At 34.8% G+C, this 62,905-nt stretch overlaps 1 protein-coding gene across 1 annotated transcript; it reads left to right on the forward strand.

The window, feature by feature from the left end:
* The first annotated feature begins 29,293 nt into the window (after positions 1–29,293).
* On the forward strand, positions 29,294–60,596 carry LOC127840684 (dipeptidyl peptidase 4-like). The gene is made up of 27 exons (XM_052369097.1): positions 29,294–29,520; positions 29,711–29,937; positions 33,512–33,626; positions 35,159–35,247; positions 39,068–39,166; positions 40,177–40,251; positions 40,887–40,939; positions 41,406–41,481; positions 42,686–42,815; positions 44,664–44,824; positions 46,132–46,226; positions 46,725–46,848; positions 47,846–47,884; positions 48,186–48,305; positions 49,240–49,334; positions 49,874–49,924; positions 50,449–50,633; positions 51,177–51,275; positions 53,175–53,250; positions 54,405–54,599; positions 54,939–54,990; positions 55,408–55,507; positions 56,754–56,812; positions 57,048–57,120; positions 57,731–57,804; positions 58,487–58,577; positions 59,768–60,596. The coding sequence occupies exons 2-27, from the start codon at positions 29,863–29,865 to the stop codon at positions 59,848–59,850; spliced, it is 2,484 nt and encodes an 827-aa protein (XP_052225057.1). The 5' UTR covers positions 29,294–29,520; positions 29,711–29,862; the 3' UTR covers positions 59,851–60,596.
* Positions 60,597–62,905: the final 2,309 nt, after the last annotated feature.

Genomic DNA, 62,905 nt, shown 5'->3' on the forward strand with positions numbered 1-62,905 from the left:
CAATTCATATTGACCGATTCAAAACACAACGTTAGATCTTTTTGCAAGTTAAATGTTTCTTCCGCTGGAGTAACGATTGCTAAACCAAGCACACCTATAGATATACATGTATGCGCTATAATATATCAGAGTTTGTCAAACGATTGGATTTCGACGTCATTTATTTTAAAAAAAAACATCGACGTTAAATTTCGTGTCACAAAAGTATGTTAAAAACTACCATTATATAGTTTCAATCTGATTATAAACGTTCTTTTGGTATCAATTTCTTTCCTTATAAATTAAAAGTAAGCTTTGGTCAACGCATAATAGAATAATACAATAATCAGATTCGTTTTACAAATTCATCGAAGGTCTAATTTTGGTTCAGAGCAATGTTCATACTTGGTGATTTACCTTTTTCGAAGACAGGACAAACAATTATGTTCGGTCCTGATCATGAGCCTAAAACCGGGGATAATATTAAGCCTTTAACCATATTGCAAAGTTGTTGTATTATGTTTAGATAGGTAGCACAACCAGCTTCTTATTATTATATGATAATGTTTACGTTTGTGGATTCTGATCGGTTTTACAAAACTAAGATTTAAAGGTTTTGATCCAAGACATTTAACAAACAATGGAATTAATTTGTGGAATAATATTCATTAAAGCTTAATGGATTGTACTTAAACTAACCATCCATCTCTGCCATAAAAAAACTATCATGCAGTCATAATGTAGGATAATTTTAAATGCAGAAATTTGAGCTCTCTTGGTATATTGATTATATGAGAGCTTTACATGAGGTATTTTATGTAAATTAAAATTCATATTAATCATCTATTAGTTTGTGTGTGCCATCCTTTAACTATAATTTAAACATTTGATTTAAAAGGTTTTATTACATGTTTTATTTTAACGCACTTAATGTTCTAGTGCAGTGTGACATAGTATCGCAAGTTACTTTTCTTTTATTAGATATGGTAAATTAGTTCAGTGTGGTAAGCATGTAATATGATGCTGACCAACATATTAATCCATGGTTACTGCAGCGAAAATCAATGGCCATAATACAATTAAGAGAAACGTATATTTATTGTTTAGGATTGGTGTAGCCATGGTATTGTGTGTGTATTTTATTAACCACTTATATTTAGCAATTGTGCATGGACTCTAATATATGTATTATATGAAATGTTAAGTGCCATGCTATGTTTATGCATTTTTAACGAATGAGCCTGTCTATCTACCAAGATCTTGGGATGATGTGTTCGTTATATACAATACTCAAAATTTGCTAAGGGTCACTTTTTATTTTCATATTATCTTAAAGTTTGGATTACGTTCATTGTTAATTGTTATTTTGCAGGTTTTGATATTAGAATGTGTGTTTTTATTATTTTATTTTTATGTATTGATTTATCATTGATGCCGACGCTGGCTGAATATAGCTAGGGGTGAACTTCAAATTACACATGCTATAAACAGTGATAGTAAAGTTTGAATAGTATAACAAATCCTTTTCCTTCTAATAGTGATAAATGTGAATGCAGTAGTTGGATATGAAATATATATGGCTCTATAATGCATGTTATTGATGAGTGATTACTAGCGAAACGAGCTTTTCAGGTTTAAAAATCTCGCCGACAGTTTTGTTTAAGTCCCTCCGCGTCTTTCGAAAGTCATTTCGGAGGACTGTTTGATAATTACTAAATTTGACACAAACTTGCGAAAGTGTTATACGTGTATATCCGAGCAACTTATATTATATAAATACTCATTAATCTAAACACATAGCCAGTCAACAAATATGTCGATTTGTCAGAACGCTGTTATCACTGTGATACATAAGTTGCGTTTCTATCATTACTCACGGGAATTAAAAACTATCGCATCTTTGTTCGGAATCACTTGCCACTATCGTTTCTTCACATTGCTAGATTAGACAATGATATTAGACAATTAATACTCGAGATGCATTTGCGGGATGCATTTGCGGAAGTCTTTCAAGCGTCTTGTACTTAATGTTTTAATGGATCGAATACAACACTTTTAATAGTTTGTATCGCTTTGTAGAGTTGTGATGGGTTAACTTGTATGACAATTGTAAATTTAAACTACCGGATCATGCGGCTTGATTGTTAGAAATGTCAATGAGCACGATACAATTTAACATTGTTTTTAATTGTGAGCGTTGGCTCACACTTATGTAAAAACGCAGTTTTAAAAGCCAGTTTGCTTTTAAATACGCTAGGAACGATAAATGCAAGTCAGTATGTTGTTTGCTAAGCTTGGAACGATAACCACTGCCTGTGTTCACTACCTGCAGTAAAATTATGCAGACGACGAATGCTGGAAGCGTCTGCTCTACTACTGCAGTGTGTATTTAATCAATAGTGTTTAACAGTTTGTGAGACGACATTGGCCAGTCTAGTGTTTATCATTGAAATCTATACAATATTGGCTGCTTTCAGGGGAAACGGGGCTTAATGCATGTCAAATACGATGAGCCTGTGCACACTGATTAGCCTGTTCAATGCGCACAAGCTTATCAAGGACGACACTTTCTCATTGTATGGTGTGTCTCGTTTAAAGACAGTCTCTGGCACTGGAATGAAAATTAATGCATATGCATTAAGCCCTGTTTTCCCAAAACGAATCTTAAATTATCTTTTTTGTTAATGATTTGAAAAAACAAACACATCTCAACCTGTGCTTTAAGACACGCGCTTTATAAATGTTATTGGGTTGTGTTCATTTCAAACTTGCGATATAAAAAGCTATAACATAATTTTGAAAACTGAGATGCGTTAAAGATTATACAACAGCGAACAACTTCAGTGCCTTCAGCGCTTTGATTATAAGTGATATCAGCATGCACAATCAATTGTTTTATGTTGTGTTATTGTCATTATCAGCCTCATTTAAATTTAGTTCGGTATTATTGCGTAATGCTATTGATGATATGTTAAAATATTATTTTCAGTTTTATATTCATATTTGTAACTTAATGTTAAAATAAATAAATATTATTAAAATTTAAACTTTCAGATTGCCATATAAATGTAAGCAAGATGTTAATAAATAAGTTGGAAATATACTGATTGTATACTAATTGATATTTTCATAAGTATTTTTGATTGCTAATTATATAAACAGGTATGACTTGCATCTGTACATGTACTACTAACATGAACTGTAATTGATCCATGTATAAGGATTTCTTAGGAAGAACACTGTCATTTGATGCATCAAAGCGGTATTCAAAATTAACTTGCAATAATGAGAAATATTTTCATTAATTTTCAAGTATATTTAATTGAATACAATTAAGTGTCTATAATTTTCCGAAATGAACTAAATGAACAAAGGAAGAAAATATGTCAGATGATAATTATAAAATAATGCTCAAGAGTCATGTTTGCATGTTCTCTTTGATTACATTTAACTTCACTCATTATGTCTGAAAATGGAAGATGCGACGAAACCAACTAGTCCAATAACTTCGGGACCGCAATATTTTATTTCAACAGAATAAATGGTTATTGTATACATTTTGGCAAACACAATGAATTAATTGAGATGAGATAATGACTAGATTGTAACCAGGTATTTTGTTTTCATAAACATCGCAGTTAATCTCTTCAAGTGAAGACAAACGAGACAGTTGAACACGTGTCAAAAAACGACGAAACTCATTTGAAGCTTAGAACATTTACTTTATTATTTCAAATGTCTTCTCAACAAACGTAAAATGTAGTTATACGATTCTTTCCATAGTTTTGTCAAACCGCAATGCCGTAATGTCAATAAAAGAAGTAGAATCACATATATATTATTACAAGGTTGTGTTGCTTGCCAATAAATATGTTCGAAGACAACACTATGTTCTTTGCTTAAACTTTGCATTTTACCTTAACCATGTTTCTGCATGAAAATATGGAGCTTATACATTTTTTAAATGAAGAAACGTGTAATAATTTAGGTAATTTACATATTGTGTCTTAGAACCTTCTTAAGATTCCTCAACTGACTCTCACAAAGGGTCATTTGCATAATATTGGTCTTAATTTGTAACGAATATAAACATTATTTTTTAAGATCTAAGTGAAATGTTTCATTTTATGAACATTGAAACACCGTTAATATCACTTAATTTGGAGACTGAATGTAATATTAATTTCATAAAAGATTACGGCCATGATTTTAAAACTTATATAACTGTGTTGCTCACACAATAGTTAATCGAATGCGATCGTTTTATCATACGTATCCATTAAATTGTATGTTAGAATATATGCCCAGAATGTAGTCAAATGATCACATGTACAAGATTTCATCAAATCTTAACTAATAACTGAGATATTCAAGTTTAAAAAGGATTGCGCTAGAAATGTCTCCAAGAGCATTAGATTTTTACATTGCGTAACACGCTGTTTGGGGACATTATTCAACTACCAGTATGCTACAGAAATATTTCTTTTGAACATCCAATTACAAGCCCTATTAAACGAAAAGTCAAGTAGACAGAAAAATGCAAAAACTGTGGACCGTGATTATTCAAAAAGAGGGTGGATATTTGAACTTTAATTAAGATATGTAAAAATGAATATCGTGCGACAAAGGGTCGGTGGATGCGTGAGTGGATGGGTTGGAACGTAGGTGAGAATGGAATGATGACCGAATGGATGGATGGATTAACTGATGGATGGATGGATGGACCGATGCATGGATTGATGGATGGGTGGGTGGATAATGGATGATGAAGGGTAGATGGATGGATGTATTGATGTATTGATAAATGGATTGATTGATTGGTGGGTGGATGGATGGATGGATGGATGGATGGATGGATAGAAGGATGGATATATGGGTGGATGGGTGGATGGATGGATGGATGGATGGATGGATGGATGGATGGATGGATGATGGATAGATGATAGATAAATGGATGATGGATGGATGGATGGATGGATGATGGGTTGGTGGGTGGGTGGTTGGTTTGGTGTGGTGTAAGGGTGGTCGGTGGGTGGGTGGGTATGTCGAAGGGTTGGCATGAATCGAGTAATGGATGGAGGATGGATGGATGGATGGATGGATGGATGGATGATGGATGGTGGAGATGGATGGATGGATGGATGGATGGATGGATGGAGATGGATGGATGGCTGGATGGATGGATGGATAAATGGATGATGGATAATGGATGGATGGATCGATGGTTGGATGGAATGGATGGATGGATAGGTGGATGGATGGATGGATGGATGGATGGATGGATGGATGGATGGATGGATGGATGGATGGATGGATGGATGGATGGATGGATGGATGGATTGATCAATGGATGGATCGATGGATGGGTGGATTTATAGGGTGGGTGGGTTGATGGGTAAGTAATCAAACTTCAAAACATATTGAAACACGGCCATATATACAATAAAAACATGTGTGTTATTACCTGTTTAAAACATCACACATCACGTTTATGTCATGTGATCTATGAGCACAACAAACAGTACGTTTTATTTTTTGAAAATGCCAGATATCCATACAAAGATGTTATTTGATGAAGAAGGTATAAAGTCGTTTTAAATTTTAAAAATATACTAAAGTATTATACTCAAACATCTTGAAGGGATTGGCGTACTTTAATCGACGCGTGTACTTAACTGCTGAATACAAATAGCCGTTGCCTTGTCGATGAATATTAAACATTCTACGACAACGTGCATGCACAAAAGCAGAAAATAATCTCTTCGTTTATATGATCTTAAATTTTGCTTAATGTATTTCCAACTAAACTATACTGAATATTAGGTCAGATCGTTAAAAAAAAACAATATGTCAGGAAAATGCGCAAGCAATATATAATGTTTCGCAACAAGCGAAATAGTATGTGTTCTTAGTGTATCTTTTATGTATTTATGAAGACTATTTATGCACACGTGTGTATCACCATTTTAAGAATGTTCTGGCAAATTATATATACACATTTTTAAATGTTGATTTTTGATCATATGTGTACACAACAACAAGGGCACTCGATTTGTAACACAACCGACTTGTTAATGAAATTCACGGAGGTTCATTCACATTTTCATTTTCCGATGCATCAGCCAAGTTCCTATAGATACTCCTATAATGACGATCTGTTGGGGCATGATTGCTGTCCAGCGTATGTCAGTTTCTACAACAACGGAGCTTATATCCGGCACGTGACCACGTGGAGTGGTCTCAAACACTTGTTTGTAACACTCAATATTGAATAGTCATTGGGGAGTGTGTTGAAGTGTTTTCTGACATTCAGTCACACTGTATGATGTTCGTTAGTTATGTGAGTGTTCATCTGCATGCTCAATTAGCTAAATGTATTTGATTTTCGTGCAAAAATATCCAAATAAGTCATTCATGAGTACCTAAGACAAAAAGAGACAATTCTTATATTTCGTAGTTATATTGTTAATTGAAACGAAGCAATAGAAATGAAAACAACTTAATTATGCAGTTTGCAACCACTATGATTTTGGTTTTAAAGCATATCACATACGAGTGGTCAAGTAAACTACTGACCCATTATCTGCGTATCAACAAAACTATAATAAAATTGTATCGCGTCGTGAGAAAACCTGCCTTATTGACATTTATGTCATCAAGAAAATGACGTCAAAGATTTCCGCGTAAATTTCGTGCTATTTTTACAGAAGCAAGTACACATGAAAGTAAAATCATAAGCAATACTTTGTGATATTTCTCAATATGGACGATGAATTAGAGGTAAGCACCTTTTACATTGAATATTCTGATTTGGTTTTAAATTTGGCATACAGTTGTAGTAAATAAGCTTGAATTATTTGGTATGACTTTAAGCACTGTTTAAATGTCGCGTGGTTTTCTCGAGAAATTAAAATTACTAGTAATTTTAGTGTCATGTACTCAATTTGATCGTTTTGTTTATTACATGCCCGTACTTATATCGTGACATTAATAAAGTAAATATTTCAATAGCTCTGGAATTAAATAAACATCACCTCTACGATCGATGTAATTGTTAACAGGACAGAAGAGCCACGCTTGTCGTTTTGTTTACTATTTTTATGAGTTGCATTTCGTCAATTTAAGTTTAGGCATAAGATATTAAAGTAACGATTTATATTTTAGCTGTGTGTAAGTTGCTTGTTGAATATGTTATGAAAAGATGTTTTATATTAGACTCGTGTCAAAATTGCGAAGTAATTATCGATATCGGTCTCGGTGTTAATACAGTAATTGTACAAATAAAAATGTTACAGTCTCACTATATTAGAAGCGGAAATAGCTCAGTCGGTTAAGAGGCAGAGTTTGATAACAGTGACTTTTTAGTCAAGATCGAGACCTGATGGACACACTTTTAAAAAAATGTTTGTGTCAATGTTTATAAACTCCTTATACATAGATAATACAACTTTCGTTTCTATCTAACAATTTGTAATTTGTCCATCGGTATATGTTTATTATTACTTTTAAAAGGAAATCGAAAACCAGCGTTTTGGAAGGACCCCGTGCAATACGCCATTTGCATCTCAACAGTCATGCAGCAGTGACAGCGAGTCGGACGATCATCTCGTTGACCAGCAGCAAGATCACGCGGAAGTGGAAATGTGTCGACTTCAGGCTGCTCTGCTAGAACTTCAAGCTGAAGTATCCGATGACGAAGACCTCTCTTTAGTGACAAATGATTCGGACCTACCTAACATACACGAATTTAGGAAAGGCTGCGGCTGTTAAAAAAAACTGTCAAAAGCATTTCAGCTATGACCAGATCCGATAAAGTGTGTTAAATATGCAAGAAATGAGCAGAGACGAGAAGGATCAGTTTCTTATGGTGATACTCAGCAACGATTTCGTTTGTACTGAAACAACAAAACGGGGAAAGAAAAGACAAAGGGAAAAGAGGTCGTTTGCTATGCATGGTAAAAATGTTTGTAAATCGACATTCATGCTGTATTACGATACAAAACGTACTGTGCTTACAAACATGTTAAAACATGTGACTTTGCACGGAGCTGTTCCCAGAGTCCACGGAAACAAAGGTCGGCGGCCTATGCAAGCCATGCAGCTCAAGATGTGCAACGGGTGGTGCATTTCTTGAAAAATACTGCTGAGACGATTGGGATATTCTATCCGGCAGGTCCACGTGGAAATGACCGTATTCCGGTTGTGTTCTTACCATCACATAACACGAAAATGGGAATTCAAAATGACTACAAGCAACTATGCATCAATGAGGGTGTGAAATATTTGCGTGTTACAGCCTTTAAAACGATTTGGTCACGTTGTGTTTCACATATCAAGATCGCCAAGCCACGTGACGATGTGTGCGCGATGTGTGAGTCATTACGGACAGTCATCGCGAACGCAGTCACTGAAATCGAGAAATTGGACTCTGCCGCAGCAATGACCAATCATGTTAATGATGCAAGAAAGGTAAAATTGTGTTTAAAACTGTTAATAATTATTATGTATTGCGTTAGAATTGCATGAAAGACAAACATCGTATTGACAATATGAATGCATGTGTTAAATGATTCAACTTCGATGTTCGATGTCGTGCGGTTTTTGTTGAATTACATTTGTATTTCTCTTGTTTAAAAATGATCTGTATTTGTGTCAAAGTAATTTCATCTAAATAACCAGAGGATCGAAAAGCTGATGTGACAATTATATGAAATATAAAATACTCTATTACAGCCATGATATATATTAATGCTTGATCGCCTTATTATATTCACAGGGGCCTGTCTCAGAGGATTTAAATGGAAACTTTTTTGGAGACAAAAACTATTGCAATGAATATGTATTTATCGCCGCTGATACTGTGAAGTGTCGATTAGCTAGGACCGCAACGGAATACCAGTACACAGGGTTACAATGAACGGAATTTTGTCGGAGTCACATAATAAAGTATTAAAAAAGTTTTATCTATTTTTTGAGCCCAATCCCATCTTAACTACCTGCCCCTTTCAAAAGGAAAGCAATAGCTGGTATGGCCTATTATTTAAATGGCGTAACACTGCGCTGATATTGGCTATTTGCTTAAAATATGATAAATGAAATATATATTGCTCTTTTTTACAGTTATAATAACGATAAATAAACGCTATGGTTTTCTGAATTTTTTATATTTTTTCCCGTTTATTTCATAATCTGAATACGAACTGAAAGGTGTTTTTCACTTTTGTCCTATAAAACATCGAAGAGACGGTATATAAACTGACAAACAGAGGATTACATTTTATTTTAAGACACTACCAATAATGTAGAACCATACTTAATTAATGGACTTAGTACAAAAAAGCCTCTATCCACTGTTTTAACCCACCTTAGTGAAAGAACATGAGCTACTTGATCAAACATCTTGAACAGTTTGGCATGTTAAAGTGGAAAAAAGTACTACAGTACTTAATACAGACCGGCGTTGCTCTAGCAACGAATACATTGAAAATAATATGACAACATGAACAAACAAGATATAATTGGTCTATGAACTCTTGCATTTTTCTAAACGTGTTCAAAAAGCTATAATGAACATCATGAAACATTGTACAAAAGATGATAAGTCAAGACGCTTTGCAATTATTGAAAAATAATCCAGATCAATGAAAATAGTCCTTGTTTTTAAATTGTAACTCGTACTCATGAACAATTATAATAATGCACACATCCTTATCACGTTTATGATAGTTTACTGACAGAAATATTATATAAATTGTTAAATGATAATTTGGCATACTTGTACAAAATACAATTTATTTTTAACAGATATGACATAAAAAAGATAACAACAAATAGCAATGTTCAGCTGTTCTAATAACATAATTTTCGAATATACCAAATACACGGCTAATGTATATTGAGACAATTATTATATGTGTATAATACAGAAACAAAACATATAAAGGATGCATTTTGTTTTAAGAGAACACAAACTGAACTGTCTTATCATATCAAATCAATGATGTTCATTTGCATCATCGTCATGCGTCAAGTGCATGTGACAAGTTGTTGGACCATGGTTTTGTTCTATCAAACGAAGCTTATATCCGGCCCATGAGCTAGTGGAGTTGTCTCAAACACATCTCTATAAGATAATGTATTGAATGGTCTGATTGGCCGTGTTGAACTCATTTCCTGCATTAATCTTTATGTATTGATATTGCATTCAGACACATCATACAATATGATATGACTGTGTTGGTATTGCGAATGATTGTGTAGATATGTGTGCTTTATATTGTTTATTTTAAGTTAAATTGCCTGCATAGACATGCTAGATAGTCATAAGTACCATAGCCAAGAGCAGACACTATTTTAATTTCGTAGTTCTATTCATTATGGACACAACACAATACAACTGACAAATCAACTCAATTTTGCAAACAGCAACCTATGACATTCGATGAGTTAAAGTTTATTTCAAACGAGTAGTCGAGTACACTACTGACCTATAGTCCATGAACGAACAAACATACATTCGGTCCATTCTGCATACAAAACTCAAGTTGAAAATGTGTATGAAATGTTTCATTATATCGTGTGTGTTTTTTTTAATGTTTATATTAGTACTGCTCCTGATTAAATATGTCCATTATTTGTGTTTAAAACACAATTCAACTTTCTATAAATATTGCTATTTTTTTATTTCTCTCTTGATGTTGACAAAATTTCAAATATAAAGGAAAATGCGCAGTAAACTTTATAGTTCTTCTACTTCTATTGTTGCCACTTCACATCACTAATTATGTCTTGTTTGATTACTGTTTACACGGAAAAGAAAGCGAAGAGCTACGACAATAATCTACGATTGATGGATCATTGGGCTCTTGAAACAAACGAACCTCTCCTGTTGCGATAATGATCTTTATTTACAGTTTATTGTTTAAAATTTATTAAACTTCGGGTGGCTTATTATTTCATGTGAAGGGTAATATGGCTATTTCTACAACCTTGCCCACTGGACTTAGAGAGTGAATGGTTACAGGCTTTTTTCCGCCAGGACGAAGAGGTTCGACCTTTTTTTGGAATGTTTTTATGTCTTGCCTTCTTACCAACCCATATGCTGAATACAGGCACACCTACAACCGCTCGTCCCAGAAGCCCTTATACCCACCCATAAATACTACTTTGACCCGCTCGTCCCAGAAGCCCTTATACCCACACATATATACTACTTTGACCCGCTCGTCCCAGAAGCCCTTATACCCACCCATATATACTACTTTGACCCGCTCGTCCCAGAAGCCCTTATACCCACCCATATATACTACTTTGACCCACTCGTCCCAGAAGCCCTTATACCCACCCATATATACTACTTTGACCCGCTCGTCCCAGAAGCCCTTATATCCACCCATATATACTACTTTGACCCGCTCGTCCCAGAAGCCATTATACCCACCCATATATACTACTTTGACCCGCTCGTCCCAGAAGCCCTTATACCCACCCATATATACTACTTTGACCCGCTCTTCCCAGAAGCCCTTATACCCACCCATATATACTACTTTGACCCGCTCGTCCCAGAAGCCCTTATATCCACCCATATATACTACTTTTACCCGCTCGTCCCAGAAGCCCTTAAACCCACCCATATATACTACTTGACCCGCTCGTCCCAGACGCCCTTATACCCACCCATATATACGACTTTGACCCGCTCGTCCCAGAAGCCCTCATACCCACCCATATATACTACTTTGACCCGCTCGTCCCATAAGCCCTTATACCCACCCATATATACTACTTTGACCCGCTCGTCCCTGAAGCCCTTATACCCACCCATATATACTACTTTGACCCGCTCGTCCCAGAAGCCCTTATACCCACCCATATATACTACTTTGACCCGCTCGTCCCAGAAGCCCTTATACCCACCCATATATACTACTTTGACCCGCTCGTCCCAGAAGCCCTTATACCCACCCATATATACTACTTTGACCCGCTCGTCCCAGAAGCCCTTATATCCATCCATATATACTTCTTTGACCCGCTCGTCCCAGAAGCCCTTATATCCACCCATATATACTACTTTGACCCGATCGTCCCAGAAGCCCTTATATCCACCCATATATACTACTTTGACCCGCTCGTCCCAGAAGTCCTTATATCCACCCATATATACTACTTTGACCCGCTCGTCCCAGAAGCCCTTATATCCACCCATATATACTACTTTGACCCGCTCTCGTCTCAGAAACCCTTATATCCACCCATATATACTACTTTGACCCGCTCGTCCCAGAAGCCCTTATATCCACCCATATATACTACTTTGACCCGCTCGTCCCAGAAGCCCTTATTTCCACCCATATATACTACTTTGACCCGCTCGTCCCAGAAGCCCTTATATCCACCCATATATACTACTTTGACCCGCTCGTCCCAGAAGCCCTTATATCCACCCAAATATACTACGTTGACCCGCTCGTCCCAGAAGCCCTTATATCCACCCATATATACTACTTTGACCCGCTCGTCCCAGAAGCCCTTATATCCACCCATATATACTACTTTGACCCGCTCGTCCCAGAAGCCCTTATACCCACCCATATATACTACTTTGACCCGCTCTTCCCAGAAGCCATTATACCCACCCATATATACTACTTTGACCCGCTCGTCCCAGAAGCCCTTATATCCACCCATATATACTACTTTGACCCGCTCGTCCCAGAAGCCCTTATACCCACCCATATATACTACTTTGACCCGCTCGTCCCAGAAGCCCTTATACCCACCCATATATACTACTTTGACCCGCTCGTCCCAGCAGCCCTTATTTCCACCCATATATACTACTTTGACCCGCTCGTCCCAGAAGCCCTTATACCCACCCATATATACTACTTTGACCCGCTCGTCCCAGAAGCCCTTATACCCACCCATATATACTACTTTGACCCGCTCGTCCCAGAAGCCCTTATATCCACCCATATATACTACTTTGACCCGCTCGTCACAGAAGCCCTTATACCCACCCATATATACTACTTTGACCCGCTCGTCCCAGAAGCCCTAATACCCACCCATATATACTACTTTGACCCGCTCGTCCCAGAAGCCCTTATATCCACCCATATATACTACTTTGACCCGCTCGTCCCAGAAGCTCTTATACCCACCCATATATACTACTTTGACCCGCTCGTCCCAGAAGCTCTTATACCCACCCATATATCACTTTGACCCGCTCGTCCTAGAAGCTCTTATACCCACCCATATATACTACTTTGACGCCACTACTTTGAATCCGAGACATTCAACAACGAAGTCCACCGCACAGAAACCATCAACGGCGTGGCTAGAATAAAACACAGTGTGTGAAAAGTGGAACTGCGGGTTTGGACATTAGATTTTTCAACATCATCCATCATTGTGGAAAGTGGTCGAGTGCGTCATTAAAGACATCACCAGCTTGTGATGAAATAACGTTATGATATTTATTGGTAATAACAATAGATAATTAATTTCCACGTATGGCCAAACGAGGAAATTATACGTCTTCGTGGCCTAGCTTTGTCTTACAATATTTATAGGTACATCTTTGTTATAAACATGATTTTGTTCTTAAATATGTTCGAACCAAATAAATATTAGTACCGAAATTACAGCCTGCAAGGAGAGCAACTCATTTAAATCGCAATTTATGTCATGTATTACTTACAAAGAAGATTAGCGATCACTTTTTCAGTCCAATTAGCTTATAAGAATAACTAGTCTAACACAGTTCAGCAAAATGTTGACAGGCGTTATCAATCGTCTCCTTTCATATGTTGTTTTTTCAGATTTATTCGCAGTCCTGACTTTGTATGTAACTGAACATGTAAGGTGACGAATGTCCAGTATAAAAGATGTTAATGAATGGGGCTTAAATTATCGGATGGTATTTAAAAAAAATTACGAGTGTACAGGTTGGAAAAACAAGGCGGGAGCCGATCGTTAAGTTGGACAATTTAATCGATTCAAGTCGACAAATATACAAGGTGCCTCTTGTCCGGAATCGCCAATTAACACAGGGAGCCGATTGCCATACATAAGTTAACAAACCACACCCTTAGCAAGAAACTTACCATGTATCATTTAAAAAATACAAGAGAAATTAAAAGCCTGCGGACATTTTCTTTTAATCAACAAATGGCATCTCCGCACAGAAAGAAGGAAACAAAAAAGAACCAAAATTTATTAGAAATTGCGTGAGTATATCTGGCAATGTTTTGTTGTATTGGAATTTCATTCCTATTCAACGTCTATTTCTTTTACAACAACTTAGAGATTGCTATGGAAACAAATCAACATGTTAAAATGTTTTGAAACAAGGAAGGATGGTGCAATGACGGTCTGTTCACAGTGGAAAAACACTGAGATTCCAAGAAAAATGTGTAACTTCAATTCACCAAACGGAGATAACACTTTCTGCTAGGAAACATATTGCCATTTAAAACATCATGCACTTTATTTATAAACATAGACTGATGTATACAAGAATAGTACCACAACTTCGCCCCAGATCGCCCACAAGTGACACGTGTCAAATCCAGTGACATGGTTTTAACAGATCAAAACAGAACAAATACTAAATTCACTTCAGCATTTTACAGCTCATCGTTATCAAAATTATAAAATTATAAAACAGTCATATATGCGTGTAAAAATAAGTAAATAAGATAATTATGCAGTATGCGTGTGACTGTTGTGTGCTCATTTAAACTATGCATTGAGTATATAAACCACTTGTTAACAAAAATTAGTGGCAACAGGCAAACAACAAAGTATATTCATTTCATAATAAACTGTACATGTTAACTGAAATCAACGTAACCATGCAAAACTAAGTACATTCATTTCATAATAAATTTGTACATAAAAAAGTAAAACGTTGAGTTAAAGAAAATATATCTTATATATAAATAATGTTATACAGTAAATTGCTAACGTCTTAAGGGTCACTTTATTATTACTATTTAAAAGTTTCCAAAATGAGTTTATACTAGTTCTTTTTGAGAAGTGTTTTGATATTTATTTGGATCATTCTTCACAATAAAACGGACATTTAAGCATGAAGTGACAGTCGTCTTCTTAATCGAATTCTTTCGTTTCTGATAATGTTATAATGTCTCCCAGTTTTGATTAACAATATGAAATAATCAGTGTATGTCCTAGCTGTCCGCGATTTATGACGTCATTTGCCTTTCGGTAATAGACATAGCATCATAAGAGTTTGTTTTTGCTATGTATTAGTTAATCTATTAACCCATTTATGCCTAGCGTCTAAATAAAAGGCCTTGGCAAACAGCGTAGACCCAGATGAGACGCCGCATAATGTATTTACGTTATTTGCATCTGAAGACGGGGAATACACAATTTGTGCTTAGCGTTCGATTATTAATGAGAAAATATGCCTTTCAATTGTATTGAGTTTGTGTTTTCTCCTGTAGTCAATTGAGATCAAAAGGTCATGGTCAATGCTGTTTTGTTGAGTTTAGCTTGAAACTCATTTTATCAAAAAGTTATCGAGTCGCTTAAATACCGAATTAATCATAAATCAAAAACCATCCTGGAGACAAAAACATTTCACACGCGGGCATTGTTACAGCCTGAATTGTAATAACGACCTGAATTGTAATAAACTTTATTACATTATTACAATTGCGTTACAACCTGAATTGTAATAACGCCCGAAAAAGTAATAAACTTATTTCTTGGTTTAATATTGCATCTGATCGCATTTTCAAACACAGATTGTTGCAAAATATAATGCAAACATGTAATACAAATTTATATTAATATGGCAATACGACATATGAATGATAAAAATGTGTTTTCATACAAACTCAATTGTTACAAAGTTATTACATTATTGTAATCGCTTGTCGCCCTGAATTTTAATAACACCCGAAAACTGAAATAAACTCATTTTATGGTTTAAAATTGCATCTGATCGCATTTTCAAACACAGATTATTGCAAAATATAATGCATATATGTATATAAAAATTAATCGTAATAGGGAAATACGATCTATGAATGAAACAAAACTTGGTCCCATACAACATAAATTGTAATAAAGATATTACATTATTACAATTGCTTGACAACCTGAATTGTTAAAACGCCCGAAAGTGTAATAAACTTGTTTCTTGGTTCAAAATTGCATCTGGTCGCATTTTTAAACACAGATTATTGCAAAATATAAAGCATACTTGTATATAAAATTTATATTAATATGGCAATACGACCTATGAATGACAAAACAGTGTTTTCATACAAACTCAATTGTAATAAACTCATTACATTATTACAATCGCTTGTCGCCCGGAATTTTTATTACGCCCGAAAAAAATGTGTTCTCATACAACCTCAATTGTAATAAAGTTTTTACATTTTTACATTCGCTTGTCGCCCTGAATTTTGATAACACCCGAAAGTATAATAAACTCATTTCTTGGTTTAAAATTGCATCTGATCGCATTTTAAAACAAAGCTTAAATATCATGCATACACGTATATAAAATGTATCTTAATAGGGATATACTACATATGAATGACAAAAAGGTTGGTCTCATACAACCCCAATTGTAATAAAGTTATTATATCTTCTTTGCTTATTGTATAATATATATTATATGTTTTGTGAAACTCATAGGGTAAATAAATCCGTTTGTCGATGTAATACCTTAAGCCAAGTTAAGTAAATGAAGCATTTAGTTTTGTTTAACTGCTTTATTTCAAACTGCATATCATAACATACAATTAAGGACTTGCCAGCAATCAGCGTTGTGTTTAAAATTAGTTTCCTTAATGAATGGATTTATAAATACATAAATATATTCGGATAAACACAGATATCACATGTTCCATTAAAATTAAATAACACAATTATAACACACATATATTGTATCAAACCGTTCTTGTCGTCTTTTATTGCACAAACGATTTACTCGACAGTAACTTGAAGGCTAAATAATACTGAAATGAATATGTAAATAATGTTGTGTTACGTGTGCTTCAATAGAAAAATGAAGTTGCAATATACGTGTTCCGTAATCTTAATTGAAATCATGTCGAAACTGAAGGGATCTTTATAAAATTGAATGAAACTGTGTGACTTTGTGCTACTAAATAACCGTTTTAAATAGAGGAACCTTGCATAGAGAGCATTGTTTAAACTAGAACCATTATTTAAAGTATATCTCCTGTACTAGAATCGTTATATTATGTGCATTGTCAGTACGACAACCATATAATTAAGTGCACTGTTAGCAAGGGAATCAGTACATGAAGTTCATTATCAGTAGAACTAGTAAATTGCAAGTATGAGGATCATACCCGTACTGATGGCAAACTATATTCTTAGCATCAACAAATGGCAAATTGACAAACACTGTGAAGCAGCACACAAGCACAATAAAAATCGAATTATATAATTACGGCGTTTTGTAAATTATGTATTACTAACACTGTTTGTCAGTATAGTGAAGTGTCTCGTAAATCGTTTTAGTAAACGACTTTACTTCTCAATGAGTACGTCTGCATCGTGGTTTAAAGCGACATTGCATGTGAACTGCTTATTGTAGCAAACCATCGTATGCGATATGCCTTATCGGCGAGATTCGGAGAAAAAAAGGAATTGCATATGTTAATAGTAAAAAAAGTGTTTTGGGAGTTGTTAATAGACACAAATGAAATGTTATGTTATTAAGAGATTCCTTTTTATGTCATTTCTGCGCTGCATTGCAATAATACTTTGTGTTTTTGACAAGCAAATTTTTGGGTGAGTCGATGTATTTGACATAAACAGTTAATACACAGTAGTTCGCTTCAATGTATGGTAGTATCGGTCACTTACGCAAGTTACGGTCCTTCGATAGAATTGTGACTTCAAAGTGCTAGAGCATTTATACGAGCATACCTTATCTCCTAAGTGCGGTAAATTTACTGAGTATTATTGGTTACACACTTAAGGTTAATGAGTTTGCTTTCGCCTTTGTCGAGCGTTCCACTTAATTATCCTTATCCTGTTTAAGATTAAACTTCCTGCTTAAGTAAAAAGCACTTTACAAATGTTTTAAATTACTCTTGCATGACGTAAAATCGCTTGCTTAATACGTGTTGGTATTTGTATTTCACAAATACTAAAAGGAAAACATCCGGATGGTGGTTGTGAAATGTAAATAAGCAAATGTGAAATGGAAGTTATCGAGGAACAAGAGGTATGGATATTAGCAAGTGCTGAAGAGCTTAACCTATGTATGCCTAGTGGACTCTCTCGTACTACTAAATTGGATCAATTTATTTCCAAAATTAGGGATGTCTAGTATATTTATTTCTATATTAAGAATATTTCTTACAGAAATTCAGTTAAGCAAACAGCGCAGACCCTATTACTAATTGTTTGTACGCAATAGGGCTATTAGATAATACGATTATATTTTATGATACATTCAAATGCCAATGCAATCAACTGTTACAATATCACTAATCAGCATAAAAAATCTAGAGCACTGGAGATTGCTTTATGTTTATCTATACTGACATATACTGACATAGTTTCCGCTGAAATCGAGTGCAGTTCTCGTTTAAATTTAACTTCCCGTTAAAGGGACTCGCTTACAGATAACATAATCTCATGAAAGCATCCTATGTATACAACGTGCTTTACAAATTATAGTAAACTATCGTCATACAAAATCATACATTAATCCTTTACGGGTCAGATTACCCACATTCATATTCGTATTTAAACTGACCGACACACGATAACGTTTTTATAGACGATTCCATCCATCTTAAGAAACGATACTTAATCAATGGTCATACAAAGCCTCAGTATACTGTTTTAACCCACACTTATGAGAAACATGAGCAACTTGATCAAACATATCGAAGGGTTTGGCGTGTTTCAGTGGTTTTAAGTACTAAAGTACTTAATAAAAACCGGCGTTGCCCTAGCAACGAATACATTGAAAATATTATGACAACATGAATAAACAAGATAAAATTTGTATATGAACTCGTGATTCTTTTTTTAAGTGTTTAGAACGCTATAATGAACATCATGAAACATTGTACACAAGATGATTAGTCAAGACGCTTTGCAATAATTAAAACAAATCCACGTCAATGAAAATAGTGCTTGCTTTTAAAATGTAACTTGTATTCATAAAAAATAATAATAATGCACACATTCTTATCACTTCTATGATATATTACTGACGAAAAGAATATATTAATTGTTAAATGCATATTTGGCATACTTGTACAAAATATAGGACAGTTCATTTTAAACAGATATGACATAAAAAGGATGAAAACAAATAGCGATGTTCAGCTGTTCTAATAAAATAATGTTCGAATATACCACATACGCAGCTTAAGAAATAATATGTTTCTATCATGGTTTGTTGTCGAATAACCCACAGTAAGGAGTATAGATGCGTAGGAATTAAATCACGAGTGCGAAGCACGAGTGATTTGATAACACGCATCTATACTCGTTATTGTGGGTTATTTGACAACAAACCATCCTAGAAAAATATTACTTCGATTCTAACACGATTCTGATTGGTTTAGTTCAAGCTTTTTGACGTGAACTATATTTTTCAATACACTGCCTTTCTTAGTACAAAGTTCACTATTTAGTGACGTCATTGAATTGTACAAATATATGGCGTCGTTTTTATTCATAAATATTTTGCAAATGACGTCATTTTTATTGAGAACAACAATCGTAGCAACTAAATGACGTCACGTTTATTGATGCTCCTGAAAAGCTGACATGCTATAACTGTTTTCTGAATAACGTTTCCCAACAAATAACATTCTTTGTAGGCGTGTTTGCCACTTATCACCAAATATACAATTTGTTGTTTCATTACATTTATTCATGCTGCATTTATTTCATGTCTTTTAGAGCGGGTTTTAGAACGTGCATTTTACTGCAATTTTGTCTTTATTTAGTCTGAACTATTTTCGAAACATTAAGCTCCGCCCATAATTTATTGCAGAATAACCCACACTTGATTCCCTTCTTTGTCTATAGAAAACAAGTCGCGTGCCTTGTTAGAATACTGTATATTGAGATAATAATGTATAAAATGCAGAAACAAAACATGTATGGGATGCATTTTGTTTTACAAAAATACAGACTGAATTGTCTAATCACATCAAATTAATGATGTTCATTTGCATCATCGTCACACGTCAAGTGGATGTTGACAAGTTGTTGGACAATGATTTGTTCTATCAAAAGGAGCTTATATCCGGTCCTTAAGCCTGTGGAATATTCTGAAATACATTTCTATAAGATGATGTATTAAATGGTCTGGTTGGTCGTGTTGAACTCATTTCCTGCATTAACCTTTATTTATTGATATTGTATTCACGTACACCATACAATATGATGTGTGTTGGTACCGCAAATGATTGTGTAGATTTATGTTTATTGTTTAAATTAAGTTAAATTGCCTGCACAAACATAGCCAAGAGGAAACAATATTTTAATTTCGTAGTTCTATTCATAATGGACTCAAAACAATACAACTGACAAATCAACTCAATTTTGCACTCAGCAACCTATGACGTTCGATGACTTAAAGTTTATTTCAAACGAGTAGTCGAGTACACTACTTAACTATAGTCCACGAACGAAAAAACATACATTTGGTCCATTCTGTATGCAAAAATAAAGTTGAAAACGTTTATGAAATGTTTCATAGTCAACTTCCGGGATCTGTATAATATCGTTTCTTTATATATTTTTTTTGTACTGCTCCTGATTAAATATGGCCAGTATTTATGTTTAAACAACAGTTCAACTACCTATAAATATTGATATTGTTCCAATTCCATCTTGATGTTGTCAAATTTAAATTGAGAGGAAACATACGCAGTATAACTTCATCTTAATTCTACTTCTATTGCTGCCGCTTCACATCACTAATTGTCTCTTGTTTGATTAGTTTTAACACGAAAAAGAAATCGAAGAGCTACGACAATAATCTAAGATTGATGGATCATTGGGCTCTTTAATCAAACGAATCTCTCCTCTGCGATAATGATCTTTCTTTACAGTTAATTGTTTTAAATTTATGAAACATCGGATTGCTTATTAATTCACGCGAAAGGTTATATGGATGTTCCTATAACCTAGCCCACTGGACTTGGAGACGCGTGTAGAGTGAAGGGTTACAGGCTCTTTACCGTTTACCATTCCGGAGCGGTTCGACATTTCTGCGGTTTGTTTGACTTGCCTTTATACCTACCCATCTTCTGAACAAAGGCGCATCTGAAACCGCTCGCCTAAGAAGCTCTTAAACTCGTCGTCTTCAATTTGACGCCATGCATGTGACCGGCACTTAGCACACGATGATTTCGATTGAAAAGATGAACAATTAATGTGTCACCATCACACTTCATTGTGAAAAGTGGTCGAGTTCGTCCAGAAAGACAACATTTGCTTATAATAAACTTACGTCTTGATCTTAATATGTAATAACAAGTGGTAACGGATACGTATTGCCAAAGGGGAAATTATATTTCTGCATGACCTAGCTGTGTCTTTAAATGTTGATAAGCAAATGTTTTTTTATTATTATTTGGTTCTTTAATATGTTCGAACTAAATAAATGTACAAGTAAGTACCGAATTAAAAGTTGTCTCGCATTTCTTTTCTTTCCTCAGTATATGTGTATAAATGTCATTGACAATTAGCAATCTCTTTTTTTAGACCAATTAGCATATTAGACCAATAAGTTCAACAAAGTGCAGCAAAAACAGACGGTCTTTATCAATTTCCCCACCCACCCCTGTCTTATGGTGTTTTCGCAGTCCTGACTTTGTATTTTTATCGAGCCTGGATGATTGCGAATGTCCAGTATGAAAGAGGTGAATCATTGGGCTTCAAGTTATCGGATGGCAGTCCTAAAAAAAGACGATTGTACATGTTGGAAAAACAAGTTGGGAGCCGATTGTCTGGTTGGAAAAATGTAATCGGGTACCGATTGTCCAGGTCGACAAATACACAAGATGCCACTTGTCAGGAATTACCTATTAACGCAGGGAGCCGATTGCCATACATTAGTTAACAAACCACAGCCTGAGCAAGAACCTTTACATGCATCATTAAAAAGTTTACCAGGAGGAATAAAAGTTTGCGGAAACTTTCTTTTAATCAACAAATGGAATCTCCGCACAGAAAGAAGGAAACAAAACTGAACCAGAATTAATTAGAAAATGCGTGCGTATATCTGTCAATGTTTTGTTGTATTGGAATTTCATTAGCACTCAACATCTATTGCTTGATAGATGTTGCTTTCGAAACAAATCAACATGTTTAAATGTTTAGAAACAATGAAGGATGGTACCATAACGGTCTATTCACAGTGGGAAAACACTGAGATTCCAAGATGAATGTGTAACTTAAATTCACCAAACGGAGATTAGACTTAATGCTGGGAAACATATTTGCCATTTAAAACACCATGCATTTTATGTATAATCATGGACCGATATATACAAGAAGAGTACCACAACTTCGCCCTAGATCGCCCACAAGTGACAAGTGTCAAACCCAGTTGCATGATTTTAATAGAACAAAATAGAACAAATATTAAATTTACTTCAGTATTTTACAGCTCATCGTAATCAAAATTATAAAACAGCCATATATGTTATACAGTAAATTGCTGACTTCTTAAGAGTCACTTTATTATTACTATTTAAAAGTTTCCAATATGATTGCATACTGGTTATTATTGAGAAGTGTTTTGATATTTAATTGGATCATTCGTCTGAATAAAACGGACATTTAAACATGATGTGAGAGTCGTCTTCTTAATCGTTACGATAACATAAAGTACGAATTATTTCGTTTCTGATAATGTTATAATGTCTCCCAGTTTAAATTAACAAATTATGAAATAATCAGCGCATGCCATAGCTGTCCGCGGTTTATGCCGTAATTTACCTTTTGATAATAGACATAGCATCAGAAGAGTTTGTTTGTTGCTATGTATTAGTTAATCTTTTAAATTATTTAGAATTAAAATTGCATTGACATTACTGCACTTTGGTTTAGAACCAAACTGAGCATCTGTAAGAATGTAACATGTTTATGTCCTATTTAGGTTATGTTAAGCAATCCTAGTAGAAGACCACTATCTACTGTCATATTCTAAAATTTCAAAGCTGCGACAATGAAAATGATTTTGAAAATCTTCATGATATTAAAGTCTATATAATACATATAACACTTGTGTTATAACCATTTTTTACTTTGTACAATAACATCAGCTGATGTAACATACCAACAATAAACGCCTTAAAACGTGTGGTTAAATAACGATGTATTGTAAATGTATTTTCAAGTTAAATTTAATTAAATCTATATAATATGTAAGTTAGAAAATAACATCACATGTTCGTATGTGAATACGACAATAGCACCAATGGAAACCAATGGAAGCAACATATTAAATTAAGGGTGAAACACTCCGTAAACAATGTTTTCAAATGTTTTCGTCTTGAACAATCGGACTTCTGAAAATGCATGCGACGAGCAATTTAGATGTGTAGCATGTTTGAAAACAGTATTCCTCACTAGGTCGATATCAAGTTAGTCGTGTTTCCTTGTGTGAAGAAAAAGGTATATCAATGTTTACGAACCTGACAAAATACCTCTTAATGGATCACACGTTCGATAACTTTTTGAATTTAATGTGCATATGAATTCATTCAATCTATTGTTCTAAATCCGATAGGTGTATAGCAATTGACAAGATTGACAATTACCGTCGTTCTATCTGTATTGTGTAGTTTCTATTGAAGACAATTAAAGTGGATTTTAAAATGTAGCAAACAAGTGGTAGTAAATTTATAAGTGGGAACGGATATAATTAAAAACTAACATAATAAAGCTGTTTTCAAGTTAAAAATATACTGTCCAAGAAAACATAAGTTAAAGAGGGTTCTAAGTGCAAACGTACATTATTGTTTCTCGATATTTGTTTGATTGATAACCAAATATTTAAGCCAAAGTTAAGTCATATATATGCCAGTATACTACATAAATGTTTAATGACTGCAATAATCTTGACATTTCAATTATTATTGGAACATTGACATAACGAATATGTCCACTGAAATCAAATGTTTCAGTTATTGTTGGAATGATGCAGCAGCTTTGTTAATCTTCATATAAGGAAACATAACATATATATTTATGAGCCATGTCATGACAAAACCTGTATTTGTGACAAAATTTCACATTTTTGTTTTCTATAGATTAATAAAGACTGTTCTGTGATTGTTGTTATGATACCTAATTTAAAGATATAGCCCGTTACTTACTGAGAATCTTTTAGTTTAGTAACATAACTGCAGAAGGTGTTTTGACGTTAACAACGTTAATAACGTTTTCAAGTAAACCGCATTCCTGATGTATGTTTCATCAAAATCCACACTTATAAAAAATACATGATGTAAAATTTAAGAACACATTTATTTTGTGAAATATCTATTATTAGGTATCTATTTGTTCTAAAAATAGTTGTGATTAACATTAAACTGTAATCTAACATGCGTTGCTTAGCAACATTGTCCACTTATATTTACATCGACCAGCAAACCATACAGTTTAAATAATTTTTTTCTACACCAATCTCACATATTTTCACAACATATAATTTAGTTTTTCATAGGAATACAAACATCATGTTCAAAACAAACACTATCAATTACACTATCAATTAATACACCAACAATATCCAAAAATAATAATAATAATAATAATAATAATAATAATAATAATTATAATAATAATAATAATAATGATTTCATTGTGTTAGAATGTTCGATTTTAATTTCCGAAAAGAACTTTTCCTAAAAATAAAGATTTGAGTTATCTTTAATAATATCTACTTTTCACACTTATCAATTTTTTTATATAATTATTCTTAGTATGTTCACAATTTATGTATCATGCAGCTTATATTGTATGTAGAATTATTCGTTTGACATGAACTTTATAGAAACAAGCAGAAGTAAATACAAATATTTTATTTTATATGAAAAAGAGTTATTTAAATGTGTTATAAATAAACCAATTTATTCAAGCAAACATTTAAGAATATTCAAAAAGTACTGAAGAAAAAGTTTGAAATTATGTGTCATTCCCCTGTAAATATTGACATTATAATGTATGTAATCTTTCGCCGTAGATGCCTTAGATGCCATAGATGCGACGACATAACTATAGTTATGTTTCTGGGCAAGGGCAAGTAGCATCCTTGTTAGCATCGCTGAGATATGGCCCGACAACTTAAATTGTACAAGAACTCTTGTCAGTTTTGGCTGTGTCCTTTTGCCTCTACAATCTGCGGTCGTTGGCATGAAATATGGTCGCAATCCATAGCCACATTAACCTTGACCTCTGGACATCCGACTTCCGTGCGCATTGTGACCACACCTGGCTCTTACGTCATCATGCGGAAGTACTGATTGTGTCTGAAAATAAAAATAACAACTATTTTGTCAAACATGTTAATACGTTTTGATAGGACAAAAAATTATGATGCATTTGCGAATAATATTTATTTGCAGTGGTTACTATAATTGAAGACAATGTGCATGGTTATGTCCGAGTTTTGTTTTTCTTTCGCTTTTTATTGCACTTTATAGGAACTTTACACTTTTCGTTAAACAGCGTTATCAAACCGTTATACTGATAAAAACAAAAAAACAATTGAACTCAGTGGTGTGAACATTTTCAACAGATTATCATAGGCCTACGTTAGTTAATACCTTACTGATGGAGTTCGTCCAAAGTGGTCGGACTATAAATTCTCCAGTTCCTGGAAACGTAAATATGCCAATTATTCAAACATAAAATAATCGATACGTGTTTCTATACGCGAAATTACAGAGATTTGGTTTTGCTCTCAGTGATTGAAAATAGGAGACAATGTAGATCTGTATGTGCGATATATTTCTACCAAAACAAGGATAATAAGTGACAAAATTCTATGCAATATCCTTTCCTACATATAAATCTATTTACATCTATATATAAGTTGGATAAATAATCATTTAGAGAATATGGTCGAGTTAATAATAAACATCGATAACAAATACTAACAAATAACAAATACTTTTTTGCTTTGAATTAAAAAAACTGTTAAGCCTTTAGGATCGGCAAAACAAATTAGAATCGATCGTGTTATTGGACAATAAAAACGTTTTGTACGTCTTTTTATGTGTAACCCCATGGTTGCAATTAAATGTTGGAATAAACTCTTACAACAATTCACGAACAAATACAAATAACACATTTTTAGTCTGATAAGTTCTACCGTTAATATAAAATTTTCATTCACTGAATATCTTTACAACGTTTAACATGGTGGTTAATTTGTAAACACGTCTATTTCGCTATATTCTATTAAATATTTAGATCAAACCAATTTTGCTAAATAGCTAATAATAATTAAGTATATAACTTACTTCTATTTCATTAGCCATATCACGCCATTTCATATTAAAGTAGCGCACCCCTAATGGGCACATATCCAAATATAATTTAATTAATTATTTTCCTAATCAGCATCATTTCACTTAACTACATGCAAATTTGTAGGTAGGCTTTCCATGCTTTTAAAAAAAAAATATACCGATTTTTTTCAAAACCACCCTCACTCTCGGCTTTTGTCCAGTTTATTTTCACCCCTGGGGTATATAAAAGTTCCATAATTCATTCAAATTTCCAAATATGGGCATGCAGTTGGTGTGTACAGATGCAGTTAAGGTGTTTAAAATTTAAACAAGATAAAATAAGTATTCTTTTACAGACATTTATTTGTTACAAATTTTTATCTATGGAATAGCGCCATGAAATGTAAGTGATTTCAGCCAAGTAAAAATTGGGTCGGTTAAAAGCAAATTGTCATAAAAATTCAAAATAGTATCATTTAAGTTATATTTAAACTTATTTTTTACAGAAACACTAAATACAGCAAAAATACCAAGAAATAGACAGATTTACCGTTTACTTTTTGAAATAAAAAGTAAAAATGCAACGTGTATCATTCGTATTTTCAGCAGTAAATTACCCAATTTAGCCATAACGTTGTTTTAATTTTAAAAATTGAAGGATGCGCATACAATTTGCAACATATTTAACAATAAACATAGCTTATATGCTATATTAAATCAAATAACGTTAGAAAAGAAATAAAACGCGTCGAAAAAAAATATTCGATGTCGGCAGGATTCGAACCTGCGCGGGAAGATCCTAAAAGATTTCAAGTCCATCGCCTTAACCACTCGGCCACATCAACTTCACATCTGTGAAACTTTAAATTAGATATCGATAAATAAGCAGGTAAAACAGCTCGTCAATCTTTGAAGAAATCGCGAAATCGTATTTTCAGATGATAATTGGATCAAAGTCAATATTTATAGTGAAAATAATGTATTCTAAATGAATTAGGTAAACACCTAAACATATATCAAAATTCCAAGTTTGAAAAAAATGCATCTCTCGGAAATTAGCGATCATTGAAGATCGGCAATGATCGTAAAATAAATCGCGGGAAATCATAAAGATGTTTCACAAATACAAAACTGTCCAAAACAGCTACCAACGTCATAACTGATATCACGAATACAGGTTTTGTCGCTACACGGCTCATATATATATATATATATATATATATATATATATATATATATATATATATATATATATATATCATATATATATATATATATATATATATATATCATATTATCTTGATCTATATCTATCATATCGCTCTATATCTTCTTCTCTCTCCTCTACTCTCTATCTCTCTCTCTCTCTCTCTCTCTCATCTCTCTCCCGCGCGAGCGCCGAGAGCGCGCCGAGGCGACGAGCGCGAGCGAGAGCGAGCTCGCCCGCGCGCGCGCGCGGCGAGCGCGCGAGCGCGCGCGCGCGAGCGCGCGCGAGAGAGACAGCGAATACAGGTTTTGTCGCGACACGGCTCCTATATATATATATATAGAGAGAGAGAGAGAGAGAGAGAGAGAGAGAGAGAGAGAGAGATAGAGCGACTAGAGATACGAGAGAGAAGAGAAGAGAGAGGAGAGGAGAGAGAGAGAGAGAGACTCCTCTATGAGAAGAGCCTCTATCGGTATAGGCCAAGACAAAAGGGGAGTTTTATGAACTAGATTCATTTTCCGACATCTCAAGAATCGTTTGTTTATGTTAATTTGCATCGTTGCATTTGATATCGTCGTAAGTTTTTAATAGGCCAGCTGTCATATATGTCGTTTTTGCATCCGGTATATAAAACAATGAAACCGATCTAAAGCAACGCAATTAAACGTTCCCTAAGAGATTTTAAAATGTGCAGTGTGATGTTTCATTAAAGCCCGTATAGCTTTCTTGCTTTAATTAATCATTTGGCAATACTGTCTAATTTGGTCTTTTACTTTCACACGCATTGCTTAGACATTATCATAAAACTCACAGTTTTCATAACTTTATCAGGTGAAGTGTGTGTATTTTTTATTTTGCAATAGTATGTTTGTCATTTATCCGACAATTGCTAGATGTCTTAGCTTTCGCAATGATTTACATTTAAATGTACGGTATTCTAGCCACCAACATTATATTTAGAATTTATATGACGTTATTTGTTTTGTTTTAAAAGGCTACAATAAATTATACCAGCGATTTCATAAAACCGTAATAGTGTTTAAGAAACTGTCGCTGTAATGGCACGGTGGCGTGATTACTTGCTTGTGATGACGGCGAATACATACGTTTTGCTTAGCGTTCAATTATTAACTCATTTATGCCTAGCGGACTCTCCCATCCGTCTTAATTGGATCAATTCATTTCCAAAATTAGGTATATCGTGTATAGTCATTTCTATTTAGAATATTTCTTACAGAAATAACTTTATGCAAACAATGCAGACTCAGATGAGACCCCACATCATGCATTATGCGGCGTCTCATCTGGGTCTACGCTGTTTGCCAAGGCCTTTTTTTCTAGACGCTAGGCATAAAAGGGTTAATAAGAAAGTAAGCTTTTAAATTGCAATGCGTTTGTGTTTCCTCCGGTAGTAAATTGAGATCAACAACTCATGGATAATGCAGTTTTGTTTAATTGAACTTGAAACTCATTTTATCAAAAAGTTATCGAGTCGCTTTAATACCGATGTAATCATTAATCAACACTCATCCTGGAGAGAGAGGCATTTCATACGCAGGGCATACTAACTGTGCCAACTTTAAAACGAACAGTAGGTGCCAGGCACAAATAGGACATTGGTCGCTGTACATCAAAACGAAGGATCTAACACTTTTCTTGAAGTGTACTTGTAATCCGACGTCTGCGTGTAGAATAGTTATTTGTTCAAAACAGTAATAAATCAAGTGTACATTTCGGTTACATTCTGTGCGAGTATTGCATTATCTTGGTTTTGAATTTCACTTACGGTAACGGATGTGAGATGTGGGTTGATATGTGTTTGTATTTTGTATATACATCGCTTATTCAAAATCGAAAGAAGTTCATATTTTAATAATTCTCATAATTCGAAAGAATTGTTTTAAGCATAATTTTAGCTGTTGCATTTGTATATAGATATGCGTTTGCGTATAGAATCAAATCGAATTTGTTCATTTATTTTAAAAAAAAACAGATATGATAATAGGGCGTGTAATTAACAAATAGCTAAAATCAACTATCAACAAATCATTCTGTTTGTGCATTATTCTTTTAACAAAAAAATGTGTTATACAAATAAACGTTAATAAGTATAAAACAAGAACATACATCAAAGTACACTGAAGGATGGGGACTGTAAAGGATGTGGAATTTAGCAATGCAGTTAATGGAGAAAACTCACAGGAACGAAGCCAAGGAAATGTAAATAGTGTTGTTTGTTTTTTCTTATGATATCATATAATATATGTGTTTTGTGAAACTCATTAATTCATTAAATTCGTTTCTCCCAAGTAAAGTAAATGATACATTAAGTTTTGTTAAACTGCTTTATTTCAAATTGCAAATTATAACACACAATTATGGACTTGGCAGCCATCAATGTTGTGTTTAAAATTATCCTTTAATGAATGGGTATATAAATATATTCGGATAAACACAAATATCACATGTTATATTAAAATTATATACCACAATTATAACACACATGTGTTATTTAAGTATCAGACTGTTATTGGCTCCTATGAGTGCACAAACGTTATACTCGACAGTAAAGCTAAATAAAACGTAATTGAATATGTCAATGATGCTGTGTTACGTGCGCTTAAATAGATAAATAAAGTTTAAATATACGTGTTCCGTAATCTTAATTAAAATCATGGCGAAACTTAATGGATCCTTATATTATTTAATGAAACTGTGTCAATTTGTGCTATTGAATTAAGCGCAGTTTAAGTAGAGGGCAATTGCATAGAGGGCACTATTAGAACAAGAACCATTCTTTAAAGTACATTACCTGTACTAGAGTCGTTATAATAGGATCGTTATCAGTACGAGAACCATCGACTTAAGTGCACTGTTAGCACTGGAATTATTAAATAAAGTGAGTTATCCGTCGAACTAGTAAATTGGTAGTATGAGGATCATTAACCAGCATCAAATAAAGTGTATTATCAGTGTGATGACCGTTATAATAGTCTTCGTACCTATGGTAGACTATATTTTCAGCATCAACAAATGGCCAATTGAAAAACACTGGAAAGCAGCACACAAAGACAAAAAACATCGAATGATATATGGCGTTTTGCTTATTATAATATTACTTTCACTGTTGTGTCATTATAGTTAATCGTCTCATAAATCGTATTTGTCAACGACTTTAGTTCTGAATTGAGTACGTCTTCGTTGTGGTTTAAAGCGACATTGCATACCAACTGCTTATTATAGCAACCCATATCGTATGAGATATGCCTTATTTGTGAGATTTGGAGGATATCATGAAAATGCATATTAAAAGTAAGAAAGTATTTTGTGTGTTGTTAGCAGAAACAAATGCCGTATTATGATTGGCTTTATAGGATATTCCTTTTACGTCATTTCCGCACTGCATTGCAATAATACTTAGTTTTTTTGACAACCACAATTTAGGCTGAGTCGATGTATTTGACATAAACTGGTCATACACAGTATTTCGCTTCAATATATTGTATAATCGGTCACTTACGGTCCTACGATAGAATTGTGACTTCAAAGTGCTATAGCATTCATACGAGCATGCCTTATCTGCTAAGTGTGGTTAATTGACTTAGTATCGTTGGTTACACACTAAAGGTCGATGAGTGTGATATCGCGTTTGTCGAGCGTTCCACTTAATTAAACTTCATCTGTTTACGAGTTAACATCCTGCTTAAGTAAAAAACACTTTACAATTTGAATGTTTTAAGTTTAACTTGCATGACGTAAAATCGCTTGCTTCATACATGTTGGGATTTCGCAAATTTAATACGAAAGGAAAACATCCGGATTGTGGTTGTGTACTGTAAATAAGCATATTTGAAATGGAAGTTATCGAGGAACAAGAGGTATGGATATGTGCAAGTGCTGAAGTGATAAATGTCTTACTTGTTTAAATGTGTCGCGTTCTGAGAAAACTGTGCATAATGCATGTACATAAAGTGTTGTCCCAGATTAGCCTGTGCAGTTCGGACAGGCTAATCAAGGACGATACTTTCCGCCTACACAACGATTTTCGGTTCGAAGGGACTTCCTTTAAACTAAAAATACCATACAAGCGGAAAGTGCTGTCCCTGATAAGCCTGCACAGACTAATCTGGGACGAAACTTTACGCACATGCATTAAGCCCAGTTTTCTCAGAACAAGGCACAAATATGCAACCGTTACTATATTACCAATCTGCGTAAAAGATATAGAGCACTGGAGATTGCTTTATGTTTATCTATACTGACATAATTCCGCTGTAATCGACTGTAGATACTGTTAAATGTTCAGTATGATTAATTAGACTCATGTTTAAGTACGGCAAGTGTATATTCATATCAAGTGCTTCCGAATATCTACAAAAACAGCACAAACACAGGATACAAATCAACTAATGTTAAACCATAAGCAATTGGGCATCATTAGTTACTTTAATATAACAACATGCTATACTCGTTAAGCCTTCTATGTACTTTATTATACTACTTTTATTTTCTTATGTCTATACTTCAAGGAAAATAAGGCACCGCGCTCACACAATCTGCTTCTGTAAGGCATTTTATATTAACACGCCGTTTTTGTATGTTTATATCTTAACTTAAATAGGTATATAGAATTGTCAACTTGACACTCACTAACTAGATGTAATCATTAATCGTCCGGAAAATGCCTCATTTCTTTGGTTCTAATAATGCATTGGCCGATTTCAAGAATGTGTCCGGTCTTTTATAAAACAATCTTTTAAAACATGTCCGTCACAGTGGCGGGCCATTTTCCTATGAACACAGCAAGACCTTGTGAACACTCGAGTATGTATTGTCCAATTTTCGCTCAGCACATTTGTTCGTATGATTCTTTTATAATTAAAAAGGATTTCCGTCAATCGCAAAGCATGTCCGCTAGGGACATTTTCATTATCTGTTATAGGTGAAAATACTCTTGACGTCGCATTACTTGTCCAATCTTTATAAACCTTAATCAAAACATTTGTTCAAGTAATAACTCAGCCAATTGCGATTATGATTTTTGAAATATCACAGCAGATTCTCAGGCCAGATCTGCTCTTACGCTCTAAGGTGTGCAACGGATTACAAGTGCCCCTCTTTTGTTGTGCGCTTTGTAGTAGTTTAACCTGTTGACAAATGATCATTTGTGTATGAAACTACATTTTGGTAATCAGGATTGACTACGGCTTACTGCTACTACAGTTGGATGTTTTGGAGATTTCGTTGAATTGCTAAATCAAAGCACTGTTAGGCTCGAAACAAAATATGTGTTTTTTCCAATAGAATCTTCAAAAAAAGGTGGGAAGATAGGTCAAACTTTTTTACGTCAACTTTTGTTGAATATACACACATTAGGTCTCACTCGAGTAAAGATATAAGGTTATAACACATCCGAAATTATTATGTTTCGTTCTTTAAATGGAAAAGTTAATGTTGCCAATGAATGTGGCAAAAATCGTTGAACAAAGTTTAGGGTCGTAACCAAACATTACAGCCGGTCGGTAACGTGAAAACTAAGAACTTGTTTTTACCTTATTCCGATGTTCGGTAGTTCATTTCTGAACCCGCATTAAGAACATTTACAAACACCTTTTGTTTGTGTTATCATTTTTATTATGTTGACCAATGTTCTTCAAAAACAGTTATTGAAAGATTTCTGCCATGATCATATTTAAAAATTGATTATTATTGCTTAATTGCGGCGAAGATAAATAAGACTAAATTGAACACTTAAACTCACGTGTATAGCTGACACCCTTATTTCTCATTTCAGGAGCTTGTAGGTCACACAGTACAGAAGAGAAATTGGAAGGGCATAGTGATCGCCCTGGTTGTTATTATCATTGTGTGTGCCCTGATCATCACCACCGTCATCCTCCTTACTCCAAGTGAGTGATAAAAACATAACAAGTAGTTAGTATTTCCATTTCAAGTGAGTGATAACAGCTTAGCACGTATTTAGTCTCTCCACTCCGAGTGAGAGATAATAGCATAACACGTAGATAGTCACCCACTCTAAGTGAGTGAAAACATAGTGACACTTGGTAATCTTTGTTTAACAAATGGTTCATGAAGTCTTTCACTGGACAATTTCATTTAATGAGCCCCTTGGACGAGATAATTTATTTTGTTTTTGAATTTAATTCGCATTTCAACAGATAGTATCATATAAGTGCTATCATTATTATACCAAGTTTTATACGATGCATATAACTTTTCTCAGTTGCTGGATATGAAGCGATAATTAGACACAATAATCAGACCTACCGCGAGGATTGACAAAATAAAGGACGATTTTGAATACGGCATCTTGCTGTGCTATAAGTGAAGCATATACATTACATTTTGATTTCAATACACTGTTTGCTAGGTATGGCACGAAACGCATGTATGATAATAGTCTCTTTCTAATCCTAATTCTTACGGCGGCATAAATGGGACATAAAAAATACTTTATTTAACTATTTCTATGACGTGCGCACTTCATAGTTATGGCGTGCGCACGCAATAGTTATGACTACGTGCGCACGTCATAGAAATAGTTAAATAAAATATGTCCTATGTTATATTATTTAACTATTTCTATGACGTGCGCACGTCATAGCTATGAAATTCTCGTTTTACATGTGCGGAATATCTAAATATCGGAGAAAAAAGCAAGGCATTGCATAACTCACACGTCACCTGCCAGAAAACATAATACAACATAATGAATATCTAAACGGATGTCAGTAACTTGTTGTTACCACATTGAAAGCCTAAATACAATTATTTATACGAACGAAAAAAATTACTAGTGATAAAAGCTAAATGGAACTCAAATATATACAATATAAAGACAAATGTTTCTCATGGTCCGGGCATAATGTTAGAGTTTTATCGCTTAAAATGAATATAGTTTGTTTTCCCCTGATATGATCATAAATTTTGTATAATATCATATCAATGAAGACTCGTCGCCAAACAACATCGGAGTCTATATTAAATTAGTCCTCTAGATAGTTAACAGAAAGGTCGACAGCAATATGAGTCGCGTTCTGAGAAAACTGGGCATAATGTATGTGTGTAAAGTGTCGTCGCAGATTAGCCTGTGCAGTCCACACAGGCTAATCAGTGACGACACATTCCGCTTGTATGATATTTTCTGTTTAAATAAAGTATCTTCTTATCTAAAAAAATCCAATTAAGGCGGGTAGTGTCGTCTCTGATTAGCCTGTGCGGACTGCACATGCTAATCTGGGACGACACTTTACGCACATTCATTATGCCCAGTTTTCGCAGAACGCGGCTCATATAATGAACGCAACGACACAATGGACGAACATCTGCATTATGATATGTGCATGATAACACGAGAACTATTTCGATATTTTCAGCTATAATCATGTGTTTTTGAGTGTCTGTGTGTGTTCTAATACAGGAAAAAGCGATGAACCGCCGAAACCAAAGTTCACATTCGAAGACTTCATAAAGAAAAAATTTGCTCCAAAAAGCTTTTCTTTCAAATGGGTAACAGGTAAGACACTTTAAGAGCTTCTGCGATATTGACACTGGTTGAATAATAAATTATAATAGAATTATGTGACAGATGGACTATCTGTTATTTATAAAAGCTCCGTTCGAGAAAAAAGGGTTTAATGCATGTGCGTCAAGTGTCGTCCCAGACTGTGAGGTCTGCAAAGGCTAATCGTGGAATATATTTTCCGCCTTTAAATAATTTTCGCGAGGGAGCGGATTCATTTACACGTAATGTTTCACACAAGCGGAAAGTGTCGTCCCTGATTATCACGTACAGACTGCATTGGCTTATATGTGTCGACAATCTACGCACATGCATTAAGCCCAGTTTTCCCAAAGCGAAGCTCATATGTATTTTCCGGTCTCACTGGTTGTTACCTTACAACGCATCGTTTGTGTAACGTGTGAACGTCAACTTGCTGAAACAAAATGTACTCAAAATACAAACATTAAAGTCATTATCGATCATTGATGTATGTATATTCAGTTTTGAAAAGGAATTCACATGACCTGATCGGCAATTAAGGTATCCATATTTTCCGACCATTGCTAAAATATAATATCCAAGCAAATCGTTTCATTATTGAAAGTAATGCATTTGTACACTAAGATGTTCGCACAATGTCGGAGGTCATTGAGTAAACTTTTAAACAAAATTGGTGAACTCAGTTAAATATGACGTATGGTTAGTTCACACCAGACAACGCATTAAGATAAAGGTTAAATTTTAATTATACAAAACAGAAGAAATATGTTTTAAATCAGTTAGATAAGCAATAGTTATTAACATATCGATACGAACGAATATATTGTGTTACTCTAAAGTGCAGAATAAATGTTTAAAGTAAACCTTTAGTTATTTTTTTCATAAAATGATTGCCAAAAACAGCATCTCGTTTATTTTAAAGTATCAATTTAACTTAACGTACGTGTCGAAAAAGTGTTGCAAATAAGAAACTAAGAAAATGGTACATGTGTGACCGTATTCCATAATTTGGAAAATAAATATGCGTGTCGCCATCTAAAAGACCAATCAACGGTTTTGTACTTCTATAATTGTTGACAATCTGTCAGTAAATGTCTTGATACAAATAACATGATTGTACGATGATATCAGGGCCTTTCTACGACAAGTTGGCGACGTTTGCAACTTCGTAACTAATAGCAGCTTAAATAATTCTGTTTGGATTAGTAAGCAAAATAGATCACATATGTAGTGCTTAATTTGTCAATAGTCAATGTCCGCGATTAAAGTTAAACTAAGTTACGGATATGATTACAACTGTATTGAATGTCGCCTATGATTAGAAACGACCAGAATCATTTTGCGGTCATTACATTTCCATCGGGCCGCAATGTATGTTAACGATACCGCAAAACATCAATTCATTTGTCAAAGCTGTGTGTTCAACAACTATTAGGTGAGAAATTTACGACGTAGCCAAGTGTCTGTTCGAGATTGTTAAACATGTGTTAATTTATGACTTATTGAGGTGAAACATAACTGTTTACACAACGACAGATGTATAGAAATGATCCTTAATCGCTAGCGCAATAAAACGACTATGGTGTGGTCGACAATGGAGAGCATTGTAAATCGTCATAAACCTTGTCGATTTTGTTTTCTATTGTGATTTCTTCTTGTTCAGAGGCTACAGTTTTGTGGAAAACGTTAATATACATTTCTGTCACATTTTTCAAAATTAGTAGATGAATACCGTATTGCGCCCGTTGTTGTAAGACAACACTAATCCCTCGAAACACACAACACTAAAAATGTATCAACAATGTAGTTATATTTAAATTATAATTAAATATACGGTGTATGATTAAACAAAAAAGTATTAATGTGTCACTAAAGTTCATTCCAGGATATGTCTATTTCATATAAATATCGCATGTAATAATTGTTAGGACGATTGAACTTTACGGAAAAGAAAAAAGAATGGGAAAGCGTTGTTGTGTTCCTTAGAGCGCTATGCGCGACATTAGGCGACTTCGGCGTCTTATATACAAGGTCGTGCGCCAGCGCGATGAAAGTGATTATATCGCCCATAAAGTGGAAAAAATAACCCCCATTTGAAATCTCTATGAAAAAGTAGGATTAAAAACGTCGTTTGATAACGATTTTATTTACCTGAAACGATATTAAAGCAAGCCTACTCGCATCTCATTTCTGTTTTATGAATACAATTCCATTTTGATGACGATATACTACGTTTCAAATTAATTGATATCACGTGATAAAAACACACATTTGATTGGTTACATTTAATGAAAAGCAGAACGACCCTACACATGTAAATAAATAATGGTAATGTATTTCATTTACGACGATTTAAGAAACGTCTTCATGAGTTCCGAAGGTTTTAATTAATCCCCCGATCTCACAGAGCTGCGACTTTACGACGATCATCCCGGGATGATCAAGCCACGGTCTGAAAAAGGTTTGGATCGCGGCGGATCGATGCCGATCGGAGTCTAAATCGAGCAAATTTGGCAAATGATGGTCTTCATTTCGACTTCCTTTTCTTTTCGTCTTGTTTCTTGCTGGCAACGATCCCGCTACGCTTGTGTTGAGCATGTTTAAAATAAGCGTGGCGAGAGCGTAGAGCTCTCCGATCATGAAGACTCTACCGTGATCACACTGCGCTTATTAAGACTCCACTACGTTTGTCCTGCGATTTGTCACGATCGGTCACGTTTTCGGATACGCTTTGATCGTAGCAGTAGCGGCGTCTATGTGTGAACGGGAGGTAAGGCACCACTAAACGTCGTTTCAATCCGTAAAAAGTAAAAAGGTGGAACCCCAAAAAGTCACGTGATCCCGCAACCTGTTTTCTCCGTATTGATAACGGGCATTGATAACTAATCCAAATTAATAAAAATATCTCTTTTTATAAAATACTCATTAAATAAACGAAACTCATTGTTAAATGTAAGTTCATCCTCGTAAAACAAGGACACATACTTTAACATTTTGAATAACACAATATGTATGTATATCACAATCAAATGTAATAAGTTTTATAATAAATACCAGGTATACTGTATATACAGGTAAACCGTAGTTACTTAAAATATATGATTACCGTGACATGAATGTTCTTAATATGTTCCGTATCCAACAATGGTTCATTAAAATCGCGGCGGTCAGTTTACCAACACACACTATTCCGGGGTCAGCTGGCTTAATAGTAAGTACTAAGTGAACATAATTATGCCAGTAACTGAATATTGCCATATTTGTAATCAGAGGGATGGTGAGAATTGCCGCATAAAGGATTGAATGACCATAACCAACGCAATTAATGCGACCGGGACGTGAATCGCAACCGCGATCCTCGTGTTTGTATTCCATCGCTCTAAAAAATTAGCAAGAATGCCCGATTTAATAAAGGTGGCTAAACATGCTCACGACGTGCTGAGAGCGTCGCGTACACGCGAATAAATCAGATAGCTGGACATCGGTGTGATGGTTTGATTTGTTAGATAGAAAAACATTAACTTTCTCACTACTATGTCTATCGGCGTTTTCAATAAATTGACTTTATTTGGTCGTCGTTAGGACGCCGATCCGTTGTGACGCGAATATAATTGGTTTTATTTGCCTAACAGGCATAGCATAAAGAGTCTTGAGTTTTCAAGCTTCTCTCGAATTTCTTTAAAATGAAGACTTGCATGAGTATGATGTGCATGAGTGATTATTGGTTATCCATGTGTTGAAACTATGGGTTTGATCTAGTCCGCCCGCTTGTCTGTTCCGTACTATTGTAATCTATGAGCTAATTATGTGTACATGATTTCCAAGATTCCGACGCCATTTACTACAGAAATGAATGACGGCGCCGTAATACGTTACAATTGCTCAACAAACACTTCTGCAGCAATCATGGACAACTCGACGTTTGTAAGTAAACAAATGATTTGCAACATGGCAGTGCTTGATTATATTCACAAGTAACGCAATTAATCATTTCTGCAAGTTAAGAGATGAGAGAACACAATTGCACAGTTTCGGCTGTTTTTTCTTCGAACGTCTACCAAGACAGCACTGCTCTATTCTATTGAAATGCAATAAATACTACTTAGTTATCCGAACGGAAGTAAGGTGTGCGTCTTTTCAGATTATACTAGTGTGTACAACTACGCCTGCAACTACATAAACACTAACACACTCGAAATATGAACAATATCGTCGGTGAATTGTTATACAATCGCTTTGATAATGGCTGAGTAGCATATAGTAATATAGAAGATATGTGTTGGATTCGATAGAATATCGATTTAATTTCAGGAGTGATCATATAACATAATATTTTCACGAGTGGCGCAGCCACGAGTGGAAATATATATTTTTTATGATCAGGAGTGAATTAAAATCGATATTCCATCGAATCCAACAAATTTTCTTTTTATTTTATGCTTATTTCACCTTTAATTTACATTGTAAAAGAGTTTAACTGGATTTATGACGTTATTTTGTGGAAAAAATGACGTCATTTCACAGTAAAACAGTGAATAATATCGATCTTTTTCACTGTTATTTTTCGTTATTTAAAAGAGTGAAATACCAGTTTTATTTCACTGATATTTCTCTATAAACTAACGGAAAGCATTAAATAAAATCCCTTTCCGTATGTACATGTATTTTAATGTGTGGGTGTGTTTGTGGCTGTGGATGCATAATGAGACGTCGGACTGTATGTTTAATTCATAATATTTTGAGAGTAAATGTTTGTGTCTGGTCCATGACTTCGGTGTTCACGATAGGATCGTTTAAAGAACACAAACAATTGTTTCATAGCCTCATATATTATATAATATTTTACAACTGCCGTTGGTATATTTGGATTATAAAAACAAAGTGTCAATTTGATTCAATCGTGAATGTTGTGTGTGTTTGGTTTTGTTTTTCAGAAAGAACTTGATACCTCCACGTATATGATATCTCCGGATGAAAACTTTGCGCTGCTTGCGTATGATGTTCAAGCGGTAAGATTACTCGGTCCGGTCACTTGCTTATGTGAGCCACATTCTCGGTCAACGGACTAAATGCGCGTGGGTAAAGTGGTGGCACCACATATTAGCCTGTGCACTTTGCGCAGGCCAATACGGGACGGAACTGTCCGGTGTTATTGATATTTTTACTTAAAGGAAGTCTATTCTAAACGAAAACCCATCTAGGTGAAAATTGTGGTTAAAGATAAGCCTGTTCACATTGCAAATACTAATCTGTGACATCTCTTTACGCACATGCATTGAGCCCAGTTTTACAAGTAGATACTTGAAGATAATATTTAGGCATAGGCGCGAAACATTTGTAATTCATTATAAACAATGGTTTGACCAGTATACATATTATACAGTTCTATAATACACATCATCTCTGGATTGTATTATATAAAAATATGTTATACTATATATATGATAATATTTTTGTAATTATTATTATTTAAATTAGCTAGCAATTAACAGTCGTATTCCATATGTGCATTTAAAGCGTCGTCAGTGCTTACAAGTACATTGTTCACAAAGCAAAAAAGCACTACAGTTTTACACAATTTGGCGGAGAAACTAAACATGAATTTATCTGTCGAATTATAAAATAATTTCCGTTCATTTTTCAGATTTACAGACACTCAACGCGGGCAAAATATAAAGTCGTTAACCTTCAGAATAGGTAAGATAGTGATTATTTATAGTTCACGTTGATTGTATTTCCCCGTAAATTAGTATATGTGTTAAGACAGTTCATAGTTCATCTCTAAGTACAGATATTTACCAACTGCTTATTTCATATTTCATAAGATCTTTAAGATAAAATATAGTATGCAATGCCAGCACATACTTTAATAATTATATCATACCTACAACGGGATTCGAACTCACGCCTACACAAATGTCCTATGTAAATGAGAATTTTGGTACAGTTTCTTTATTGATTGTGCGCATGCGTAATATGGCAGTTCCTTTAAATGGCATTTGTTTTAAATAACTCCCGATTTTCCGCGCCCAATAAAGTTTTCCATGTAGCTTCAAACGGTTCGGTTCATCACAGAAACTCCAGTTACTGCGTGTTCTTACTCTTTTATGTTTTAAATATTATCAACACGTTTTGAATAACATCGGCGTACGCTCAATTTCAGAAATGAGAGCTCACTTCAGGGTCCAAACGGCACTGAGTTCCAGTACGTGTCTTGGTCACCCACATATGACGGTTTGGTAAGCATTCGTCCATCTGCACGTGTGCATATGTGTCATGCATTTTATCGAGCACTAAGGGATACCCTAGTATCTGCAAGCAATCGAACGACGTCGGACCTCGGGCATTTCCGATACAATTTGCTGTGGTCCTGTATAATTCTCGAGACTGTCGGTCCTCTTGTCCTACAAACAATATATTAAACTTTGTTTTTGATAAAAATAAATATAACAAAACAAGGAATATGTTTAAAAAACGAGCTTGCTATATTTGCTGGTGACATTACAAACTTCAAGTAAGATAATACTAATAAGTGCAACGTTGTAATGATACCATTTAACTCTTTAAAATATGTTCCATTGTTTAATTAAAGAAGAACAAGGTCCGGTAAAGTCACGTGAGGTCCGGTAAATTTAAAAAGTGATCGTACTTCATGTCCTGAAAAATAGTTTGTCTTTGGCAACTTTCGCATGTGTTGCTATCGCCCGTACTCACCAATCCATTATTAGACTTAAAAAACGGATAGAATAAGTTCCACGAAAAATACTGCAGATTGGTTAAATGCGTTATGGGATATGCGATTATTTGGTTCGGCTTAGTGTACGACCAGCAAATTATTCACACATTTCGCACACCTTTTTTCCACAAATCTTAAAAATATATTGCTTCATAAAATGTTGTACATATATGTTATCAAATCGCTTGTACATACATTTTTTTAAGCAAACGTATGGGTAAAACATATGCTAAATATACTTAAGTTTATTAAGTAAAATAATGTTGTTGTTTTTGTTTTCGACCAGGTACTTCTCTGTCGAAATGGCGACAATATTGTCAGAAGTCTTCATTTCGTTTAATTCGAAACCAAAATTTAGTGAAACAGTTATATTTCGATGATACCTTTTCGTTATTTCACTATCTGAAATTATATGAGCCTTGTTCTCAGAATACTGTGCTTTATGCATGTGCGTAATGTGTCATCCCAGATTAGCCTGTGCAGTCCGCACAGGCTAATCAGGGCCGACACTTTCCACCTTAACGTAATTTTCGGTAAGGAGGGACTTCCTTGAAACTAAAAATACCATTAAAGCGGATAATGTCGTCCCTGATTAGCATGTGCGGACTGCACAGGCTAATCTGGGACGACACTTTACGCACACACATTAAGCCCAGTTTTCTCAGAACGCGGCTCAAACAATAAAATCACGCCGCCTTGTGTTGCAGGTATTTGTACAGAACAATGACGTCTACTACCGTCGGAACATGAACCTTCAGGACGTGGACGCGTTCCGGGTCACTGACACAGGGGTCATGGACCAGATTTTCAACGGTGTCCCTGACTGGGTCTATGAAGGTGAAGGGTCTGTGTTAAGAGATGTCATTTGGCATCAGATGTTGCGACGTGCCATATATGGGCTTATTTATCATAGAACCATTTGTCAAATGCGTGCCGGATTGAATCTATGAAGGCAAAGTTCTTATGTGAAGAGATGTATTTTGCATAAGATGTTGCGATATTTATCAGATAGCGTCAATTTATCATAGACACGTACGTCAACGGTGTGCGTGACTGAGTTTATATTCAAGGGACCTTTTCACAGATTTTGGCATGTATTGAAGTGTGTCATTAAATGCTGTATATTGATAAATGAAAACATTGGATCTAAAAAGCTCCAGTATAAAATCGAGAATAAAATATAAAAAAAAGAAACAACGTAACAACGTAACCTCAACAGGCTCGAACCAATGACCCCTCGAGTCATGGAGTAAAAGTCTCCCATCAGACCACTCGGCCATCCGTGCTCATGCAATGAGGGATGTATTGTATACTTTATATAAGCCATCCTCGTAGTATCACAAAATATAACGACAACAACAGAAATCTCAAAATTATTCAATCGTTTCGCGTTGCAACGCTTTATAATTTTCAGGTTTTTAAATCGTCAAAAGATGCATATAATGGCTATTTGTGAGCATGGTAAATGTTCGATATTACTATTTCCTCCTAAATATCATAACTAAAATAAAAATTTGCGAATCTGAAACAACTTTTTTAATGTTGTCAATTCACCAAAACCTGAAAAGGCGCATGCGAAGTAAATATCGGTTTGAACACGATATTCCATCTCAAACGCGAAGAAGGAATGCGAGCATTTATCATAATACCTAACCTAGATTTATTCGAGTTGCATTTACTCACGCTTATTCTACATGTTCAACAGGCGTATCTTTTTATTATTAATGTACTGAAACAATGAGCCACTTTATTTGCATAAGAAATAGGGATCTAGTTCATAATTCATTATTCATTAATCAATTTTATAAATAAAATTACAGTCGGTTTGGTATTGATTTTTTTATAAGATTTGCATGTATTATGTATATCTTGAAGAACTTGTATCATGTTTGTTTAGCTTTTATAACGAATGTGAAATGTTCATATTTTTTAACCGAATAAGGAATAAGAAATAATGTGGATTTTTTAGAATTCCATACTGCTTAATTGCCGCTGTAAAATCATAAGCGTTTTAAATGCAATTTGATTTTGCTTAGACAGAATCAGGTTTTATAAAAAAAGACTTGCTGCCTGCACCAGGATATGTGTGCCACACGAAACGAACATGTATCTCGCAGTACTATTGCTAATGTCTCAATATATGTGTAAACCTCGCTCCGAGAAAACTGAACTAAATGCATGTTCGCAAAATATCGTCCCAGGTTAGCCTGTGTGGATTGCACAGGGGCAATACTTTCCGATTAAAACTAGATTTTTGATAACAATAGACTTCTTTCAAACAACCAAATTGCATAAAAACACAAAATTGTCGCCCTGATTAGCCTGTTCTGACTGCACATGTTAATCTATGACGACACCCTACGCTCATGTATTATGCCCGGTTTTCCCAGAGCGCGGCCCTTATATCAAACGAGTCGTGTTCTGAGAAAACTGGGCATAATTCATGTGCGTAAAGTGTCGTCCCAGATTAGCCTGTGCAAACCAGGGACGACACTTTCCGCTTTTATGACATTTTTCGTTTTAATGAAGTCTTTTCTTAGCAAAAATCCAATTTAGGCGGAAAGTATCGTCCCTGATTAACTTATACGGACTGCAAAGGCGATTCTGGGACGACACTTTACGCACATGCATTATGCCCAGTTTTCTCAGAACGCGACTCAAATAGAAGCTGTATACTATCTGCAGAGGAGATCCTATCTGAAGACCACGCCCTCTGGTGGTCGCCCACTGGTAGCTACTTCCTGTTTGCCTCGTTCAACGACACGCTGGTCAGGAACTACCACCTCACCTACTACGGGTCCATGACAGACCAATATGTGACGGACAAGAAACTCCTTTATCCCAAGGTGGGAACGTTCTTCAATAAATTCTTGCTCTTTACTGACATAAGTCTGTTCATAAAAACACACATTGCTGTAAGGGATGGATTAGGAAACATTCCACAATATGACCGTACAACTTTAAATAATACATTCTATACAATACACGAACCAGAAAACATCGCAATACTTTCAACACATTCGGGTCAGTGATTTTTTTTATTTATTTTTTAAATTTTGAATCAACACCAGTTATAAAAATTGAAAAATACAAAAGTGTGTTAAGTCTTTTAACGAATTTTGATCATAGTCGTTTAACTTTTTATACTCATACTATATATGTTTAAAAGTATTCAGAAAAATCTCCCTTTTAATCAAATACCATCATTATTTCGTGTCTGTGTGTGTGTTAATTCACATGATGTCATTGTAATTTGTAAAGTTAAAACATTGCAGACATGTGCTCGACAATTCAACTTCATTTAATGTAATACATGCTTTGTTGTCTGGAGCTGTAAACATTTGGAGGGGCACTTAACGTCAATCTCGATATAATATTCACGCTAATTCTTTCAATGAAGTCTTCCAATGTCCATCTACGGTTAACTCCTTCAACATTTATCGTCCATGGTTTTTCATCTAAAAAATGTTATGTTTTATTGCTTTTGTTTTATAGGCTCATGCAGCTGTTTATTCGAAATATTTCGTAAACTTAATGTCAGTTTTGATTTAAGACTAAAAAATAATTATGGGTGAAAATGCCTCATCATGATTGCCAACTGTAAAATGCCTCCCTTTCGTTTGATTTATTAAAGTTGATAAAGTATGGACGAGTCCGAAATATTTTAATAAAGTAAAAATCATAGTTACAACTTTAAATTTTTTAAATAGCTAAGTATCGTTTGTTGTTGTTATTTGAACTATAATGTACTAAAGAAAACCAAGATAAAGTTAATGCAATAATATTGCATAATAGTGTAAATGCATACAATATCACGATTACATTATGACTTCTAATTAATGTATACATTTTTTAATCAATGAATATTTATCAAAACCCGAATAAAATGGGTAAATTTTGTATTTCAAAGCAAGTATTACCAAATATGCTTATCAACAATGATAATAAGGAGCTGCGTGTAAACAACAACTTCCGGTCGGTCCAGTGATCGGGAGCTAATGTAAACAAAACGGCTAAATATGTCTGACTATAGACTTATTCCTTACTTTTGATGAAAATTGATATTGCCATTAAATAGCTGGCAAAGCTTTACGTCTATCTCTGAAAAGCAACGGCAGTCTAGTTGAGTAATAGTTCGCACTATTGTTTTTAGGCGGGTACAACCAATCCTGTGTTCTCTCTGCATGTATTCCACACGCATTCGAACAAAACGATCAACATAGAACCGCCAGAGGACTTAAAAAATATGTAAGTATGTGAAATGGCTGATGTTCCTGTTGAGGTGAACTCTTGATTCTGTATCGCGTAATATGTTTTATCTTAATTGATCTATCCGTGCTAAACCAATCAAACACTGTTTAAATAAGCTCCATAGTTCAGTACTGTGTTCATAGTAATGTACGTGTTCAAATATAAGCTCCATAGTTCAGTCCTGTGTTCATGGTAATGTACGTGTTCAAATACTCTACGGTATTTTGTTTAAGTGTACGTTTACCTGTTAGAACACATCAATTTACAACTTATATCTTATTAAGCAATTAAATTAGTTAAGACCATTTGGCAATAGTACGGTTGTGTTTGTTTATTTATTTCTATCCAGACTTTCTATTCTGTCGACCATTTCGTAAGGTGAACATATGTAATAGAACCAAATTTAAGAATATTTTATGGGGGCACTCTTGAAAAAAAAGTTTAACGTCGATTTGTTGTGTATGCTATATTCATTTATTTCCATCATCTTCGCAGCGACCACTACTTCACGACGGTCACGTGGGCGGATAGTGAGCGCGTGCTGATCACGTGGATGAACAGATTCCAGAACATGACGCTCTATACGATCTGTCATGCGCAGAACGGCTCCTGCTATGAGGTTTGGTATTCAAGGAATAATATTCGATTTATTGGTATACCAGATTAAGCCGAATTATTTTGAAAATATACCTCATTGTTTAAGTCGTGTTCTGAGAAAACTGGACATAATGAATGTACGTAAAGTGTCGTTCCAGATTAGCCTGTGCAGTCCGCACAAGCTAATCAGGGGCGGCACTTTCCGCTTTTATGACATTTTTCGTTAAAATGAAGTCTCTTCTAAGCAAATATCCGATTGAGGCGAAAAATGTGTCGTCCCTAATAAGCCTGTGCGGACTGCACAGGCTAATCTGGGACGACACTTAACGCACTTGCATTATGCCAAGTTTTCTCAGAGCGCGACTCGTTTAGTCGTTATGCGGAGGACATTCAGAATGGAAGTGAATGGACTGAATTGCATTATCAAAGCGACGGCAGAGATTTGTTAATTTGGTCGAAACAATGCGAGTTTGCGACCAGTTGTTCTATAAAATCATGATCCGATGTATTTGCAGTTTTCATTTAGTATACATATACAAAAATGTAGTATACATATAAGGAAGTAATTTACTTTGTTCCATTCACAAATGTTCATTGCCAACTGATATTTTTGTAGATAAAAAACGATAATTATGTACATGTATACAAATATACAGAAAATGCAGGGTTACGATATTTATTTTATCTATATCGGTGATGCTCTTAATTATGACAGAACAACGTCTATCAATGGACAAATGCTGTACGAACGCCGTTTTATCACTAATGTTCAATATTATGAAGATTTTGATAATCGATGAAAGCTCTAACAATATCAGAACTAAAGGTCACAGTTTGAAAGTATCGAATACAAAATAAGTGCACATTAACTTGACACTTTTACAATAACTTAGACGGGCATACAATTTCGCAAAATGACGTTTATTATGATTGCATATTGTTTCGAAAGCCGCTTTAATTTATTTTGTTAGTAGGGTCTGATGTTAAACTTGTTCATTTTTTCGTTCTGGCTTTTTCAGAACTACCGATATCTAGCCACTTCCGGATGGTGCGAAACCGTAAGTTGTCCGGACAGGCTTTACAAAAATTATGTGACTGTCTTTAATCAAGCTACATTTATACCGAAAATCATCGATTAAGATGCTCTACCGGTATTGTATATTTGATGGTTTCATATTATTTTACATTCACTCTTTTACAAATTACAGCAAGCAAAATAGTGTGCTACCAATTATCCGCAAATGCAAAGAGTTTCACTAAATATTGCACAAATACGAAGCTTTTAACGTGTAATTCTTTTAAATCTGGCATATTTTAGAACTGACGACAATAGTAACAATTCATTTGATAACGTTTCAGCCGTCTGCGATCGTATTCAAAGAAGACGGCAGCGGGTACTTCACGGTGCTGCCAATGCGGGAGGGCGAGGCTGGTTATTTCCGGCACGTGGCCCTGGTTGACGCCGGAAACAGTGTAAATGTAAGCAGCGAATAGTTTTACGACTTTACTGAACACTTACACAAAAACAAATATTACAAAAAGACCAATGCAACTGTATGTTGTTGATTTTGAATATCTGAAATTTAATGCACATGCACACTGATTTTTTTCTCAGTAAAGTAAGACCCTGTCAATGCATTATGTCGATTGCTACTCATAGTTATAACTTATTTGATTATTTTTAAGTATATGCCAGAAAGTTTGCATGCAATGTTTTATAAGAAGGCGAAATTTGTTAAAAGGTCATAATCGTGCCTAGTTTTGTAGCTAATGTTAATGCTAGTGTTTGATTTAAATTTCATTTTCCTGCGATGTTGTGTGTCGGTAGGTCACATGCAGATTAGGGGGGGGGGGGGCGCTAGTGGTGGAAGTGTTACCTACAAGAAAGGTTTCCTTTGTTTACTTGAGTTTGGATGAGGGTATAATGCTGTAATGTTTGTGTATGAACCTTGAATGCAAACCTTTCTTCAAAAAATAGTTCGAAAATCTAGTTTGTTCGCTTGGTCGAATTTCTTGTAATAATGTCTTAATTTTAGTTTTCAGTTTAATTATCCAATGCAACTGTTTACGTATAGAAAGCTTCAAACATTTTTGTAGGCCATAATATAGGGTGAATTACCGAAATTACTATTAATGCAAATGACGTTCAGCGTGTTTGGACAGCTCTTCTTCTTTTTTGCTTTTATATTGTAGTGGTTCTTTTTTTTCGATGTGTGTTGTATTTATATTTCAAAATAATATCGCATGTTGGTGTAAGTGTATGTGAAGAAGTCTTCATGCATACATGACAACAAAGCATGTATTTTAAGCTATATATTTCAGGTTAATATGAAGTCAGTTTTAAGTGCGATTTTCTGTCTTTTTTTATTTTCTTACAGAAACAACTTACTGTGTCGTCTTTTTGTATTTCAAGATAAAAAGCGATAACCTGGGAAAGAGGACATTTATAACTTCCGGTCAATATGACGTCATCGAAATAGAGAAATATGACCCCAAAACTGCCTTAATGTAGGTATAAAAAACGTTAAAGCATTTTAGTGTGTTCCAAACTGGAATATTAAATATTATATTAACTTTATCAAAAGGAAAATGTATGCAAGCCAGGAATCACTGATCATTTTATACAATAAATTAAATCTACGTGTTTTTATGACTGGGTCCTAGCTGGAATGGTCGATGTAAAGCTTTGAGGATATAAAACAGAGATCATGGGAAGAAATAATTGAGACGCATTTTCTGTAATTGTAACTGTTATATTCTAAAATGGTGGTGAAGTTGTATATCCGTGATTACGTCACAATCAGTTGCTATATCATACTTTATTAAGACAGGGAACCGTCACTGGTAACGCTTTGTTTATATGTCTGTGGTTGTGATGGTTCTAAGAATAATGTATCTTTTCAGATAACTCTGTAAAAATTATGTTATTTTCCCTATTTAAAAAACAATATTGGCAGCTTTGCTGTGTATTTCGTTTTTGAGTTAAATATGTCCGTGTTTAATGCATAAAATGGCATGGGGCAATGTTTATACAATTTATTTTTCAGATATTATCTCGCATATATGGCTGGCGATCCTACATCGAGGCACGTCTACAAGTAAGAATGACAGACATTGATGTATAAAAAATAAATTGATATTAATAATATTTATTTATCATAGACATGTTTTTTTAAATAAAAACCACACAAATAATTGAAAGCTCAAAAGGGAAATCAATTGTTGCCGTTATTAAATCAATAATACAGAAAAGATGGTAAAGCTGTTCGACGTTGTATATGCTATGTACTAGTATACTATTCATTCTGCAATAGTGCCCCCTCCCCGCTTAAACCCACATTTACACTGACTATAAAACAATCATGTAACAGCAAAATTAATTCGAATTTCGTGTCGCCTAAAAAAACTCAAATCGTTGATATCCGAAAGCCATTGTAATTATTGCGTTTTCGATCAATTATTTATAGAGGTACATACAACTCTCCAAGATTAGGCTGAAAGCGCGAACTGCATGTTATATGGCTCTTATGTAAAACGTATGTTGACGAGCTATATAAGTGTCTTAACATGGAATAAACATGCTAGCATTGAGTAGACTCAACCTTGCGCGCGTTTTTCTTAGGACGTCCACTCGTGAAGGAGACGTGAATTTCTTGAAGCCCACGTGCGTCTCGTGCACGGACCCGGACACGTGCGACTGGGTCTCCGCGAGCTTCTCAACCAAGCCGGATGGCGAGTTTTATATGCTCACGTGCCTCGGACCTAGCGTTCCTACATACACCATGCGATCGACGGCGACGCAATCCGGTAATATATCGTTCAGTTTGACGTTTTGATATAAGTACTCGAATAAGTAATTACATTCCGAGAGAACTATTGCGAAATATTGCATAGCAAATATTGATTTTACCGACTGAATGGAATATAACCCATGTACTTCTATACTACTAGTCGTAATGGCGGGAATGCTGATTATGTTGATGATATTGATGACGTAGAACTGCAAGTCGGTATTAAATATGACGATCAGGATACATATGATGATGACACAATAAAAATGACGATAATAATAATATTGAGTCAGAAGAAGAACACCATGTTGAAACTACTGATGATCTTGCTGCTACTGGAGGAGGAGGAAGAGAATGAGGAGGAGAATTACGATGATGATGATGATGATGATGATGATGATGATGATGATGAGGAGGAGGAGGAGGAGGAGGAGGAGGAGGATTATGATGATGATGATGATGATAATGATGATGATGATGATGATGATGATGATGATGATGATGATGATGATGATGATGATGATCCCTGTTGTTATTGCTCATATTTCTGCCGTTGCAGTTATATCATTCGAGGACAACAAGGAGGCAGCTGATAAGTTGTCCACGTTGGCTCTTCCAAGAACCAAGTTCCTGCGCATTCCCCTCGATGATACCAACTGTATGCCACACATAAATTATTATATCATATAATCAAACGAATTTCATCTCTGAAAACGACTTCGCGTAAGGAGCTTGTTTTCCTCAGTCGCGGCGAGTATTGAGTGCCGGTATTACATGTACTTTACTCAGAGAATACCTCGTAATAACTGCGTTTTCCATTTTTTTTCTACATATTGCATCCCCCTTGGTGCAAAAAGTTACTATGTGGCATTGCAATTAGAATGCAGATGGTACCTGTTTGCACCAATGGGGTGATTTATGAGCTTAATATTGTCTTAACAACAAAAATGATACACATACATTAAAAATCACGACACTAACTAACGGTAGCTATTGTTTCTTAAAATCACGAGCTAGTGTTATTTCGCTGAACTCTACATCTAATTAGTATTCTCTTGTTCTGGCAAATAGAGTTTACAAGATAAGTATTGAATAAATATGTTTTATTTAACGGGTTTTGAAAACGTGAACCATTTGTCTGTGCGTTACAGCTTATCCTTACAATTTTGAAATAAGGCTGAGATTATTACGTTTATACACGTCTGATGATGTGATAACATACAGTAAGTGTACATGCAAACCGTTCCCTGATGATGTGATAACATAAAGTAAGTGTACATGCAAACCGTTCCCTGATGATGTGATAACATAAAGCAAGTGTACATGCAAACCGTTCCCTGATGATGTGATAACATACAGTAAGTGTACATGCAAACCGTTCCCTGATGATGTGATAACATAAAGCAAGTGTACATGCAAACCGTTCCCTGATGATGTGATAACATAAAGCAAGTGTACATGCAAACCGTTCCCTGATGATGTGATAACATACAGTAAGTGTACATGCAAACCGTTCCCTGATGATGTGATAACATAAAGCAAGTGTACATGCAAACCGTTCCCTGATGATGTGATAACATAAGCAAGTGTACATGCAAACCGTTCCCTGATGATGTGATAACATACAGTAAGTGTACATGCAAACCGTTCCCTGATGATGTGATAACATAAAGCAAGTGTACATGCAAACCGTTCCCTGATGATGTGATAACATAAAGCAAGTGTACATGCAAACCGTTCCCTGATGATGTGATAACATAAAGCAAGTGTACATGCAAACCGTTCCCTGATGATGTGATAACATACAGCAAGTGTACATGCAAACCGTTCCCTGATGATGTGATAACATAAAGCAAGTGTACATGCAAACCGTTCCCTGATGATGTGATAACATAAAGCAAGTGTACATGCAAACCGTTCCTTTGTTACAATGTCCATGAGTATCTGGCAATATATGCCTTAGCTAAGTTGCAATTAAATTACTGAGATCGAGGTAAGCTAGCAACAGCTATCGTGTAATTACTCATTTGGCATTCATCAGAGAGGGTCATTACGTGACAAACAAGATGGCGACGTCCATGTCGAGACATATAATTATTTATCGACAGTTTAATACCCTTTATTACTTTTTTTTTAACGCAACTCACTTTCCAGGCATATCATCAGGAATGTGATTAAAGTTTATTTTGTTTGATTATTCATTCTTTATCTTGACTTTATTTGCTGCGAATTTTCTTACCGGGAGCTGTAATTGTGTGAACCGCTAAAATGTTTCGCTTCGAGTAAACACAAGATATAGAGCAAAAACGATATAAACGCTATCACTTTTTTGCCTACATGGCTGACGAGTGAGCCGCATTTTAACAATTATTGGAGTAATAAAAAGTATAAAACGGCGAAAAATTGTCGACTCGGTATGTACGTCGCCATCTTGTTTGTCACGTGAATATCCCTTCTAATAGATGCTTGCTTAAAATAGATTGAACAGAATATTCCAGAGATACTAGTAGTCGATGTCTCATGATTGAAATTTCAAAACATTTTCTGCTAATTGCAGCAATGTGGGCGAAGCTGCTATTGCCAGAACCTCTCAAAGAAGACGAGGTGATACAATACAACATGCTCACAAGTGTGTAAGTGAACGTACGTACATAACACTTGGCCGTGCTCTGTGAAAAGGGGGTTTAATGCATGTGCGTAAAGTGTCGTTCCAGATAAGCATGTGCATGCCGCACAGGCTTATCAGGGACAACACTTACCGCCTGAACTTGATTTTTGCTAAGAAGAAACGTTCTATATACGAACAATATCATAAATTAAAGCGGACAGTGTCGTCACTGAACAGCTTGTCCGACTGCACATGCTAATATGTGACGACTCTTTACGCGCATGCATTAAACTCCTTTTACAAATAGCACTGCCCATATATAGGTGAATATGTTGTCCGATATCGTATTGTGATGACTCTGAAGAGTATAGTCACCATATTCCAATATTACTTGGGCAGCTTGTTTTGTGCTCAGTATCATCTTGCAGATTCGAAAATTAAGGACCTTGTGCAAAAGGCTTTTTCGGGAGGCACATTTGCATCATGGGGTTATGTTAATAAATTGCATAAAAACTACAAATATAGTTGCGCATATGCTTTACGCGAATAACCAAAATAGTATGCTGTTGCTAATATTATGAAATAAATAATTAAATGGTGCGCTGTGTATTTGCTAAAAATGTTTAGAAGTGCTGTTTCTGTGGAACTTATTAGACAAATACTGAATAAGCACGCTTCAGAGTGGCAAAACTTTGTTTATTGGCCTTTAAGAAAAAAAGTTATTTATTTTCACGCTCTGACAAATTTGTGTTTGAAATTGTATCTATATTTTACAGCACTACAGCATATGCTGTCGGATTCTTGATATCCGTTTACATTACCTGATTGATTTAAAATTCTAACCATGTGATTTGTATGTAAAAGTATCAGCGCGTATCAGGAAACGAATCATTTATCCTCTATCTTGGAAAACTGCAGGGGCGTTAAAGTGTCATCCCAAATACATGTATACGCGCGCATTCCACACACGGCTATTAAAAGGGAAACTTTCCGCCTTAACTGGACTTTCGTTTATAAAAGACATCCTTTAAACGAAAAATGCCATTCAAGCGGAAAGTGTCGTACTTGAGTGGCTTTTGCGGACTGCAAATGTTAATGCTAGACGACCGTTTGCGAAAATGAATTAAACCCCGTTTTCCCAGAATACGGTTTAAATAGTTACATTGATTTTCATTATAGATATGGGGGCCCCGACTCTCAGAAAGTATCCAAAGCCTTCTCCCTAGGCTGGGAAGATTACCTGGCCAGCTCACACAACATTGTGATTGGCTACGCCGACCCACGTGGCTCGAGTGGGCGGGGCGACGCCTGGAGACATGCTAACTACCGCCATCTTGGAACCACCGAAGTGGACGATTCTATAGTTGCGGGAAGGTAAAGATTCTATGGTGTATCTGATATTGTCTTTCCTCGGATAATATTTCAAAAAGCAAGAATATCAAAGTCAATAATAACTTGAAGTGGGAGATATTTGGACCGATAAAAACACCCTTTGATATGTTTTGTGTACAACACAATATCAAACACAAATAAAACAAAATCAAACAACGAACATCTTGTTCCAAGATGACATAAACGCAAGTTTAAATAAAACAATGTCTCAAATGGGTCCATTGTTCATCATCCCTTAACAGAATTGTGTCACCTTATACGACATATACTTATATACAAGATTATGAAGAGTGTGTGTCAAGATCTTGATGTATTGTTTAGGTATTTCAATAGCCTAAAGTACATTGGGGATAGGACGGCAATTTGGGGATGGGTGAGTACCGATGCAGAAATCATTTTATAAAAGAGAAATTTTTGTTTATTTTTTTTTATTTTTGCTTCCAAAACCATCCTTTTGACAAATATGCGTTTTCGTGCACACAGATTAAGCATTGAATTTAAGTATTTATTCAATGTATTTATCAAAAGTGCTTTATGTACAATGCCTTAAATACTAGCCGCATATTGTATGTAAAGTATTTTTACGACTAAAAGTATGTAACGCATGTACACGTAATTAGCAAAAAATGTCCGCAAATTTTAAATGATTCTAGGAAAAACCAATTATGCATAAATAATGCAAGAATATAATAGCATACGCAAACGCGCTATTGTTTTAAACATTACTTGTGTAAGAACTTTATCAAATAGAAACATTGTACAGGACACTTAAATGGTAACCATGTTTCAGTCTTACGGGGGTTATCTGACCGCCTCTGTGCTAGGTCGCGGCTCGGAGGTGTTCGACTGCGGCATGTCGGTCGCCCCGGTAACGGCATGGACGTACTATGGTAAGCAGGGTCTGCAGTCCAATGTCCGGTTTCCATGGCAACACAATAACCTGCGACTGAGTTTTACATCTTTTTAACTTGAATCTCATATACGTGTTATGATTCTTTAAATACATCTAGCAGAAATAAAATGGGCGTTTGTTAAGAAAACGCACTAATAATTAAGACTAGTAAATATAGTTTATAAGTAAGAAGAAAGTTCAGAGTTTACTTTATTTATTAGTCAAACAACAACGAGTTACTTTATTTATAAGTCAATTAACAACGAGTAAGTGTTCCGATGAGTAGAAAATACACCACGATCAAATAGTATTCAAATTGTCATCTCTGCGACAACTAAGATCACTTTATCAAACGTGTCTCTGCTCAGGAATAGAGCTGTGTTTAGGGGTATGATGACACTTGATTATGTTCCTTGCCTGTTGTAAACAAGTGAATAGCATGTTTGAATACAAATTATGATCAACTATTATTTGAGTTTATAATAAATCATAAGAAGTGAATCATCAAATTTGCGACATACTTGTGTTGGTTCCAATATTTGAAAAGAAGGGAATCAACAATTTGCACACTCAGCCATTAATGTTCCGTAACGTTATTTATAGAAACGACTGTGACAATTTCGGTGCATTATTCCACAGGTGGAAGTAACTTATATAATATATAATAATATTATATATATATATATATATATATATATATATATATATATATATATATATATATATATATATATATATATATATATATATATAATATACATTTTTGGAATTAGTTTTTAGGGGCTAGTGGTTGCATATGCATGCATTATGTGACATGCCTCGTTATTTAAAAAAATAGGACGCGAGCTATCGATTAAGGAGAAAAACGAAACAATATTATTTGAAATTCTGTCGAAGATTTATTCGGGTTGACAAACGGGCTCGAAATGTTGCTTGGTTATCGGCCGATTGTGAGTAAACGGCTGGACAGATTTCTTTGAAGTAAACTTCTGAAAGGTTGTCCAATTGCCCATAAGAGGACCAATGAATTCTTTGGATTAAAGCTATTTTAGACATTTTTGCGGCCCGCGAAGACAGGTCTATAATATATTCAAGTTAATGACCTTGAGTTTTTATTCATGGCTGTTTGTCAAGTGTGCTCTCATTAAACATGACTTTATATAAAAAAAAATAATATATAGGGCTCCTGGGCCCATATACTATCCAGGGTACGTTACTTCCACCTGTGCATTATTCTTTTCCAGATACTGTATATACAGAGCGGTATATGGGGCTTCCAGATGAAAACTCTGAAGCTTATAATGTAATAAGCATATTTCATTATTCAATAAGTGTTTAAATATTAATGTTAAAGCTTTAGATAAAAAATAGTTCGTCCAAAGTATTCGTGTTAAGATTTTTAGTAAAAATAGGCGAACTATTTTCTGAAAAGCATGTACAAAGACTTTTTCAATACGGTAACGAGGATTTGATACAGTTCGCTTTGTTTTCATTTTTTAATCTAAAAGTTAATTAACACTTTTTTATTTTCTTTACAGTATGCAAATGTTTCTCGGTATGCCGAAAACTTTAAGAAGAGCAAATTTATGCTCGTCCATGGAACGGGTGATGGTAAGTAATAACACAACAATTCACAGAGGTAGAGGTTACTTTATCTGAAGTAAAACTCAGCTCAAAACTTACTTGAACATAATATGCTATTCACTCATTTCAGCAAGTATGATTGAAGAGCACTGTTCCATTCAAAGCATTATACATGATTACGATAGAATATAATTATGTTAACACGAGATAATTACTTCAAAGTGTAACATTCCGTTAAAAAAATAGAATTTGGTTAACTGTATTCAAAAGAATCACCATCAAAGCGAGTGAAATAAATGCGTCCTTTCGCGAGGGTATGTTTTCAATTTAAACTGTGCAGGTGTTTTTGTTGTTGTTGATGTTTAGCGCAGATATACCTATTACCTGCGATCAAAACAAAGAAATTATACAGTATTTGAGAGAGGTAATGTTTTGAACGTTTCTATTACAACACAATGCGCTTCATAAATACTTATTTTTGACATTTTTATCATACTTTATAAAAACACAGACTTAAAAAAAAATCTAATGTGGGACAACACTATATCTTTCAGAGGAATTACGAATTTGAACATAAATCCACTTTTGAGTGATGTTTTTATTTTATTTAGACACGTGTTTTACAATTTTATTTCAGACAATGTACATTTCCAGAACTCTGCGCATCTAGCACGAGCGTTGACAGAGGCAAATGTGTACTTCCGTTCGCAGGTATTCTTTCATTGACTTCCTTAAATAGAACGCGTCATACAAAGGAGATTAAATTAAGATTTGATTTAACAATTATCGCGTGACCTAAGCACTTTCGTTTTCAAACAATGTATTGAAAGAGACGCTGTACGAGTTTGCACAAAGATTTTAATGAAAATAAAGCTATAATGTACTATAATGATATCAATTTATTCCTGACCTTTCATACGTATGAAATAATAATAATAATAATAATAATAATAATAATAATAATAATAATTATCATCATCATCACCATCATCATCATCATCATCATCATCATCATCATCATCATCATCATCATCATCATCATCATCATCATCATCATCATCATCATCATCATCATCATCATCATCATCATCTTCTTCATCATCATCATCATCATCATCATCATTATCATCATCATCATCATCATCATCATCATCATCATCATCATCATCATCATCATCATCATCATCATCATCATCATCATCATCATCATCATCATCATCATCATCATCATCACCACAACAAACATCACCACCACCACCACCATCATCATCATAATCATCATAAGCATCATCAACACCACCATCATCATCATCACCACCATAATCATCACCACCACCACCACCATCATCATCATCATCATGATGTAAGTAAATGCCCACATATAATATTTCAGTTTTACACCGATCAACAACATTCCATTAATGGCGGAAACTCGCGAACACATCTCTACAACACTCTGGAGGACTTCCTGCTCAATTGCTTCGGTAACGTTTGACGCTAGCTGTAGTAATCTGATATAGAACGGGTTGATGACGTTACTAAAACAAAGTTATCTCGTGACCATGAGTCTGTGGTTCATTATTTCTCCGATTTAACGCCGGGAGACTCGTTTACATTCGGGAATAGAAGTTAAGACATTGTCAGATATTTCTTTCAGATTAGGAAATATGTGAAATTCGTTTCAGTCCCATTGGAGCTTAAATGCGGCCAACACAAGTCATGATGTTTATCTGTTTTTGTTTTTCAGTTTTATTTTGATTTAGAACATGCATATCTTTTTTTCATATTGATAGTGTGTGTGTCTTGGACAAAACATTAATTATTTTTTGTTTTGCGCAATGATATTTAATATTATGGTTGATTTTTTAAAAGTATCTAGGGGGGAATAACATGTGCGAAAATAACGTGCCGATATGTTGTTTTGCAATCTTTCTTTAAATACATTTGGAATTATTTTTGTCGCATCAACAGATTTACTCTATGCGGCGTCGGCGTCATGTAAAATGCTTTCATACACTTACTTGATAAGTGTTTATTTGCCATCATTTTGAAAGTATGAAACAACTTAAATATTTACATTTAATTACCAATATACGGAATATTGTGATTGTAATTCGACGCCAATACTCTGTTTTTTCCTTGATTAAATACTATTTATTTGCTGTTAAAATAAGACTTGCGCACAGAATAACTGATAACGGTTGTATATGGGCATACAGACCGTTTAGGGAATTGGCAACGCTCAAATTGAAGTTTATGATACGTTTGCCTCTTGGTAAATTTGCTATAATCGTACATTTTAAGAGGTCTCATGAGACATGTGTAGACAATTATTGCACGGTAGACAATCATTGCACGGTTTATGTTATAATTAAGACACTGTTAAAATACTGAACTTTTTAAAATTCGAATTTCTTTGAAACATTTCTGGAGTAAAAGCTGTCAATGCCGTATATAGTTTATCTCAAAATATTCCGAATATATCATTGTCTTTCAAACGATGAGTAAATAAGTAAAGGACGTAACGATATGTTTTGTTTTATGCAACAAGACTATATGCACGTGAAATACCGATATGCCCTTAAATATTATGTATGTGTTATCATAATAAAACTGTTCAAAAGTATATGTAGACTACACGGCATGTATGGCGACATATCTCTTCCAATTGTAGATGGTCGTTCTTCACGAATGGATGAATTGAACAATCCAACAGTCGCGAAACCAACAGAAAAGGATGTCGACAACGACGAATAAGTTCCCTGTACTATGATCTAGTATGATTGCTGACTATTTGATGCATTTCGTCCATGTCCGTGAATAATCAAGGGGCTAAGACATAGTTTGGGGCTAGATCATGTCTTTTTATATTCAAAATAAAATAGTTAATATATATGATATTGTATGTGATAGAAACAAATTGGCATACATTGTATTATGCAGTTTGGATAAATACCAATTTGCTTCGATATTTAACATTCGTTATTGGATAAAATTACAAGGACCATATATAAAACGCCAAGTTAACAACTTGGTAAATGATGAAGACTTTTACAATTATTATATATGGGCACACAGTAGTGTTAAAGATTTCGCCTCACAAAACTTAGTATATAACTGTTAAGATTTTTAACTTTAAAAAGTATTTAACCAACTGTTCGATATTTAACAACCGTAATTGTTTTCTGTCTCGTGTAATACATGTTGGTCATTCACCAAAAACAATACTTCCAGTTTATTTAATCAGAAATATTCCAACCATATAAAAACTTTCAAGTTTACAGAACTGAAGTTCGGACATAACATATAGGTATGTCTTACAAAGTTTGAACGGAAAGTTTCAATTTAGTTATGATGGAATATCATGGATAAACATAGTTTCCGCTGTTAATCCTAAGGTTGTGATATTTTAATCCATTTTGTTAAGTGTTTATAAGTTTTTTTTGTGTATGATGATTTATTCCGTGCATGATTACGTATGAATAAACAATTGTTTAATGGTTGCTAAGCTCTGCTATATTTTGTGTTTATTCTATTATTGTACAGAATCATGTTTACATTTATAGACAATTCATGTTGAAAATATTAACCGTACTTTGCATTAATGTAATGTTTTTGAAATTAGACTAAAACAACGCTTATATCTAATAGATGCTTCGCAATATATCTGGTTTTCGAATATCCGTATATTATCCAATAAAGATTGTGTATATTGTATAAGAGTTCACAAATTTTCGATGCTAAAGGTCGTAAATGTCATATGCTTAGACATCTCAGAACACCATATTCTCTTTATATACTAAATAAACCCTGCTACACAGCGTAGACTGTATTCACTTTAATGCTCTATAATTAATTTTAGGTCTGAAGTTTATCTCAGCAACTCGAAATCGAGCCTATGGGTATTTGGTCCCGCGAAAAAATTAATTGCGTAGGAGTGTGAGTCATTTCAGCGTTGGATTGCTATTGCATGCCTATTATCAGCGAATGCTTAAACGTTAAATTTTAACTGTGCTAGTTATAACGTAGATTTGTCAAATAGTTTTACTACATACCGATTAGCGAAAAATTGCTGGTACATTTTAATCACGTACTCAATGTCAATGTGTTGGTTCATTTTTATCATGAGTGTAGCAACTCAAAATCGAGCCTAGTGGCATTTGGTCCCGAGATTATATTGACTGTGTAAGAGTATGAATATTGCAACTGAGCAGCGAGTATTTGTGTTATAACCAAAGCCGGGACTTGCACCCAGATTTCTTCTCCCTCAAAGAAGGAAAAGCGTTCTGCTTTGAACTACTTTGGTTTTGTAAACACGTTTCATACAAGCTACATGATCAAGAGGTGTCACTCAGCGTTTGTACGGGCTTGTGACCGTTCTTTTCACAGCGAAATGAAAAGAGCCGCTTTACCACCTTGCGATATGCAATACGGACTAGCATACTAGCAAACAATATAGCCTTTACTTTTGCCATGCATTAACGAAGAAACATTGGCCTTTCGGCGATGGCTAAACCTCAGAAATCCCATTTAAATAGATATTTTTTTCACATCTTGCAGAAATGTTCTGTTGCATAATTTCTCAAAATATCCTAAATCAGATAATATACAATAACATGTGGACATCTGTTCCAGTATCTTGCAAGACGAATAACTATTTGTGGAGCTGTAACATAGCACAACCTTAGATATGTTACTGCCTTTCAACTGTGTTATTTTATCAAATATATTTCATTGATCAGACACGACAGATTTTCATTTCAACTTCACGTGAACAAAACACGTTCGTATCAAACTGCAAAATCGCATTGTAGTGTTTGCAGACCAGCTGCTGCTGAGAATTTTCTTCTACTATACGAATGTGCCTACATATCTGTTACATCAATGCATCATATACTAGTATTTTATCTTACAACCAAACCATAGCATTGAAGTAATACTGCTTTTCAAACAGCGCTTGTTAATATCAACCTAGGTAGCAAACTATGTGATCGAGTGTAGATTTGGCCAAGAGGCAAAAGTAGTTAATATCGCAAACTGTTATGTATATAGATTTTTTTCATCCATATTTTGTATTATGTGTGAAACAAAACTGCAAACTACTGTGTACACTCGAAAGCTTACAAACGAGATGATTGACCAGCGCTTGTCAATATCAACTCAAGTAGCTAACTATGCGATCGATTGTAGATTATATAGTGTGTTTTGTTCGTATATTCTACAAGCGCAATATAAAGCCTAAATACTGTTGAACGTTTATGTTAATGTGCCTCACTGAAAGACAAGTTATACCAATAACGAACCGTTGTACAAAATGTGTATGCAGTCAAAAGCGAGTAACTGCTTTGAGTTTACGAGTCACTGCTTGCTAGTTGCAACGCAAGTAGTTTATTTCGTGCAATTAATGTTCAACGCAACACTTAGTAGCATAGTTTGTGGCCGTATGGCAAAAATCGATTGTATTCCTTAAATAAGGATAGGATGATGAATATTGCTATTGAGCAGCGAGTAGTATTCGTGTTATAACCAAAGCCGGGACTTGCACCCAGATTTCTTCTCCCTCGAAGAAGGAAAAGCGTTCTGCTTTGAACTACTTTGGTTTTGTAAACACGTTTCATACAAGCTGCAGAGTGTAGTTTTGCTATGATTTGTGTACTGACTCGTGACCGTTTCTCCTATTTGAGTACAAGAAATGTCGCTTTACCACTAAATGTTTGTTTAACTTACTGTCGTTTCAAAATGGGAACATTCGTATTGTTCTGTACAAACATTTGAGTTGTTGAGTTTCGAATACGGCTGTATTGTAGCGAAA

The sequence above is a fragment of the Dreissena polymorpha genome, chromosome 8 (assembly GCF_020536995.1).
Source record: "Dreissena polymorpha isolate Duluth1 chromosome 8, UMN_Dpol_1.0, whole genome shotgun sequence".
NCBI classification, from domain to species: domain Eukaryota; kingdom Metazoa; phylum Mollusca; class Bivalvia; order Myida; family Dreissenidae; genus Dreissena; species Dreissena polymorpha.

What these genes read in the sequence shown, in the direction of transcription:
- LOC127840684 (XM_052369097.1), top strand. Translation starts at nt 29,863, where the DNA reads ATGGGGACTGTAAAGGATGTGGAATTTAGCAATGCAGTTAATGGAGAA. An exon ending in AGAAACTCCTTTATCCCAAG is followed by an intron (nt 44,825 to 46,131) that starts GTGGGAACGTTC and finishes TATTGTTTTTAG; the next exon opens with GCGGGTACAACCAATCCTGT. An exon ending in ACATCGAGGCACGTCTACAA is followed by an intron (nt 49,925 to 50,448) that starts GTAAGAATGACA and finishes CGTTTTTCTTAG; the next exon opens with GACGTCCACTCGTGAAGGAG.